A 72,089-nucleotide genomic window follows, 5' to 3' on the forward strand; every position below is an offset into this window, starting at 1 on the left:
GACTGCAAGGTTTGTAACAATCTGCCACCCTCGTGAGCGGAGGGCAGACCTAAATACTCAGGCCTTAACAGTTCCTTGTTTCCTCCTTCCCTGGGTTAAAACATTAAATCAAGGCTGACTTGGGGCATGGGGGGGGGGGTTGTCTGTTTAATCCTTCCATGAGATATAATCCCGACACAAATCTATGGCTGCTAGTGAAGCCGATGGTCATTCATTCTATCGGTTAAGTTGCCGGAGACGCGACCGACTTCTGAAGTCTTTTAGTTGTATATCCATTAGTCCAGGCTTCTGACCTGTATGGCAGCACACCTTGTTTCCTCCTTCCCCGGGTCAAAACATTAAATCAAGGCTGACTCGGGGGGTTGAATAGACTTTACATTTGAATCACTTCAGAAATGGGTTGATGTACCAATCACTAAGACCTGCTTGATGGTGAACTCTGACCTTAGAGAGGGTACCTAGGAGGGTCAAGTTCCAATAGGGGATTATCATTCCAATACCTCTGGTCTCTTGGCCCTCCCCCTACTGGAGGTCAGCTGCCGATCAAAGCTCTTCTCTGGGGATTATCATCAGAATAGTGTTCTTAACAACCCAACCAGAAAACTCTGTTCTGCCACCTCTGGTCTCTTGGCCCTCCCCCCTACTGGAGGTCAGCTGCCGATCAAAGCTCTTCTCTGTCCTGGCACCCCATTGGTGGAGCAAGCTTCCCCTGATGTCAGAACAGCAGAGTCCCTCCCCATCTTCTGAAAACATCTGAAACCTCTTTAAATAGCATCTTAAATAAACCCCATGTCCCCTCCTCAACCAGATGGGTCCAGTCGGCCAATCAGTTACACTGATTTTGGGTCCAGTCGGCCAATCAGTTACACTGATTTTGGGTCCAGTCGGCCAATCAGTTACACTGATTTTGCTGATAACTACGTTGTTGAGGGAAAATGTATTTGTTATGCTTGTGATATCTTGCTGTCTCACCTAGCTATCTTAATAATATGAATGCAGTAATGTAAGTCTCTCTGGATAAGAGAGTCTGCTAAATGACTCAGTACTGTAAGTCTCTCTAGATAAGAGAGTCTGCTAAATGACTCAGTACTGTAAGTCTCTCAGGATAAGAGAGTCTGCTAAATGACTCAGTAAGAGAGTCTGTTAAATGACTCAGTACTGTAAGTCTCTCTCAGATAAGAGAGAGTCTGCTAAATGACTCAGTACTGTAAGTCTCCTGGATAAGAGAGTCTGGATCAGAGAATCTGCTCTCTCTAGATAAGAGAGTCTGCTAAATGACTCAGTACTGTAAGTCTCCCTGTAAGTCAGAGAATCTGCTAAATGACTCAGTACTGTAAGTCTCCCTGGATAAGAGTGTCTGCTAAATGACTCAGTACTGTAAGTCTCTCTAGATAAGAGAATCTGCTAAATGACTCAGTACTGTAAGTCTCCCTGGATAAGAGTCTGCTAAATGGCTGAAATGTAAAGGTAGACCAGCAGAGTGCGTCATCACAGAGTGGCTGTAGTGTTTAAGTGATAACGTCTGAGAAGACAGTGTTTGAAAGTTATATTCACACAGTTGTTCCGCCTCTGTCTATATATCGTGCCAATATATCCTCCAAACGCCATCTTCGTGGGCATTATCACTTTTATACAACGGGATACCGACATATCGAAATAATGATTGACATATTTTCATTAAAATATTTATTTAAATGAATTTATTCATTTTGTTTAATCCTTCCATGAGATATAATCCCGACACAAATCTATGGCTGCTAGACAAGCCGAATGGTCATTCACTCTATCGGTTAAATTGCCGTGAGACGCGACCCACTTCTTTTAGTTGTCTATCTATGGATGCAACGCGGTCGTTCATTTGCCGGCTGGCAACGTTCTTATCCCTTGCTTGCGAGCTAGCCAACTATGGCTAACACGGTCACGTCAAACAGAATGACAACAAAGTAGCTGCGTTTGCGTTTGTTTAAGATGTTTTCTTGTGACATTTATTTGGATACATCCATAACAATAAGCTAATGATGCGTGATTTTGCCTGGCATAGAAAATGTGCTCTCTCGTCAGGACACTGTTCGGAGGAGCTAGCCAACACGGCCAACACGGATAACATTGGTAACAATCCCTTCAAACTGAAGCTGGAAAGACTGTTGAACACATTTGGAAAGGATCTTCAACGATCACATATAAAACATTTTAGAAAAAAGTTTCAGCGCTGTTTTCCTCATAAGGTATTGAAAGGTGCTGAAAACATGGGATTCAATCATTTATCTTTCTCCGAACAATTGTATTAGACATATCATTTCCCATTTTTTTTGCACACAATATAGCTCAATATCTGTATTTATTTTACAATCTTTTTTTACTCATCTTTATCAAGAGTCAATCATTTCGGACCCCATTGTATATCTGAACATATAAACAGCATAAATTCCTAGTGAGCGCACCGACATCTCAAAAACTGATTTGGGGAAAATCAAGTTTCATTGGATTGAAAAACTTTTGCGATATCAACTCTTCTCTGACCTCAATCTTATTTGGTAGTCAGGAGGACCATATTAACAAATATGTACAATGAGGTTTGATAGAATGGCCCACCTGGGGAGATTTTAGGAGTGAGAATATATGAGGATTGATAGAATGATCCACCTGGGGGGGGGTTTTAGGACTGCGAATATATGCCAATTTTGCATGCGAATTCTTCAATGAACATGTGGGATTTTTTTATTTTACCTTTATTTAACTAGGCAAGTCAGTTAAATAACAAATTCTTATTTTCAATGACGGCCTAGGAACAGTGGTAACCCAAATCCCGTCACCTTGTCAGCTCGGGGATTTGAATTTGCAACCTTCCGGTTACGAGTCCAACGTTCTAACCACTAGGCTAACCTTCCTGGGCTTTATGGTGAGTGGCTGAATCGGAATAGTCAAAAAGATGCAGCATTTCTCCTTAATTTACCTGTAGATTATGGTTCTAATAATCTAGCCACTGAGGAACCTTCCTTTGGGGTATTCTGATACAGCCAAAGTGTCTGTCACACAGAGTGTGTTTGTTAATGCTTAAATAAACTTTTTTTTGTTTTGCTTCGTGACCCACAAATTGAGGTATTTCACATTTCTCCTTTAACATGGATGTGACCATTTGAAAGCACAATCTCTGGGACACCAATCACACAGTTTAATTAAACGCTGAACACTGTTCTCTCGTACTGAACGCACCCCTGAATAACATATTCAAGTGTAAAACGTCAGTAGAATGACTCTTATTAAAAATCATACATTAGTTGAACAACTGCAGAGTTGGTGCTCCTGTTTTTAAGATAGTACTCACTAGTGTTAATCAGATCTCTAGTCTCCTCTTCGTCTTTCACTCCAAAATGTCCTTTCTCTTCTTTCACTATAAAATACTCATCTTCTTCTTTCAATGTGATTTCCTCCTTTTTCATTCTGAAAGCTTCTACCTCCTCTTCCACTGTGACAGCCTCTATTCCTTCTTCGTGTTTCACTCCTAAAGGCTCTTTCTCGTATTTCACGGTAACATCATCCTCTTCTTTCAATGTGATAGCCTCCTCTTCCTCCTTTTTGATTCTGAAAGCTTCTACCTCCTCCTCTTCTTCCACTGTGACAGCCTCTATCCCCTCTTCCTCTTTCACTCCAAAAGGCTCTTTCTCGTCTTTCACTTCCTCGTCTTCTTTCACGACAATGTTCAGATCTTCTTTCTCCGTCCATCCGACCTCTTCTTCTTTAGCAGGGAAGGAGTAGCTTAGTGAGCTCATGTTCGAGCAAGGATAGCGGACTCAACTTCACTCCTAGGTCGGGGATGAAAGTTAGCTAGAATTAGCGACTAGCCTAGTACTAGGCTAAGCATCAATCTTAACGAATTAGTCAATCTAACAAGCTATTTTACAATTTAACTAGGAGATATGCAAACAAAATTGCGTTAAAAACACAGATTAATATACACAAATACGGACAAAGAATTTGAATTTGTGGGTTTTATGTTGACGAGCAAGATACGGAACTGTCTGCATCAGTAGCCGAGTTGTTGTTGAAGAAGCGTTCCGTCCGCTAGATTATACGTCACACAAGGAGCATCACCTGAAATACTCAAGTCGCCATCTGCTGCCTGGAGTTGGCAAAGCAGTTATTCACGACATGGTTTATTCTGGAGGGGAAAAAAAGAAAACCATAACAAATCATTTGAAAAATGAACAAATACGTTTTCTCTTACCTCTTACAGCCAAGACTTTCCTCTACACAAGATAAGATCATGACTTTATCTCACTGGGAAATTCTGTACGCGGATCTATGTACATAAAACACATAACAAGCATGTAAATGACATCAATACAACTGCAGACGATGAAAATGAGAATATTTACACATCGGTACATTGTCAACCACATTGTCCAGTGTAGACAGGCCTGCTGGACTCAGCAGCCTTATTGTTCAGCCTTATTGTGCTGCTGGACTCACTAGTGATTATCATTCAGCCTCATTGTGCTGCTGGACTCACTAGTGATTATCATTCAGCCTCATTGTGCTGCTGGACTCACTAGTGATTATCATTCAGCCTCATTGTGCTGCTGGACTCACTAGTGATTATCATTCAGCCTCATTGTGCTGCTGGACTCACTAGTGATTATCATTCAGCCTCATTGTGCTGCTGGACTCACTAGTGATTATCATTCAGCCTTATTGTACCCCTGGACTCACTAGTGATTATCATTCAGCCTCATTGTGCTGCTGGACTCACTAGTGTTATCATTCAGCCTTATTGTGCTGCTGGACTCACTAGTGATTATCATTCAGCCTCATTGTGCTGTGATTATCATTCAGCCTCATTGTGCTCATTATCATTCAGGACCACTAGTGATTATCATTCAGCCTTATTGTGCTGCTGGACTCACTAGTGATTATCATTCAGCCTCATTGTGCTGCTGGACTCACTAGTGATTATCATTCAGCCTCATTGTACACTGGACTCACTAGTGATTATTTCAGTCATTGTGTTCCAGTTATTATCCTTCAGCCTCATTTTTTCTAATTATCATTCAGCCTCATTGTTATCTGATTATCATTCATTTCCCCTACTCACTAGTGATTAAATGTTTTACAACTGAAACATGAGATTTCAGCCTCATCCTCTGGATTCACTAGGGGTTCAGCCTCATTTGATCATCCAATCTCACCTTTTAATCAGGATTAAATGTGTTTTTTTTCTAAAGTTATCTGCTTTAAATGTTTTACAACTTGAGATTCTGACAAAACTCAAAGACAGGATTAAATTTCTTAAAGGATTAGGATTAGCGGCGGGACAGTCAGATGGGTCCAGGTCGGCCGGTTAGATGGGTCCAGTCAGCCAACCAGATGGGTCAGAGTGGGTCCAGTCGGACAGCCAACCAGATGGGTCCAGTCGGCCGGTCAGATGGGTCCAGTCGGACAGCCAACCAGATGGGTCCAGTCAGTCAGATGGCCAGTCGGACAGCAACCAGATGGGTCCAGTCGGACAGTCGACAGCCAACCAGATGGGTCCAGTCGGACGGTCAGATAACAATATATTTCTATGGAGCTAAGGTGAGGAGGTTTAGAAAACATTCTTAAATCTGAAAACCAAAGGTTAATTGTGTTAATTTGATTCCAGTATGTTTAGATATATGGTCAGTATTTTTAGATATATGGTCAGGTATGTTTAGATATATGGTCAGGTATGTATAGATATATGGTCAGGTATGTATAGATATATGGTCAGGTATGTTTAGATATATGGTCAGGTATGTATAGATATATGGTCAGGTATGTATAGATATATGGTCAGGTATGTAGGTATGATATATGGTCAGGTATGTATAGATATATGGTCAGGTATGTTTAGATATATGGTCAGGTATGTATAGATATATGGTCAGGTATGTATAGATATATGGTCAGGTATGTATAGATATATGGTCAGGTATGTGTAGATATATGGTCAGGTATGTATAGATATATGGTCAGGTATGTATAGATATATGGTCAGGTATGTTTAGATATATGGTCAGGTATGTATAGATATATGGTCAGGTATGTATAGATATATGGTCAGGTATGTATAGATATATGGTCAGGTATGTATAGATATATGGTCAGGTATGTTTAGATATATGGTCAGGTATGTTTAGATATATGGTCAGGTATGTTTAGATATATGGTCAGGTATGTATAGATATATGGTCAGGTATGTATAGATATATGGTCAGGTATGTGTAGATATATGGTCAGGTATGTATAGATATATGGTCAGGTATGTTTAGATATATGGTCAGGTATGTTTAGATATATGGTCAGGTATGTATAGATATATGGTCAGGTATGTTTAGATATATGGTCAGGTATGTTTAGATATATGGTCAGGTATGTATAGATATATGGTCAGGTATGTATAGATATATGGTCAGGTATGTATAGATATATGGTCAGGTATGTATAGATATATGGTCAGGTATGTATAGATATATGGTCAGGTATGTATAGATATATGGTCAGGTATGTTTAGATATATGGTCAGGTATGTTTAGATATATGGTCAGGTATGTTTAGATATATGGTCAGGTATGTATAGATATATGGTCAGGTATGTATAGATATATGGTCAGGTATGTATAGATATATGGTCAGGTATGTATAGATATATGGTCAGGTATGTATAGATATATGGTCAGGTATGTATAGATATATGGTCAGGTATGTATAGATATATGGTCAGGTATGTATAGATATATGGTCAGGTATGTATAGATATATGGTCAGGTATGTTTAGGTATATGTATAGATATATGGTCAGGTATGTATAGATATATGGTCAGGTATGTATAGATATATGGTCAGGTATGTATAGATATATGGTCAGGTATGTATAGATATATGGTCAGGTATGTATAGATATATGGTCAGGTATGTATAGATATATGGTCAGGTATGTATAGATATATGGTCAGGTATGTATAGATATATGGTCAGGTATGTTTAGATATATGGTCAGGTATGTATGTAGATATATGGTCAGGTATGTATAGATATATGGTCAGGTATGTATAGATATATGGTCAGGTATGTATAGATATATGGTCAGGTATGTATAGATAGATATATGGTCAGGTATGTATAGATATATGGTCAGGTATGTATAGATATATGGTCAGGTATGTATAGATATATGGTCAGGTATGTTTAGATATATGGTCAGGTATGTATAGATATATGGTCAGGTATGTATAGATATATGGTCAGGTATGTATAGATATATGGTCAGGTATGTATAGATATATGGTCAGGTATGTATAGATATATGGTCAGGTATGTATAGATATATGGTCAGGTATGTATAGATATATGGTCAGGTATGTATAGATATATGGTCAGGTATGTATAGATATATGGTCAGGTATGTATAGATATATGGTCAGGTATGTATAGATATATGGTCAGGTATGTATATGGTCAGATATATATAGATATATCAGGTATGTATAGATATAGATATATGGTCAGGTATGTATAGATATATGGTCAGGTATGTATAGATATATGGTCAGGTATGTATAGATATATGGTCAGGTATGTATAGATATATGGTCAGGTATGTATAGATATATGGTCAGGTATGTATAGATATATGGTCAGGTATACCAGACCCTATACCTACTACCAGACCCTCAGATACCACCTATAGACCCTATATACTCAGACCCTATGTATAGATATATGGTCAGGTATGTATAGATATATGGTCAGGTATGTATAGATATATGGTCAGGTATGTATAGATATATGGTCAGGTATGTATAGATATATGGTCAGGTATGTATAGATATATGGTCAGGTATGTATAGATATATGGTCAGGTATGTATAGATATATGGTCAGGTATGTATAGATATATGGTCAGGTATGTATAGATATATGGTCAGGTATGTATAGATGTATGTAGTTTCTATTATTTATAATCTATCTTCATTCATGCACGCCGAGTGAACAAAACATTAAGAACACCTTCCTAATATTGAGTTGCATCCCACTTTGCCCTCAGAACAGACCCAGCTCATGTTGACTCCAATCCTTCCCACAGTTGTGTCCAGTTGGCTGGATGTCCTTTGGGTGGTGGACTATTCTTGATACACACAGGAAACTGTTGAGCGTGAAAAAACACAGCAGCGTTGCAGTTCTTGACACACTCAGACCCTACTACCACCTACTACCAGACCCTACTACCACCTACTACCAGACCCTACCACCACCTACTACCACCTACTACCAGACCCTACTACCACCTACTACCAGACCCTACTACCACCTACTACCAGACCCTACTACCAGACCCTACTACCACCTACTACCAGACCCTACTACCACCTACTACCAGACCCTACTACCAGACCCTAGACCCTACCACCTACTACCAGACCTACTACCAGACCCTACTACCACCCAGACCCTACCACCTACCATACCCTACCACCTACTACCACCTACTACCAGACCCTACACCACCTACTACCACCTACTACCAGACCCTACTACCACCTACTACCAGACCCTACTACCACCTACTACCAGACCCTACTACCACCTACTACCACCTACTACCAGACCCTACTACCAGACCCTACTACCACCTACTACCAGACCCTACTACCACCTACTACCAGACCCTACTACCACCTACTACCAGACCCTACTACCAGACCCTACTACCAGACCATACTACCACCTACTACCAGACCCTACTACTACTACACCTACTATACCAGACCCTACTACCAGACCCTACTACCACCTACTACCATACTACATACTACCACCTACTACCACCCTACCCTACCATACCAGCTACTACCAGACCCTACTACCACCTACTACCACCTACTACCATACCATACTACCCTACTACCAGACCCTACTACCACCTACTACCAGACCCTACCATACTACCACCTACTACCAGACCCTACTACCAGACCCTACCACCTACTACCACCTACTACCACCTACTACCATACTACCACCTACTACCAGACCCTACTACCACCTACCATACTACCACCTACTACCAGACCCTACTACCTACTACCAGACCTACTACCACCTAGACTACCACCTACTACCAGACCCTACTACCAGACCCTACCAGACCCTACTACCACCTACTACCAGACCCTACTACCACCTACAGACCCTACTACCAGACCCCCTACTACTACCACCCTACTACCACCTACTACACCACCTACTACCAGACCCTACCACCTACTACCAGACCCTACTACCACCTACTACCACCTACTACCAGACCCTACTACAAGACCCTACTACCACACCTACTACCAGACCCTACTACCAGACCCTACTACCACCTACTACCAGACCCTACTACCAGACCCTACTACCACCTACTACCAGACCATACTACCACCAACTACCAGACCCTACTACCACCTACTACCAGACCCTACTACCACCTACTACCATACCATACTACCACCTACTACCAGACCCTACTACCACCTACTACCAGAACCTACTACCAGACCCTACTACCACACCATACTACCACCTACTACCAGACCATACTACCACCTACTACCAGACCCTACTACCAGACCCTACTACTAGACCCTACTACCACCTACTACCAGACCCTACTACCACCTACTACCAGACCCTACTACCACCTACTACCAGACCCTACTACCACCTACTACCAGACCCTACTACCACCTACTACCAGACCCTACTACCACCTACTACCAGACCCTACTACCACCTACTACCAGACCCTACTACCACCTACCCAGACCCTACTACCACCTACTACCAGACCCTACTACCAGACCACTACTACCACCTACTACTACCAGACCCTACTACCACCTACTACAGACCCTACTACCACCTACTACCAGACCCTACTACCACCTACTACCAGACCCTACTACCACCTACTACCAGACCCTACTACCACCTACTACCAGACCCTACTACCACCTACTACCAGACCCTACTACCACCTACTACCAGACCCTACTACCAGACCCTACTACCACCTACTACCAGACCCTACTACCACCTACTACCAGACCCTACTACCAGACCCTACTACCACCTACTACCAGACCCTACTACCACCTACTACCAGACCCTACTACCACCTACTACCACCTACTACCAGACCCTACTACCACCTACTACCAGACCCTACTACCAGACCCTACTACCACCTACTACCAGACCCTACTACCAGACCCTACTACCAGACCATACTACCACCTACTAGCAGACCCTACTACCAGACCCTACTACCACCTACTACCAGACCCTACTACCAGACCCTACTACCACCAGACCCTACTACCAGACCCTACTACCACCTACTACCAGACCCTACTACCACCTACTACCACCTACTACCAGACCCTGTTCATAGGCACTTAAACATGTTGTCCTGACCATTCACCCTCTGAAAGGCAAACATCCACAATCCATGTCTCATTTGTCTCAAGGCATAAAAATCCTTATTTTACCAGTTTCCTTGACCTACACTGATTGAAGTGGATTTGGTGAAATCACCTGGATAGTGTATGTAATGGAAAGACCGTGTTTTGTCCACTCAGAGTAGTTGACTCATCTGTTTCCAGTGTAGAAGTAGTAACACAACCTGTCCAGTAGATGGAGACGTAGTAACACAACCTGTCCAGTAGATGGAGACGTAGTAACACAACCTGTCCAGTAGATGGAGACGTAGTAACACAACCTGTCCAGTAGATGGTAACGTAGTAACACAACCTGTCCAGTAGATGGAGACGTAGTAACACAACCTGTCCAGTAGATGGAGACGTAGTAACACAACCTGTCCAGTAGATGGAGACGTAGTAACACAACCTGTCCAGTAGATGGTAGATGGAGACGTAGTAACACAACCTGTCCAGTAGATGGAGACGTAGTAACACAACCTGTCCAGTAGATGGAGACGTATGGAGATGGAGACGTAGTAACACAACCTGTCCAGTAGATGGAGACGTAGTAACACAACCTGTCCAGTAGATGGAGACGTAGTAACACAACCTGTCCAGTAGATGGAGACGTAGTAACACAACCTGTCCAGTAGATGGAGACGTAGTAACACAACCTGTCCAGTAGATGGAGAGACGTCCAGTAGATGGAGACACAACCTGTCCAGTAGATGGAGACCTGTCCAGTAGATGGAGACGTAGTAACACAACCTGTCCAGTAGATGGAGACGTAGTAACACAACCTGTCCAGTAGATGGAGACGTAGTAACACAACCTGTCCAGTAGATGGAGAAGTGGAGGCTAAAGCTCTGAAAATACAGACTCAGTGATCATGATATTGTGGATATAATACTCCTCTATGTCCCTCTATGTCCCTGATCAACACCCAGGTATTAATACTCCTCTACTACCTCTATGTCCCTGATCAACACCCAGGTATTAATACTCCTCTACTACCTCTCTGCTGTTCCCACATGCTTCAAGAGGGCCACCATTGTTCCTGTTCCCAAGAAAGCTAAGGTAACTGAGCTAAACGACTACCGCCCCGTAGCACTCACTTCCGTCATCATGAAGTGCTTTGAGAGACTAGTCAAGGACCATATCACCTCCACCCTACCTGACACCATAGACCCACTCCAATTTGCTTACCGCCCAAATAGGTCCACAGACGATGCAATCTCAACCACACTGCACACTGCCCTAACCCACCTGGACAAGAGGAATACCTATGTGAGAATGCTGTTCATCGACTACAGCTCGGCATTCAACACCATAGTACCCTCCAAGCTCGTCATCAAGCTCGAGACCCTGGGTCTCGACCCCGCCCTGTGCAACTGGGTACTGGACTTCCTGACGGGCCGCCCCAGGTGGTGAGGGTAGGCAACAACATCTCCTCCCCGCTGATCCTCAACACGGGGCCCCACAAGGGTGCGTTCTGAGCCCTCTCCTGTACTCCCTGTTCACCCACGACTGCGTGGCCACGCACGCCTCCAACTCAATCATCAAGTTTGCGGACGACACAACAGTGGTAGGCTTGATTACCAACAACGACGAGACGGCCTACAGGGAGGAGGTGAGGGCCCTCGGAGTGTGGTGTCAGGAAAATAACCTCACACTCAACGTCAACAAAACTAAGGAGATGATTGTGGACTTCAGGAAATAGCAGAGGGAACACCCCCCTATCCAGATCGATGGAACAGTAGTGGAGAGGGTAGCAAGTTTTAAGTTCCTCGGCATACACATCACAGACAAACTGAATTGGTCCACTCACACTGACAGCGTCGTGAAGAAGGCGCAGCAGCGCCTCTTCAACCTCAGGAGGCTGAAGAAATTCGGCTTGTCACCAAAAGCACTCACAAACTTCTACAGATGCACAATCGAGAGCATCCTGGCGGGCTGTATCACCGCCTGGTACGGCAACTGCTCCGCCCTCAACCGTAAGGCTCTCCAGAGGGTAGTGAGGTCTGCACAACGCATCACCGGGGGCAAACTACCTGCCCTCCAGGACACCTACACCACCCGATGTTACAGGAAGGCCATAAAGATCATCAAGGACATCAACCACCCGAACCACTGCCTGTTCACCCCGCTATCATCCAGAAGGCGAGGTCAGTACAGGTGCATCAAAGCTGGGACCGAGAGACTGAAAAACAGCTTCTATCTCAAGGCCATCAGACTGTTAAACAGCCACCACTAACATTGAGTGGCTGCTGCCAACACACTGTCATTGACACTGACCCAACTCCAGCCACTTTAATAATGGGAATTGATGGGAAATGTTGTAAATATATCACTAGCCACTTTAAACAATGCTACCTTATATAATGTTACTTACCCTACATTATTCATCTCATATGCATACGTATATACTGTACTCTATATCATCGACTGCATCCTTATGTAATACATGTATCACTAGCCACTTTAACTATGCCACTTTGTTTACTTTGTCTACATTCTCATCTCATATGTATATACTGTACTCGATACCATCTACTGTATGCTGCTCTGTACCATCACTCATTCATATATCCTTATGTACATAGTCTTTATCCCCTTACACTGTGTATAAGACAGTAGTTTTGGAATTGTTAGTTAGATTACTTGTTGGTTATCACTGCATTGTCGGAACTAGAAGCACAAGCATTTCGCTACACTCGCATTAACATCTGGTAACCATGTGTATGTGACAAATAAAATTTGATTTGATTTGATGTCCCTGATCAACACCCAGGTATTAATACTCCTCTATGTCCCTGAACAACACCCAGGTATTAATACTCCTCTATGTCCCTGATCAACACCCAGGTATTAATACTCCTCTACTACCTCTATGTCCCTGATCAACACCCAGGTATTAATACTCCTCTACTACCTCTATGTCCCTGAACAACACCCAGGTATTAATACTCCTCTACTACCTCTATGTCCCTGAACAACACCCAGGTATTAATACTCCTCTATGTCCCTGATCAACACCCAGGCATTAATACTCCTCTACTACCTCTATGTCCCTGATCAACACCCAGGTATTAATACTCCTCTACTACCTCTATGTCCCTGATCAACACCCAGGTATTAATACTCCTCTACTACCTCTATGTCCCTGAACAACACCCAGGTATTAATACTCCTCTATGTCCCTGATTAACACCCAGGTATTAATACTCCTCTACTACCTCTATGTCCCTGATCAACACCCAGGTATTAATACTCCTCTACTACCTCTATGTCCCTGAACAACACCCAGGTATTAATACTCCTCTAGTACCTCTATGTCCCTGAACAACACCCAGGTATTAATACTCCTCTACTACCTCTATGTCCGTGATCACACCCAGGCATTAATACTCCTCTACTACCTCTATGTCCCTGATCAACACCCAGGTATTAATACTCCTCTACTACCTCTATGTCCCTGAACAACACCCAGGTATTAATACTCCTCTAGTACCTCTGTCCCTGAACAACACCCAGGCATTAATATTCCTCTACTACCTCTATGTCCCTGAACAACACCCAGGTATTAATACTCCTCTAGTACCTCTATGTCCCTGAACAACACCCAGGCATTAATACTCCTCTAGTACCTCTATGTCCCTGAACAACACCCAGGTATTAATACTCCTCTACTACCTCTATGTCCGTGATCACACCCAGGCATTAATACTCCTCTACTACCTCTCTGCTGTTCCCACATGCTTCAAGAGGGCCACCATTGTTCCTGTTCCCAAGAAAGCTAAGGTAACTGAGCTAAACGACTACCGCCCCGTAGCACTCACTTCCGTCATCATGAAGTGCTTTGAGAGACTAGTCAAGGACCATATCACCTCCACCCTACCTGACACCATAGACCCACTCCAATTTGCTTACCGCCCAAATAGGTCCACAGACGATGCAATCTCAACCACACTGCACACTGCCCTAACCCACCTGGACAAGAGGAATACCTATGTGAGAATGCTGTTCATCGACTACAGCTCGGCATTCAACACCATAGTACCCTCCAAGCTCGTCATCAAGCTCGAGACCCTGGGTCTCGACCCCGCCCTGTGCAACTGGGTACTGGACTACCTGACGGGCCGCCCCCAGGTGGTGAGGGTAGGCAACAACATCTCCTCCCGCTGATCCTCAACACGGGGGCCCCACAAGGGTGCGTTCTGAGCCCTCTCCTGTACTCCCTGTTCACCCACGACTGCGTGGCCACGCACGCCTCCAACTCAATCATCAAGTTTGCGGACGACACAACAGTGGTAGGCTTGATTACCAACAACAACGAGACGGCCTACAGGGAGGAGGTGAGGGCCCTCGGAGTGTGGTGTCAGGAAAATAACCTCACACTCAACGTCAACAAAACTAAGGAGATGATTGTGGACTTCAGGAAACAGCAGAGGGAACACCCCCCTATCCAGATCGATGGAACAGTAGTGGAGAGTGTAGCAAGTTTTAAGTTCCTCGGCATACACATCACAGACAAACTGAATTGGTCCACTCACACTGACAGCGTCGTGAAGAAGGCGCAGCAGCGCCTCTTCAACCTCAGGAGGCTAAAGAAATTCGGCTTGTCACCAAAAGCACTCACAAACTTCTACAGATGCACAATCGAGAGCATTCTGGCGGGCTGTATCACCGCCTGGTACGGCAACTGCTCCGCCCTCAACCGTAAGGCTCTCCAGAGGGTAGTGAGGTCTGCACAACGCATCAACGGGGGCAAACTACCAGCCCTCCAGGACACCTACACCACCCGATGTTACAGGAAGGCCATAAAGATCATCAAGGACATCAACCACCCGAACCACTGCCTGTTCACCCCGCTATCATCCAGAAGGCGAGGTCAGTACAGGTGCATCAAAGCTGGGACCGAGAGACTGAAAAACAGCTTCTATCTCAAGGCCATCAGACTGTTAAACAGCCACCACTAACATTGAGTGGCTGCTGCCAACACACTGTCATTGACACTGACCCAACTCCAGCCACTTTAATAATGGGAATTGATGGGAAATGTTGTAAATATATCACTAGCCACTTTAAACAATGCTACCTTATATAATGTTACTTACCCTACATTATTCATCTCATATGCATACGTATATACTGTACTCTATATCATCGACTGCATCCTTATGTAATACATGTATCACTAGCCACTTTAACTATGCCACTTTGTTTACTTTGTCTACATTCTCATCTCATATGTATATACTGTACTCGATACCATCTACTGTATGCTGCTCTGTACCATCACTCATTCATATATCCTTATGTACATAGTCTTTATCCCCTTACACTGTGTATAAGACAGTAGTTTTGGAATTGTTAGTTAGATTACTTGTTGGTTATCACTGCATTGTCGGAACTAGAAGCACAAGCATTTCGCTACACTCGCATTAACATCTGGTAACCATGTGTATGTGACAAATAAAATTTGATTTGATGTCCCTGATCAACACCCAGGTATTAATACTCCTCTATGTCCCTGAACAACACCCAGGTATTAATACTCCTCTATGTCCCTGATCAACACCCAGGTATTAATACTCCTCTACTACCTCTATGTCCCTGATCAACACCCAGGTATTAATACTCCTCTACTACCTCTATGTCCCTGAACAACACCCAGGTATTAATACTCCTCTATGTCCCTGATCAACACCCAGGTATTAATACTCCTCTACTACCTCTATGTCCCTGATCAACACCCAGGTATTAATACTCCTCTACTACCTCTATGTCCCTGATCAACACCCAGGTATTAATACTCCTCTACTACCTCTATGTCCCTGAACAACACCCAGGTATTAATACTCCTCTATGTCCCTGATCAACACCCAGGTATTAATACTCCTCTACTACCTCTATGTCCCTGATCAACACCCAGGCATTAATACTCCTCTAGTACCTCTATGTCCCTGATCAACACCCAGGTATTAATACTCCTCTACTACCTCTATGTCCCTGAACAACACCCAGGTATTAATACTCCTCTAGTACCTCTGTCCCTGAACAACACCCAGGCATTAATATTCCTCTACTACCTCTATGTCCCTGAACAACACCCAGGTATTAATACTCCTCTAGTACCTCTATGTCCCTGAACAACACCCAGGCATTAATACTCCTCTAGTACCTCTATGTCCCTGAACAACACCCAGGTATTAATACTCCTCTACTACCTCTATGTCCGTGATCACACCCAGGCATTAATACTCCTCTACTACCTCTCTGCTGTTCCCACATGCTTCAAGAGGGCCACCATTGTTCCTGTTCCCAAGAAAGCTAAGGTAACTGAGCTAAACGACTACCGCCCCGTAGCACTCACTTCCGTCATCATGAAGTGCTTTGAGAGACTAGTCAAGGACCATATCACCTCCACCCTACCTGACACCATAGACCCACTCCAATTTGCTTACCGCCCAAATAGGTCCACAGACGATGCAATCTCAACCACACTGCACACTGCCCTAACCCACCTGGACAAGAGGAATACCTATGTGAGAATGCTGTTCATCGACTACAGCTCGGCATTCAACACCATAGTACCCTCCAAGCTCGTCATCAAGCTCGAGACCCTGGGTCTCGACCCCGCCCTGTGCAACTGGGTACTGGACTACCTGACGGGCCGCCCCAGGTGGTGAGGGTAGGCAACAACATCTCCTCCCCGCTGATCCTCAACACGGGGGCCCCACAAGGGTGCGTTCTGAGCCCTCTCCTGTACTCCCTGTTCACCCACGACTGCGTGGCCACGCACGCCTCCAACTCAATCATCAAGTTTGCGGACGACACAACAGTGGTAGGCTTGATTACCAACAACAACGAGACGGCCTACAGGGAGGAGGTGAGGGCCCTCGGAGTGTGGTGTCAGGAAAATAACCTCACACTCAACGTCAACAAAACTAAGGAGATGATTGTGGACTTCAGGAAACAGCAGAGGGAACACCCCCCTATCCAGATCGATGGAACAGTAGTGGAGAGTGTAGCAAGTTTTAAGTTCCTCGGCATACACATCACAGACAAACTGAATTGGTCCACTCACACTGACAGCGTCGTGAAGAAGGCGCAGCAGCGCCTCTTCAACCTCAGGAGGCTGAAGAAATTCGGCTTGTCACCAAAAGCACTCACAAACTTCTACAGATGCACAATCGAGAGCATTCTGGCGGGCTGTATCACCGCCTGGTACGGCAACTGCTCCGCCCTCAACCGTAAGGCTCTCCAGAGGGTAGTGAGGTCTGCACAACGCATCACCGGGGGCAAACTACCTGCCCTCCAGGACACCTACACCACCCGATGTTACAGGAAGGCCATAAAGATCATCAAGGACATCAACCACCCGAACCACTGCCTGTTCACCCCGCTATCATCCAGAAGGCGAGGTCAGTACAGGTGCATCAAAGCTGGGACCGAGAGACTGAAAAACAGCTTCTATCTCAAGGCCATCAGACTGTTAAACAGCCACCACTAACATTGAGTGGCTGCTGCCAACACACTGTCATTGACACTGACCCAACTCCAGCCACTTTAATAATGGGAATTGATGGGAAATGTTGTAAATATATCACTAGCCACTTTAAACAATGCTACCTTATATAATGTTACTTACCCTACATTATTCATCTCATATGCATACGTATATACTGTACTCTATATCATCGACTGCATCCTTATGTAATACATGTATCACTAGCCACTTTAACTATGCCACTTTGTTTACTTTGTCTACATTCTCATCTCATATGTATATACTGTACTCGATACCATCTACTGTATGCTGCTCTGTACCATCACTCATTCATATATCCTTATGTACATAGTCTTTATCCCCTTACACTGTGTATAAGACAGTAGTTTTGGAATTGTTAGTTAGATTACTTGTTGGTTATCACTGCATTGTCGGAACTAGAAGCACAAGCATTTCGCTACACTCGCATTAACATCTGGTAACCATGTGTATGTGACAAATAAAATTTGATTTGATTTGATGTCCCTGATCAACACCCAGGTATTAATACTCCTCTATGTCCCTGAACAACACCCAGGTATTAATACTCCTCTATGTCCCTGATCAACACCCAGGTATTAATACTCCTCTACTACCTCTATGTCCCTGATCAACACCCAGGTATTAATACTCCTCTACTACCTCTATGTCCCTGATCAACACCCAGGTATTAATACTCCTCTACTACCTCTATGTCCCTGAACAACACCCAGGTATTAATACTCCTCTATGTCCCTGATCAACACCCAGGTATTAATACTCCTCTACTACCTCTATGTCCCTGATCAACACCCAGGCATTAATACTCCTCTAGTACCTCTATGTCCCTGATCAACACCCAGGTATTAATACTCCTCTACTACCTCTATGTCCCTGATCAACACCCAGGTATTAATACTCCTCTACTACCTCTATGTCCCTGAACAACACCCAGGTATTAATACTCCTCTATGTCCCTGATTAACACCCAGGTATTAATACTCCTCTACTACCTCTATGTCCCTGATCAACACCCAGGTATTAATACTCCTCTACTACCTCTATGTCCCTGAACAACACCCAGGTATTAATACTCCTCTAGTACCTCTATGTCCCTGAACAACACCCAGGTATTAATACTCCTCTACTACCTCTATGTCCGTGATCACACCCAGGCATTAATACTCCTCTACTACCTCTATGTCCCTGATCAACACCCAGGTATTAATACTCCTCTACTACCTCTATGTCCCTGAACAACACCCAGGTATTAATACTCCTCTAGTACCTCTGTCCCTGAACAACACCCAGGCATTAATATTCCTCTACTACCTCTATGTCCCTGAACAACACCCAGGTATTAATACTCCTCTAGTACCTCTATGTCCCTGAACAACACCCAGGCATTAATACTCCTCTAGTACCTCTATGTCCCTGAACAACACCCAGGTATTAATACTCCTCTACTACCTCTATGTCCGTGATCACACCCAGGCATTAATACTCCTCTACTACCTCTCTGCTGTTCCCACATGCTTCAAGAGGGCCACCATTGTTCCTGTTCCCAAGAAAGCTAAGGTAACTGAGCTAAACGACTACCGCCCCGTAGCACTCACTTCCGTCATCATGAAGTGCTTTGAGAGACTAGTCAAGGACCATATCACCTCCACCCTACCTGACACCATAGACCCACTCCAATTTGCTTACCGCCCAAATAGGTCCACAGACGATGCAATCTCAACCACACTGCACACTGCCCTAACCCACCTGGACAAGAGGAATACCTATGTGAGAATGCTGTTCATCGACTACAGCTCGGCATTCAACACCATAGTACCCTCCAAGCTCGTCATCAAGCTCGAGACCCTGGGTCTCGACCCGCCCTGTGCAACTGGGTACTGGACTACCTGACGGGCCGCCCCCAGGTGGTGAGGGTAGGCAACAACATCTCCTCCCCGCTGATCCTCAACACGGGGCCCCACAAGGGTGCGTTCTGAGCCCTCTCCTGTACTCCCTGTTCACCCACGACTGCGTGGCCACGCACGCCTCCAACTCAATCATCAAGTTTGCGGACGACACAACAGTGGTAGGCTTGATTACCAACAACAACGAGACGGCCTACAGGGAGGAGGTGAGGGCCCTCGGAGTGTGGTGTCAGGAAAATAACCTCACACTCAACGTCAACAAAACTAAGGAGATGATTGTGGACTTCAGGAAACAGCAGAGGAACACCCCCTATCCAGATCGATGGAACAGTAGTGGAGAGTGTAGCAAGTTTTAAGTTCCTCGGCATACACATCACAGACAAACTGAATTGGTCCACTCACACTGACAGCGTCGTGAAGAAGGCGCAGCAGCGCCTCTTCAACCTCAGGAGGCTGAAGAAATTCGGCTTGTCACCAAAAGCACTCACAAACTTCTACAGATGCACAATCGAGAGCATTCTGGCGGGCTGTATCACCGCCTGGTACGGCAACTGCTCCGCCCTCAACCGTAAGGCTCTCCAGAGGGTAGTGAGGTCTGCACAACGCATCACCGGGGCAAACTACCTGCCCTCCAGGACACCTACACCACCCGATGTTACAGGAAGGCCATAAAGATCATCAAGGACATCAACCACCCGAACCACTGCCTGTTCACCCCGCTATCATCCAGAAGGCGAGGTCAGTACAGGTGCATCAAAGCTGGGACCGAGAGACTGAAAAACAGCTTCTATCTCAAGGCCATCAGACTGTTAAACAGCCACCACTAACATTGAGTGGCTGCTGCCAACACACTGTCATTGACACTGACCCAACTCCAGCCACTTTAATAATGGGAATTGATGGGAAATGTTGTAAATATATCACTAGCCACTTTAAACAATGCTACCTTATATAATGTTACTTACCCTACATTATTCATCTCATATGCATACGTATATACTGTACTCTATATCATCGACTGCATCCTTATGTAATACATGTATCACTAGCCACTTTAACTATGCCACTTTGTTTACTTTGTCTACATTCTCATCTCATATGTATATACTGTACTCGATACCATCTACTGTATGCTGCTCTGTACCATCACTCATTCATATATCCTTATGTACATAGTCTTTATCCCCTTACACTGTGTATAAGACAGTAGTTTTGGAATTGTTAGTTAGATTACTTGTTGGTTATCACTGCATTGTCGGAACTAGAAGCACAAGCATTTCGCTACACTCGCATTAACATCTGGTAACCATGTGTATGTGACAAATAAAATTTGATTTGATGTCCCTGATCAACACCCAGGTATTAATACTCCTCTATGTCCCTGAACAACACCCAGGTATTAATACTCCTCTATGTCCCTGATCAACACCCAGGTATTAATACTCCTCTACTACCTCTATGTCCCTGATCAACACCCAGGTATTAATACTCCTCTACTACCTCTATGTCCCTGATCAACACCCAGGTATTAATACTCCTCTACTACCTCTATGTCCCTGAACAACACCCAGGTATTAATACTCCTCTATGTCCCTGATCAACACCCAGGTATTAATACTCCTCTACTACCTCTATGTCCCTGATCAACACCCAGGCATTAATACTCCTCTAGTACCTCTATGTCCCTGATCAACACCCAGGTATTAATACTCCTCTACTACCTCTATGTCCCTGATCAACACCCAGGTATTAATACTCCTCTACTACCTCTATGTCCCTGAACAACACCCAGGTATTAATACTCCTCTATGTCCCTGATTAACACCCAGGTATTAATACTCCTCTACTACCTCTATGTCCCTGATCAACACCCAGGTATTAATACTCCTCTACTACCTCTATGTCCCTGATCAACACCCAGGTATTAATACTCCTCTACTACCTCTATGTCCCTGAACAACACCCAGGCATTAATACTCCTCTACTACCTCTATGTCCCTGATCAACACCCAGGTATTAATACTCCTCTACTACCTCTATGTCCCTGAACAACACCCAGTTATTAATACTCCTCTACTACCTCTATGTCCCTGAACAACACCCAGGTATTAATACTCCTCTACTACCTCTATGTCCGTGATCAACACCCAGGTATTAATACTCCTCTACTACCTCTATGTCCCTGAACAACACCCAGTTATTAATACTCCTCTACTACCTCTATGTCCCTGAACAACACCCAGGTATTAATACTCCTCTAGTACCTCTATGTCCCTGAACAACAACCAGGTATTAATACTCCTCTAGTACCTCTGTCCCTGAACAACACCCAGGTATTAATACTCCTCTACTACCTCTATGTCCGTGATCACACCCAGGCATTAATACTCCTCTACTACCTCTATGTCCCTGAACAACACCCAGGTATTAATACTCCTCTACTACCTCTATGTCCCTGAACAACACCCAGGCATTAATACTCCTCTAGTACCTCTATGTCCCTTATCAACACCCAGGTATTAATACTCCTCTACTACCTCTATGTCCCTGATCAACACCCAGGTATTAATACTCCTCTACTACCTCTATGTCCCTGAACAACAACCAGGCATTAATACTGCTCTACTACCTCTATGTCCCTGATCACACCCAGGTATTAATACTCCTCTACTACCTCTATGTCCCTGAACAACACCCATGTATTAATACTCCTCTACTACCTCTATGTCCCTGAACAACACCCAGGTATTAATACTCCTCTAGTACCTCTATGTCCCTGAACAACAACCAGGTATTAATACTCCTCTAGTACCTCTGTCCCTGAACAACACCCAGGCATTAATATTCCTCTACTACCTCTATGTCCCTGAACAACACCCAGGTATTAATACTCCTCTAGTACCTCTATGTCCGTGATCACACCCAGGCATTAATACTCCTCTACTACCTCTATGTCCCTGAACAACACCCAGGTATTAATACTCCTCTACTACCTCTATGTCCCTGATCAACACCCAGGTATTAATACTCCTCTACTACCTCTATGTCCCTGAACAACAACCAGGCATTAATACTGCTCTACTACCTCTATGTCCCTGATCACACCCAGGTGTTAATACTCCTCTACTACCTATATGTCCCTGATCAACACCCAGGTATTAATACTTCTCTACTACCTCTATGTCCCTGAACAACACCCAGGTATTAATACTCCTCTACTACCTCTATGTCCCTGATCAACACCCAGGTATTAATACTCTACTACCTCTATGTCCCTGAACAACACCCAGGTATTAATACTCCTCTACGTCCCTGAACAACACCCAGGCATTAATACTCCTCTACTACCTCTATGTCCCTGATCACACCCAGGTATTAATACTCCTCTAGTACCTCTATGTCCCTGATCAACACCCAGGCATTAATACTCCTCTAGTACCTCTATGTCCCTGAACAACACCCAGGTATTAATACTCCTCTAGTACCTCTATGTCCCTGATCAACACCCAGGTATTAATACTCCTCTACTACCTATATGTCCCTGAACAACACCCAGGTATTAATACTCCTCTATGTCCCTGATCAACACCCAGGCATTAATGCTCCACCACTACCTCTATATCCCTGAACAACACCCAGGCATTAATGCTCCACCACTACCTCTTTGTCGTGTCTAGATGTGAACAGACTATTCCCTTTAAAGGCTCTATAGGATACAGATGTAAACAATGGAACTAATGCATCACATCCAAATATCACTTGATTATCTGTAGTGCTGGAGGAAAGACACGCAGATGAAACACACAGAGAAAACACACAGAGACAGAGTTTGAGAGTGTGTTCATTCAGACTGACATACTCTACATTTTAAACAGACATTCTAAATATTAAATTCATGGTTTTAAAATAATTTAGTTAATGTGGCATAAAAAAAACACATAGAAGTCAAATGTCGGAGCAGTGTGTGTGCTGAACTTTAGGTCAATGTGATTTGAAATCTCTTTCCACCTGGGGTACAGTGATAAGGCTTCTTGTCTGCATGTTCTCTCATGGTCTTTCCCTAACTGGGTAAATATCTTTCCACACTGGGAGCAGTGAGAACATTTGATCAGGTTTGGATTCTTTCATGTTCTCTCAGTCACCTTAACCAGGTAAATATCTTTCCACACAAAGAGCATTGATGAGGCTTCTCTCCAGAATTTAGTTTGTTATGTATTTTCATGCTCCCAACCAGGATAAATCTCTTTCCACATTGAAAGCATTGCTAAGGCTTCTCTCCTGTGTGTGTCCTCTCATGTCTTTTCAGATTCCCTAACTCTGAAAAACTCTTTCTGCACAGAGAGCAGTGGAAAGGCCTCTCTCCTGTGTGTGTCCTCTCATGTCTTTTCAGATGTCTTACCTGGGTAAAAACACTTTCACACTGGGAGCAGTGGTAGGGCTTCTCTCCGGTGTGCAGTCCCCTGTGTTTTTCCAGGCTACCTAACTCTGTAAAACTCTTTCCACAATGGAAGCATTGATGAGGCTTATCTCCTGTGTGTGTCCTCTCGTGTCTTTTCAGGTCACCTAACCAGGTAAAACTCTTTCCACATTGAGAACATTGGTAAATCTTCTCTCCGGTGTGTATTCTTTCATGCTCCTTTAGGTTCCATAACCACCTAAAACTCTTTCCACACTGGGTGCAGTGGCAAGCCTTCTCCCCTGTGTGCATTCTCTTATGCGTTTTCAGGTTCCATAACCGGGTAAAATTCTTTCCACACTGGGAGCAGTAGAACGGTTTCTCTCCTGTGTGAATTTTTTTGTGCTCATTCAGGCTCCCTAAACGGGTAAAATTCTTCCCACACTGTGAGCAGTGGAAAGGTTTCTCTCCTGTGTGTGTTCTCTCATGTTCTTTCTTGTGTTCTAAACGGGTGAAATTCTTTCCACATTGGGAGCATTGAAAAGGTTTCTCTTCTGTGTGTGTTCTCTCATGTTCTTTCTGGTGTTCTAATCGAGTAAAAGTCTTCCCACACTGGGAGCAGCGATGAGGCTTATCTCCTATGTGTGTTTTTTCATGTCTTTTCAGGTGCCCTAATCGTTTAAAACTCTGTTCGCACAGGGAGCAATGGTAAGGCTTCTCCTCTGTGTGCAATTTATTATGTTCTTTCAGGTTCACTAACTGGCTAAATCGCTTTCCACAGTGGGAGCAGTGATGAGGCTTCTCTCCTGTGTGTGTTTTTTCATGTCGTTTCAGGCTGTCTAACCGGGTGAAACTATTTCCACACAGAGAGCAGTGGAGTCGCCTTGCTGGTTTGGACGTCTCTGGCTCTGGTTCCTCTGAGTCGGGTCTCTCTCCTGCCAAAGACAGATTATTTAGTTTAACAGTGAGATCAGGGTCTGTTCAATAGAAATGAAACAGAAGCAAGTGGTGTGAAACAGGGAGGGTTTTTGTCTTCTGTTTGCAACACCTTTTGCTACAGTGTGGACTAATGAATATGACCCCGAATGAAACTTCCACATGATAAGAGGCAGATTCCACCCCAAGATAATATTTTTGTTATCTCATATTCTCTTTCTGAGACAATCCGGATGAAAGTGGCCATTTTAGGCCCTTTTCAGACCTCTACATGCCTCCTGTCAGACCCCATGACCTCTGTACCCTACATGATACAGACATCATCTAGTCATTACACTGTCAGACCCCATGACCTCTGAACCCTACATGATACAGACATCATCTAGTCGTTATTTAGTCATAATTTGTTCCTAAAAAGACGTATTTGGGTGTTTTTGGAGCCGTTGTCCATGTTAGTTCAGAACCCCCCTACTGCACAACAAGGAGGAGGAAATGAATGGATGGTAGAGGAGGGCATTTGAAATTATTTCCCTATAGGACTAATATCCAGATTTTTTTCACATGGAGCCTCACTTTAAAGCTGCAGTGTGAAGAAGCTAGCGAGGCTAAATGAGGCTATTTTGCTGCCTTACCTGTCCATGTCTACAACAACTCCATTCAGATTAAACAGCAGCCTACTGGTTGGTAATTGTAGCCAACCCTTTAATTGGCTGACAAGAAGAAGCTACACGTATGAAAAGTGTGTCGGCTACATATATTTTACAGAGTCATGTGTCGGCTGTATATTTTACAGGGTCATGAAACTGTCGTGGTCTATCCTTATATCCTTGCATGGAGAAATGTCACAGAGGATTTAAGGTTATTTCATGTAAAGAATATTCAACTAACTGTGTCCATCCCTAATCAATTAATCAATGGTTGGGGTAATTAAACAATGGTTGGGGTAATTAATCAATGTAAGGTTATTTCATGTAAAGAATATTAAAATAACTGTGTCCATCCCTAATCAACCAATCAATGGTTGGGGTAATTAATCAATGGTTGGGGTAATTAATCAAAGGTTGGGGTAATTAATCAATGGTTGGGGTAATTAATCAAAGGTTGGGGTAATTAATCAATGGTTGGGGTAATTAATCAATGGTTGGGGTAATTAATCAATGGTTGGGGTAATTAATCAATGTAAGGTTATTTCATGTAAAGAATATTAAAATAACTGTGTCCATCCCTAATCAACCAATCAATGGTTGGGGTAATTAATCAATGGTTGGGGTAATTAATCAATGGTTGGGGTAATTAATCAATGGCTGGGGTAATTCATCAATGGCTGGGGTAATTAATCAATGGTTGGGGTAATTAATCAATGGTTGGGGTAATTAATCAATGGTTGGGGTAATTAATCAAGAACAAGTGTCTGGACCCTTCTATAACATGGCATTTACATCAAAAATATACATTTTGTTGTATATTTAAAAAAATGTAAAAGGCACATTTCTCCTTTAATATGGATGTGACCATTTGAAAGCACAATCTCTGGGACACCAATCACACAGTTTAATTAAACGCTGAACACTGTTCTCTCGTACTGAACGCACCCCTGAATAACATATTCAAGTGTAAAACGTCAGTAGAATGACTCTTATTAAAAATCATACATTAGTTGAACAACTGCAGAGTTGGTGCTCCTGTTTTTAAGATAGTACTCACTAGTGTTAATCAGATCTCCAGTCTCCTCTTCGTCTTTCACTCCAAAAGGACCTTTCCTCTTCTTTCACTATGAAATCCTCATCTTCTTCTTTCAATGTGACAGCCTCCTCTTCCTCTCTAAAAGGTTCTTCTTTCACTATAACAGCCTCCCCTTCCTCTCTAAAAGGTTCTTATTTCACTATAACAGCCTCCTCTTCCTCTCTAAAAGGTTGTTCTTTCACTATAACAGCCTCCTCTTCCTCTCTAAAAGGTTCTTATTTCACTATAACAGCCTCCTCTTCCTCCCTTTTTTCATTATGAATGATTCTTTCTCCTCCTCTACCACTGTGACAGCCTCTGTGATTCTGTGATATTGTGGCATCGGGATCAGAATGATCCGATCAGATTATTTTCTGGAGGGAAAAAAAAGCAGTAGAACCTCTGCTGTCCTTTCTTATGGATCAGCTCTGTGTATCCCCCCCCCCCACCCCACTGTAGCTAGTAGTCAGGTGTTAATACTCCTCCACCACGTGCAGATGAAACACACAGAGAGACAGAGTTTGAGAGAGTATTCATTCAAACTGAAGGTTTATTCTACATATAAAACAGACACAATATTCAATTCATGTGTATAAAAAAAAAAGTTTCTATGTTTTATTACATTCTGTATTATTGAGTTAATGTGGCATATATAAAAAACTAATTTAATATATAGAATACAAATGTCAGAGCAGTGTGTGTGCTCTTGTGAACTTCAGGTCCATGTGATTTGATATCGCTCTACACCCTGGGAGCAGCGGTAAGGCTTTTTGTCTGTGTGTTCCCTCATGGTCTTTCCCTAACTGGGTAAATCTCTCTCCACCTGGGGTACAGTGGTAAGGCTTTCTTGTCTGCGTGTTCCTTCATGCCCGGGTGAATCTCTTTCCACAGTGGGAGCATTGCTAAGGCTTCTCTCCTGTGTGTGTCTTCTTATGTCTTTTCAGATCACCTAACCAGGTAAAACTCTTTCCACATTGAGAACATTTGTATATCTTCTCTCCAGTGTGTATTCTTTCATGCTCCTTTAGGTTCCACAACCGGGCAAAATTCTTTCCACACTGGGAGCAGTGGAAAGGTTTCTCTCCGGTGTGAATTTTCTTATGTTCATTCAGGCTTGCTAACCAGGTAAAATTCTTTCCACACAGGGAACAGTGGAAAGGTTTCTCTCCTGTGTGAATTCTCTTATGCTCATTCAGGCTCCCTAACCGGGTAAAATTATTTCCGCACTGGGAGCAGTGGAAAGGTTTCTCTCCTGTGTGTGTTCTCTCATGTTTTTTCTGGTGTTCTAATCGGGTAAAACTCTTCCCACAATGGGAGCAGTGATGAGGCTTATCTCCTATGTGTGTTCTCTCGTGTCTTTTCAGATTCATTAACTGGCTAAAACTCTTTCCACATAGGGAGCAGTGGTGTGGTCTTGCTGGTTTGGACGTCTCTGGCTCTGGTTCCTCTGTGTCTGGCCTCTCTCCTGTCAAAAACAGATGATTTAGTATAACAAAGAGATCAGGGTCATGTTCAATAGAAATTAAACTGAAGCAAACGGACCGAAACTGGGGGGGACAAAATGGGGAGGGTTGGTGTCTTCTGTTGCAAAACCTTCTGCAACTGTGTGGACTAACGAATATGACCCTGAATGAAACTTCCACACCAGCTAAATACATGATTTACCAATCATTTCTATTGGGCATTAACCTCATAGTCCGACCCAACCCGGATCCGGTATCGTGACTACAGCCTCAAGCTCATTACCATAACGCAACGTTAACAACACTGTCATCAGAGTGTTGATGGCTAGCTTAGCATTTAGCGTAGCATTTAGCACGCAACATATTCACAAAAACCAGCAAAGGAATCAAATAAAATAATTTACCTTTGAAGAACTTCAGATGTTTCAATGAGGAGACTCTCAGTTACATAGCAGATGTCCAGATTTTCCTGAAAGATTTTTTGTGTAGGACAAATCGCTCCGTTTTGTAACTACACATTTGGCTACCGAAACTAACCGAAAATTCAGTTACCAAAACGTCAAACTGTTTTCCGAATTAACTCCATAATATCGACCGAAACATGGCCAACGTTGTTTGAATCAATCCTCAAGGTGTTTTGTCAAATATCTCTTCATTGATATGCCGTTCGTGGAAGCATGGTTTTTCTCAAAAGCCCCATGGAAAAATACCAGCAGCCGAGTTTTGCGCACCAATTTCAACGCAGGACACCGTGCCGACACTTGGCAAATGTAGTCTCTTATGGTCAATCTTCCAATGATATGCCTGCAAATACGTCACAATGCTCCAGACCCCTTGGGGAAACGATAGAAAGGGTAGGCTCATTCCTGTCGCATTCACAGCCATATAAGGAGATAATGCAAAACGTAGCCTCAGAAATCCTGTTCATTTCCTGGGTGCAGAAACATCTTGGTTTTGCCTGAAGCTTTTGTTCTAGGGCACTCACAGTGAAAATCTTTGCAGTTCTGGAAACGTCAGAGTGTTTTCTTTCCAAAGCTATCAATTCCATGCATAGTCGAGCATCTTTTCGTGACAAAATATTGCGCTTAACGGGCACGTCTTTTTATCCAAAAATGAAATACTGCCCCTAGAGTCTTAAGAGGTTAAATAATAACCACCGTCTTTTTCTAGGCAATAGTATAAGATTGAGATAAGATAAGATCATTTTACCTATATTATTTAATAAAGTACAATTATGATTTATTTTTTAAACATTTGTCTAGGATGATGGGAGGTCCTCCATCTTCACCCTGGTGTGTTATTCCTCTTCCCATGTGCATCCTTTCAGTGTGTTTCATTGGTCTGTAATCTGGTCTGTAATCTGGTCTGTAATCTGGTCTGTTGCATGTGCATCCTAAGTGTGTTTCATTGGTCTGTAATCTGGTCTGTTGCATGTGCATCCTTTAAGTGTGTTTCATTGGTCTGTAATCTGGTCTGTAATCTGGTCTGTTGCATGTGCATCCTTTCAGTGTGTTTCATTGGTCTGTAATCTGGTCTGTAATGGACATCCTTTCAGTGTGTTTCATTGGTCTGTAATCTGGTCTGTTGCTTGGACATCCTTTCAGTGTGTTTCATTGGTCTGTAATCTGGTCTGTTGCATGGACAGGTTTTGTTGACTTTTGGTTAATATGTGATGTTCAAGCTATTTACAAAAGGGTCCAGTTTCAGGCAAATTGACACTTGTTTTTTTCCATGTCGTGGATGTTGTTGGTGATGTTGGTCCAGTCCAGGAGGTATTCGAGGTGGTGGATGTTGTTGGTCCAGTCCAGGAGGTATTGGAGGTGATGGATGTTGTTGGTCCAGTCCAGGAGGTATTGGAGGTGATGGATGTTGTTGGTCCAGTCCAGGAGGTATTGGTTGTTGTTGGTGATGTTGGTCCAGTCCAGGAGGTATTGGTTGTTGTTGGTCCAGTCCAGGAGGTATTGGTTGTTGTTGGTCCAGTCCAGGAGGTATTGGGGGTGATGGATGTTGTTGGTCCAGTCCAGGAGGTATTGGAGGTGATGGATGTTGTTGGTCCAGTCCAGGAGGTATTGGAGGTGATGGATGTTGTTGGTCCAGTCCAGGAGGTATTGGAGGTGATGGATGTTGTTGGTCCAGTCCAGGAGGTATTGGAGGTGATGAATGTTGTTGGTTCAGTCCAGGAGGTATTGGTTGTTGTTGGTGTTGTTGGTCCAGTCCAGGAGGTATTGGTTGTTGTTGGTGTTGTTGGTCCAGTCCAGGAGGTATTGGGGGTGATGGATGTTGTTGGTCCAGTCCAGGAGGTATTGGGGGTGATGGATGTTGTTGGTCCAGTCCAGGAGGTATTGGAGGTGATGGATGTTGTTGGTCCAGTCCAGGAGGTATTGGAGGTGATGGATGTTGTTGGTCCAGTCCAGGAGGTATTGGAGGTGATGGATGTTGTTGGTCCAGTCCAGGAGGTATTGGAGGTGATGGATGATGTTGGTCCAGTCCAGGAGGTATTAGAGGTGATGGATGTTGTTGGTCCAGTCCAGGAGGTATTGGTTGTTGTTGGTGTTGTTGGTCCAGTCCAGGAGGTATTGGTTGTTGTTGGTGTTGTTGGTCCAGTCCAGGAGGTATTGGGGGTGATGGATGATGTTGGTCCAGTCCAGGAGGTATTGGAGGTGATGGATGTTGTTGGTCCAGTCCAGGAGGTGATGAATGTTTGTGTTGTTGGTCCAGTCCAGGAGGTATTGGAGGTGATGGATGTTGTTGGTCCAGTCCAGGAGGTATTGGAGGTGATGGATGTTGTTGGTCCAGTCCAGGAGGTGATGAATGTTGTTGGTGTTGTTGGTCCAGTCCAGGAGGTATTGGGGGTGATGGATGTTGTTGGTCCAGTCCAGGAGGTATTGGGGGTGATGGATGTTGTTGGTCCAGTCCAGGAGGTATTGGAGGTGATGGATGTTGTTGGTGATGTCGGTCCAGTCCAGGAGGTATTGGAGGGGATGGATGTTGTTGGTCCAGTCCAGGAGGTATTGGAGGTGATGGATGTTGTTGGTGATGTTGGTCCAGTCCAGGAGGTATTGGAGGGGATGGATGTTGTTGGTCCAGTCCAGGAGGTATTGGAGGTGATGGATGTTGTTGGTCCAGTCCAGGAGGTATTGGTTGTTGTTGGTGATGTTTGTCCAGTCCAGGAGGTATTGGAGGTGATGGATGTTGTTGGTCCAGTCCAGGAGGTATTGGAGAAAGATGTTGTTGGTGATGTTGGTCCAGTCCAGGAGGTATTGGAGGTGATGGATGTTGTTGGTCCAGTCCAGGAGGTATTGGATGTTGTTGGTCCAGACCAGGAGGTATTGGAGGTGATGGATGATGTTGGTCCAGTCCAGGATGTATTGGAGGTGATAGATGTTGTTGGTCCAGTCCAGGAGGTATTGGAGGTGATGTATGTTGTTGGTGATGTTGGTCCAGTTCAGGAGGTATTGGAGGTGACAGATGTTGTTGGTCCAGTCCAGGAGGTATTGGAGGTGATGGATGTTGTTGGTGATGTCGGTCCAGTCCAGGAGGTATTGGAGGTGATGGATGTTGTTGGTCCAGTCCAGGAGGTATTGGAGGTGATGGATGTTGTTGGTGATGTTGGTCCAGTCCAGGAGGTATTGGAGGGGATGGATGTTGTTGGTCCAGTCCAGGAGGTTTGGAGGTGATAGATGTTGTTGGTGATGTTGGTCCAGTCCAGGAGGTATTGGAGGTGATGGATGTTGTTGGTCCAGTCCAGGAGGTATTGGATGTTGTTGGTCCAGACCAGGAGGTATTGGAGGTGATGGATGATGTTGGTCCAGTCCAGGAGGTATTGGAGGTGATGGATGTTGTTGGTCCAGTCCAGGAGGTATTGGATGTTGTTGGTCCAGACCAGGAGGTAATGGAGGTGATGGATGTTGTTGGTCCAGTCCAGGAGGTATTGGAGGTGATGGATGTTGTTGGTGTTGTTGGTCCAGTCCAGGAGGTATTGGAGGTGATGGATGTTGTTGGTGTTGTTGGTCCAGTCCAGGAGGTATTGGAGGTGATGGATGTTGTTGGTCCAGTCCAGGAGGTATTGGAGGTGATGGATGTTGTTGGTTCAGTCCAGGAGGTATTGGAGGTGATGGATGTTGTTGGTTCAGTCCAGGAGGTATTGGTTGTTGTTGGTCCAGTCCAGGAGGTATTGGTTGTTGTTGGTGTTGTTGGTCCAGTCCAGGAGGTATTGGAGGTGATGGATGTTGTTGGTGTTGTTGGTCCAGTCCAGGAGGTATTGGAGGTGATGGATGTTGTTGGTGTTGTTGGTCCAGTCCAGGAGGTATTGGAGGTGATGGATGTTGTTTGTGATGTTGGTCCAGTCCAGGAGGTAATGGAGGTGATGGATGTTGTTGGTCCAGTCCAGGAGGTATTGGAGGTGATGGATGTTGTTGGTGTTGTTGGTCCAGTCCAGGAGGTATTGGAGGTGATGGATGTTGTTGGTGTTGTTGGTCCAGTCCAGGAGGTATTGGAGGGGATGGATGTTGTTGGTCCAGTCCAGGAGGTTTGGAGGTGATGGATGTTGTTGGTGATGTTGGTCCAGTCCAGGAGGTATTGGAGGGGATGGATGTTGTTGGTCCAGTCCAGGAGGTATTGGAGGTGATAGATGTTGTTGGTCCAGTCCAGGAGGTATTGGAGGTGATGGATGTTGTTGGTCCAGTCCAGGAGGTATTGGGGGTGATGGATGTTGTTGGTCCAGTCCAGGAGGTATTGGAGGTGATGGATGTTGTTGGTCCAGTCCAGGAGGTATTGGAGGTGATGGATGTTGTTGGTCCAGTCCAGGAGGTATTGGAGGTGATGGATGTTGTTGGTCCAGTCCAGGAGGTATTGGAGGTGATGGATGTTGTTGGTCCAGTCCAGGAGGTATTGGGGGTGATGGATGTTGTTGGTCCAGTCCAGGAGGTATTGGAGGGGATGGATGTTGTTGGTCCAGACCAGGAGGTATTGGGGGTGATGGATGTTGTTGGTCCAGTCCAGGAGGTATTGGAGGTGATGGATGTTGTTGGTCCAGACCAGGAGGTATTGGGGGTGATGGATGTTGTTGGTCCAGTCCAGGAGGTATTGGGGGTGATGGATGTTGTTGGTCCAGTCCAGGAGGTATTGGGGGTGATGGATGTTGTTGGTCCAGTCCAGGAGGTATTGGAGGTGATGGATGTTGTTGGTGATGTCGGTCCAGTCCAGGAGGTATTGGAGGGGATGGATGTTGTTGGTCCAGTCCAGGAGGTATTGGAGGGGATGGATGTTGTTGGTCCAGTCCAGGAGGTATTGGAGGTGATAGTTGTTGGTCCAGTCCAGGAGGTATTGGTTGTTGTTGGTGATGTTGGTCCAGTCCAGGAGGTGTTGGAGGTGATGGATGTTGTTGGTCCAGTCCAGGAGGTATTGGGGGTGATGGATGTTGTTGGTCCAGTCCAGGAGGTATTGGAGGTGATGGATGTTGTTGGTCCAGTCCAGGAGGTATTGGAGGTGATGGATGTTGTTGGTTCAGTCCAGGAGGTATTGGTTGTCGTTGGTCCAGTCCAGGAGGTATTGGTTGTTGTTGGTGTTGTTGGTCCAGTCCAGGAGGTATTGGGGGTGATGGATGTTGTTGGTCCAGTCCAGGAGGTATTGGGGGTGATGGATGTTGTTGGTCCAGTCCAGGAGGTATTGGAGGTGATGGATGTTGTTGGTCCAGTCCAGGAGGTATTGGAGGTGATGGATGTTGTTGGTCCAGTCCAGGAGGTATTGGGGGTGATGAATGTTGTTGGTGTCGTTGGTCCAGTCCAGGAGGTATTGGAGGTGATGGATGTTGTTGGTCCAGTCCAGGAGGTATTGGAGGTGATGGATGATGTTGGTCCAGTCCAGGAGGTTTGGAGGTGATGGATGTTGTTGGTGATGTTGGTCCAGTCCAGGAGGTATTGGAGGGGATGGATGTTGTTGGTCCAGTCCAGGAGGTATTGGAGGTGATAGATGTTGTTGGTCCAGTCCAGGAGGTATTGGAGGTGATGGATGTTGTTGGTCCAGTCCAGGAGGTATTGGAGGTGATGGATGTTGTTGGTCCAGTCCAGGAGGTATTGGAGGTGATGGATGTTGTTGGTCCAGTCCAGGAGGTATTGGAGGTGATGGATGTTGTTGGTCCAGTCCAGGAGGTATTGGAGGTGATGGATGTTGTTGGTCCAGTCCAGGAGGTATTGGGGGTGATGGATGTTGTTGGTCCAGTCCAGGAGGTATTGGAGGTGATGGATGTTGTTGGTCCAGACCAGGAGGTATTGGGGGTGATGGATGTTGTTGGTCCAGTCCAGGAGGTATTGGAGGTGATGGATGTTGTTGGTCCAGACCAGGAGGTATTGGGGGTGATGGATGTTGTTGGTCCAGTCCAGGAGGTATTGGGGGTGATGGATGTTGTTGGTCCAGTCCAGGAGGTATTGGGGGTGATGGATGTTGTTGGTCCAGTCCAGGAGGTATTGGAGGTGATGGATGTTGTTGGTGATGTCGGTCCAGTCCAGGAGGTATTGGAGGGGATGGATGTTGTTGGTCCAGTCCAGGAGGTATTGGAGGGGATGGATGTTGTTGGTCCAGTCCAGGAGGTATTGGAGGTGATAGTTGTTGGTCCAGTCCAGGAGGTATTGGTTGTTGTTGGTGATGTTGGTCCAGTCCAGGAGGTGTTGGAGGTGATGGATGTTGTTGGTCCAGTCCAGGAGGTATTGGGGGTGATGGATGTTGTTGGTCCAGTCCAGGAGGTATTGGAGGTGATGGATGTTGTTGGTCCAGTCCAGGAGGTATTGGAGGTGATGGATGTTGTTGGTTCAGTCCAGGAGGTATTGGTTGTCGTTGGTCCAGTCCAGGAGGTATTGGTTGTTGTTGGTGTTGTTGGTCCAGTCCAGGAGGTATTGGGGGTGATGGATGTTGTTGGTCCAGTCCAGGAGGTATTGGGGGTGATGGATGTTGTTGGTCCAGTCCAGGAGGTATTGGAGGTGATGGATGTTGTTGGTCCAGTCCAGGAGGTATTGGAGGTGATGGATGTTGTTGGTCCAGTCCAGGAGGTATTGGGGGTGATGAATGTTGTTGGTGTCGTTGGTCCAGTCCAGGAGGTATTGGAGGTGATGGATGTTGTTGGTCCAGTCCAGGAGGTATTGGAGGTGATGGATGATGTTGGTCCAGTCCAGGAGGTATTGGAGGTGATGGATGTTGTTGGTGATGTTGGTCCAGTCCAGGAGGTAATGTATGTTGTTGGTGATGTTGGTCCAGTTCAGGAGGTATTGGAGGTGATGGATGATGTTGGTCCAGTCCAGGAGGTATTGGAGGTGATGGATGATGTTGGTCCAGTCCAGGAGGTGATGGATGTTGTTGGTGATGTCGGTCCAGTCCAGGAGGTATTGGAGGGGATGGATGTTGTTGGTCCAGTCCAGGAGGTATTGGAGGTGATGGATGTTGTTGGTGATGTTGGTCCAGTCCAGGAGGTATTGGAGGGGATGGATGTTGTTGGTCCAGTCCAGGAGGTATTGGAGGTGATAGATGTTGTTGGTGTTGTTGGTCCAGTCCAGGAGGTATTGGTTGTTGTTGGTGATGTTTGTCCAGTCCAGGAGGTATTGGAGGTGATGGATGTTGTTGGTCCAGTCCAGGAGGTGTTGGTTGTTGTTGGTGATGTTGGTCCAGTCCAGGAGGTATTGGAGGTGATGGATGTTGTTGGTCCAGTCCAGGAGGTATTGGAGGTGATGGATGTTGTTGGTCCAGTCCAGGAGGTATTGGAGGTGATGGATGTTGTTGGTCCAGTCCAGGAGGTATTGGAGAAAGATGTTGTTGGTGATGTTGGTCCAGTCCAGGAGGTATTGGAGGTGATGGATGTTGTTGGTCCAGTCCAGGAGGTATTGGATGTTGTTGGTTCAGTCCAGGAGGTATTGGAGGTGATGGATGTTGTTGGTTCAGTCCAGGAGGTATTGGAGGTGATGGATGATGTTGGTCCAGTCCAGGAGGTATTGGAGGTGATAGATGTTGTTGGTCCAGTCCAGGAGGTATTGGAGGTGATGTATGTTGTTGGTGATGTTGGTCCAGTTCAGGAGGTATTGGAGGTGATGGATGTTGTTGGTCCAGTCCAGGAGGTATTGGAGGTGATGGATGATGTTGGTCCAGTCCAGGAGGTATTGGAGGTGATGGATGTTGTTGGTCCAGTCCAGGAGGTTATCAATGTTGTTTGTGTTGTTGGTCCAGACCAGGAGGTATTGGGGGTGATGGATGTTGTTGGTCCAGTCCAGGAGGTGTTGGGGGTGATGGATGTTGTTGGTCCAGTCCAGGAGGTATTGGAGGTGATGGATGTTGTTGGTGATGTCGGTCCAGTCCAGGAGGTATTGGAGGTGATGGATGTTGTTGGTGTTGTTGGTCCAGTCCAGGAGGTATTGGAGGTGATGGATGTTGTTGGTGTTGTTGGTCCAGTCCAGGAGGTATTGGAGGTGATGGATGTTGTTGGTGATGTTGGTCCAGTCCAGGAGGTATTGGAGGTGATGGATGTTGTTGGTGATGTTGGTCCAGTCCAGGAGGTATTGGAGGGGATGGATGTTGTTGGTCCAGTCCAGGAGGTATTGGTTGTTGTTGGTGATGTTGGTCCAGTCCAGGAGGTAATGGAGGTGATGGATGTTGTTGGTCCAGTCCAGGAGGTATTGGAGGTGATGGATGTTGTTGGTGTTGTTGGTCCAGTCCAGGAGGTATTGGAGGTGATGGATGTTGTTGGTGATGTTGGTCCAGTCCAGGAGGTATTGGAGGGGATGGATGTTGTTGGTCCAGTCCAGGAGGTATTGGTTGTTGTTGGTGATGTTGGTCCAGTCCAGGAGGTAATGGAGGTGATGGATGTTGTTGGTCCAGTCCAGGAGGTATTGGAGGTGATGGATGTTGTTGGTGTTGTTGGTCCAGTCCAGGAGGTATTGGAGGTGATGGATGTTGTTGGTGTTGTTGGTCCAGTCCAGGAGGTATTGGAGGTGATGGATGTTGTTGGTGTTGTTGGTCCAGTCCAGGAGGTATTGGAGGTGATGGATGTTGTTGGTGATGTTGGTCCAGTCCAGGAGGTATTGGAAGGGATGGATGTTGTTGGTCCAGTCCAGGAGGTATTGGAGGTGATGGATGTTGTTGGTGATGTTGGTCCAGTCCAGGAGGTATTGGAGGGGATGGATGTTGTTGGTCCAGTCCAGGAGGTATTGGTTGTTGTTGGTGATGTTGGTCCAGTCCAGGAGGTAATGGAGGTGATGGATGTTGTTGGTCCAGTCCAGTAGGTATTGGAGGTGATGGATGTTGTTGGTGTTGTTGGTCCAGTCCAGGAGGTATTGGAGGTGATGGATGTTGTTGGTGATGTTGGTCCAGTCCAGGAGGTATTGGAGGGGATGGATGTTGTTGGTCCAGTCCAGGAGGTATTGGTTGTTGTTGGTGATGTTGGTCCAGTCCAGGAGGTAATGGAGGTGATGGATGTTGTTGGTCCAGTCCAGGAGGTATTGGAGGTGATGGATGTTGTTGGTGTTGTTGGTCCAGTCCAGGAGGTATTGGAGGTGATGGATGTTGTTGGTGTTGTTGGTCCAGTCCAGGAGGTATTGGAGGTGATGGATGTTGTTGGTGTTGTTGGTCCAGTCCAGGAGGTATTGGAGGTGATGGATGTTGTTGGTGATGTTGGTCCAGTCCAGGAGGTATTGGAAGGGATGGATGTTGTTGGTCCAGTCCAGGAGGTATTGGAGGTGATGGATGTTGTTGGTGATGTTGGTCCAGTCCAGGAGGTATTGGAGGGGATGGATGTTGTTGGTCCAGTCCAGGAGGTATTGGTTGTTGTTGGTGATGTTGGTCCAGTCCAGGAGGTAATGGAGGTGATGGATGTTGTTGGTCCAGTCCAGGAGGTATTGGAGGTGATGGATGTTGTTGGTGTTGTTGGTCCAGTCCAGGAGGTATTGGAGGTGATAGATGTTGTTGGTCCAGTCCAGGAGGTATTGGAGGTGAGGGATGTTGTTGGTCCAGTCCAGGAGGTATTGGTTGTTGTTGGTGATGTTGGTCCAGTCCAGGAGGTATTGGAGGTGATGGATGTTGTTGGTTCAGTCCAGGAGGTATTGGAGGTGATGGATGTTGTTGGTCCAGTCCAGGAGGTATTGGAGGTGATGTATGTTGTTGGTCCAGTCCAGGAGGTATTGGAGGGGATCGTCAGTGTCTCGTTATTGTTTTCATTCTTGAGGCTAGAACGATATTACACAGCAGTTTGTCTGTGTTGAGTGTTTCTGGAGTAATTCCAGGATAAATTGTGTTATTTAGGATGTCCACTTTTTCAAAAAATGTTTTTGAGTTCTGAGTTGATGGCTGCCCAAGAAGGTCGATTTTGGGGGGCATGTCCAGATACAGTCAGTGACTGGTTGGCTTCTGATTGGCCAGATACAGTCAGTGACTGGTTGGCTTCTGATTGGCCAGATACAGTCAGTGACTGGTTGGCTTCTGATTGGCCAGAGTTTCTCCAGCAGTTAATAAAAAATATGGAATATACTTTAGTTGTTGGTTGTAAAAAAAGGGTACAATGTTTCTGGCAGAATTAGATATACTATACTACATATTATTATTATTATTATTATTATCCAGGATGTTGAGGTGGTGGTGGTGTGGATACTTCATATTATTATTATTATCCAGGATGTTGAGGTTGTGGTGGTGTGGATACTACATATTATTATTATTATCCAGGATGTTGAGGTTGTGGTGGTGTGGATACTACATATTATTATTATTATTAACCAGGATGTTGAGGTTGTGGTGGTGTGGATACTACATATTATTATTATTATTATTATTATTATTCAGGATGTTGAGGTTGTGGTGGTGTGGATACTACATATTATTATTATTATTATTATTATTATCCAGGATGTTGAGGTTGTGGTGGTGTGGATACTACATATTATTATTATTATTATTATTATTATCCAGGATGTTGAGGTTGTGGTGGTGTGGATACTACATATTATTATTATTATCCAGGATGTTGAGGTTGTGGTGGTGTGGATACTACATATTATTATTATACAGGATGTTGAGGTTGTGGTGGTGTGGATACTACATATTATTATTATTATCCAGGATGATGAGGTTGTGGTGGTGTGGATACTACATATTATTATTATTATCCAGGATGTTGAGGTTGTGGTGGTGTGGATACTACATATTATTATTATTATCCAGGATGATGAGGTTGTGGTGGTGTGGATACTACATATTATTATTATACAGGATGTTGAGGTTGTGGTGGTGTGGATACTACATATTATTATTATTATCCAGGATGTTGAGGTTGTGGTGGTGTGGATACTACATATTATTATTATTATTAACCAGGATGTTGAGGTTGTGGTGGTGTGGATACTACATATTATTATTATTATCCAGGATGTTGAGGTTGTGGTGGTGTGGATACTACATATTATTATTATACAGGATGTTGAGGTTGTGGTGGTGTGGATACTACATATTATTATTATTATCCAGGATGATGAGGTTGTGGTGGTGTGGATACTACATATTATTATTATTATTATACAGGTTGTGGTGGTGTGGATACTACATATTATTATTATTATTATACAGGATGTTGAGGTTGTGGTGGTGTGGATACTACATATTATTATTATTATCCAGGATGTTGAGGTTGTGGTGGTGTGGATACTACATATTATTATTATACAGGATGTTGAGGTTGTGGTGGTGTGGATACTACATATTATTATTATTATCCAGGATGATGAGGTTGTGGTGGTGTGGATACTACATATTATTATTATTATTATACAGGTTGTGGTGGTGTGGATACTACATATTATTATTATTATTATACAGGATGTTGAGGTTGTGGTGGTGTGGATACTACATATTATTATTATTATCCAGGATGTTGAGGTTGTGGTGGTGTGGATACTACATATTATTATTATTATCCAGGATGTTGAGGTTGTGGTGGTGTGGATACTACATATTATTATTATTATCCAGGATGTTGAGGTTGTGGTGGTGTGGATACTACATATTATTATTATTATTATTATTATCCAGGATGTTGAGGTTCTGGTGGTGTGGATACTACATATTATTATTATTATCCAGGATGTTGAGGTTGTGTGGATACTATATATTATTATTATCATCCAGGATGTTGAGGTTGTGTGGATACTACATATTATTATTATCCAGGATGTTGAGGTTGTGGTGGTGTGGATACTACATATTATTATTATTATCCAGGATGTTGAGGTTGTGGTGGTGTGGATACTACATATTATTATTATTATCCAGGATGTTGAGGTTGTGGTGGTGTGGATACTACATATTATTATTATTATTATTATTATCCAGGATGTTGAGGTTCTGGTGGTGTGGATACTACATATTATTATTATTATCCAGGATGTTGAGGTTGTGTGGATACTATATATTATTATTATCATCCAGGATGTTGAGGTTGTGTGGATACTACATATTATTATTATCCAGGATGTTGAGGTTGTGGTGGTGTGGATACTACATATTATTATTATTATCCAGGATGTTGAGGTTGTGGTGGTGTGGATACTACATATTATTATTATTATCCAGGATGTTGAGGTTGTGGTGGTGTGGATACTACATATTATTATTATCCAGGATGTTGAGGTTGTGGTGGTGTGGATACTACATATTATTATTATTATCCAGGATGTTGAGGTTGTGGTGGTGTGGATACTACATATTATTATTATTATCCAGGATGTTGAGGTTGTGGTGGTGTGGATACTACATATTATTATTATCCAGGATGTTGAGGTTGTGGTGGTGTGGATACTACATATTATTATTATTATCTAGGATGTTGAGGTTGTGGTGGTGTGGATACTACATATTATTATTATTATCTAGGATGTTGAGGTTCTGGTGGTGTGGATACTACATATTATTATTATCCAGGATGTTGAGGTTGTGGTGGTGTGGATACTACATATTATTATTATTATCATTATCCAGGATGTTGAGGTGGTGTGGATACTACATATTATTATTATTATCCAGGATGTTGAGGTTGTGGTGGTGTGGATACTACATATTATTATTATTATCCAGGATGTTGAGGTCGGGGCCACAGCTGCCTATGTGCCAGGGAGCTAGGGTCAGTCTGTTATATCTGGTGTAATTCTCCTGTCTTGTCTTTTGTCCTGCGTCAATTTAAGTATGCTCCCTCAAATTCTCTCTCTCTCTCCCTCCCCTCACGGAGAACCTGAGCCCTGGTACCATGCCTCAGGACTACATGGCCTGATGACTCCTGGCTGTCCCCAGTCCACCTGGTCGTGATGCTGCTCCAGTTTCAACTATTCTGCCTGTGGCTAACCCTGACCTGTACACTGGACGTGCCACCTTGTCCCGGACCAGCTGTTTTCGAATCTCTCGCTCTACCGCACCTGCTGTCTCGACCTCTGAATGCTCAGCTATGAAAAGCAAACTGACATTTACTCCTGAGGTACTGAACTGTTGCACCCTCGACAACTACTGTGATTATTATTTGACCCTGATGGTCATCTATGAACATCTTGAAGAACAACCTGGCCTTAAAATGGCCGTGTACTCTTATAATCACCACCCGCCAGAAGAGAACTGGCCACCCCTTAGAGCCTGATTCCTCTCTAGATTCATCTCTAGATTTCTGCCGTTCTATGGAGTTTTTCCCGAACCAACATGCTTCTACATCTCCATTGCTTGGTGTTTGGGGTTTTATGCTGGGTTTCGGTTCAGCACTTTGTATTTATTATGGTGCCCATTAGCTGCCAAGGTTGCAACTACTCTTCCTGGGGTCCAGCAAAATTAAGGCAGTTATTTTACATCTGCTGATGTAAAAAGGGCTTATAAATACATTTGATTGATTGATCTTCCTAGAGCTGGCTGCCTGGGCAAACTGAGCAATCGGGGGAGAAGGGCCTTAGTCAGGGACATGACCAAGAAGCCAATGCTCTTCTCTGTATCACGGAGGCGCTCCGCACTGCTAAAGCTAACTCTCTCTCCTCTGCTCTCATCCTTCTAGACCTATCGGCTGCCTTCGATACTGTGAACCATCAGATCCTCCTCTCCACCCTCTCCGAGTTGGGCATCTCCGGCGCGGCCCACGCTTGGATTGCGTCCTACCTGACAGGTCGCTCCTACCAGGTGGCGTGGCGAGAATCCGTCTCCTCACCACGTGCTCTCACCACTGGTGTCCCCCAGGGCTCTGTTCTAGGCCCTCTCCTATTCTCGCTATACACCAAGTCACTTGGCTCTGTCATAACCTCACATGGTCTCTCCTATCATTGCTATGCAGACGACACACAATTAATCTTCTCCTTTCCCCCTTCTGATGACCAGGTGGCGAATCGCATCTCTGCCTGTCTGGCAGACATATCAGTGTGGATGACGGATCACCACCTCCAGCTGAACCTCGGCAAGACGGAGCTGCTCTTCCTCCCGGGGAAGGACTGCCCGTTCCATGATCTCGCCATCACGGTTGACGACTCCACTGTGTCCTCCTCCCAGAGCGCTAAGAACCTTGGCGTGATCCTGGACAACACCCTGTCGTTCTTAACTAACATCAAGGCGGTGGCCCGTTCCTGTAGGTTCATGCTCTACAACATCCGCAGAGTACGACCCTGCCTCACACAGGAAGCGGCGCAGGTCCTAATCCAGGCACTTGTCATCTCCCGTCTGGATTACTGCAACTCGCTGTTGGCTGGGCTCCCTGCCTGTGCCATTAAACCCCTACAACTCATCCAGAACGCCGCAGCCCGTCTGGTGTTCAACCTTCCCAAGTTCTCTCACGTCACCCCGCTCCTCCGCTCTCTCCACTGGCTTCCAGTTGAAGCTCGCATCCGCTACAAGACCATGGTGCTTGCCTACGGAGCTGTGAGGGGAACGGCACCTCAGTACCTCCAGGCTCTGATCAGGCCCTACACCCAAACAAGGGCACTGCGTTCATCCACCTCTGGCCTGCTCGCCTCCCTACCACTGAGGAAGTACAGTTCCCGCTCAGCCCAGTCAAAACTGTTCGCTGCTCTGGCCCCCCAATGGTGGAACAAACTCCCTCACGACGCCAGGACAGCGGAGTCAATCACCACCTTCCGGAGACACCTGAAACCCCACCTCTTTAAGGAATACCTAGGATAGGATAAAGTAATCCTTCTCACCCCCCTTAAAAGATTTAGATGCACTATTGTAAAGTGGCTGCTCCACTGGATGTCATAAGGTGAATGCACCAATTTGTAAGTCGCTCTGGATAAGAGCGTCTGCTAAATGACTTAAATGTAAATGTAAATGTCACTGACAGAGATCCTCTGTGGAGATGGGAGAACCTTCCAGAAAGACAACCATCTCTGCAGCACTCCACCAATCAGGCCTTTATGGTAGAGTGGCCAGACGGATGCCACTCGTCAGTAAAAGGCACATGACAGTCCGCTTGGAGTTTGCCAAAAGGCACCTAAAGGACTCTCAGACCATGAGAAACAAGATTCTCTGGTCTGATGAAACCAAGGTTGAAATCTTTGGCCTGAATGCCAAGCATCATGTCTGGAGTAAACCTGGTACGATTCCTACAGTGAAGCATGGTGGCTCCATCCCTACGGTGAAGCATGGCGGCTCCATCCCTACGGTGAAGCATGGTGGCTCCATCCCTACGGTGAAGCATGGTGGTGGCAGCATCATGCTGTGGGGAAGTTTTTCAGTTGCAGGGACTGAGAGACTAGTCAGGATTGAGGGAAAGATGAACGGAGCAAAGTGCAGAGAGATCCTTGATGAAAACCTGCTCCAGACCGCTCAGGACCTCAGACTGGGGCGAAGGTACACCTTCCAACAGGACAACGACCCTAAGCACACAGCCAAGACAATGAAGGAGTGGCTTCAGGACAAGTCTTTGAATGTCCTTGAGTGGCCCTTCAAGAGCCCGGACTTGAACCTGATTGAACATCTCTGGAGAGACCTGAAAATAGCTGTGCAGCGACACTCCCCATCCACATTATGGGAAAATGTAGGTACAGCAGTTCATTTCACCTCTGTGACGCAGCAGAAACGTGTGGAGAAGTGACAATATGCACATGGTGAAGGAGGAGCCACGGAGAAGTATACGCCCACTAAAAAAACACTTAGCCCCGAGTGGAGGAGCCATGGAGAAGTATACGCCCAATAAAAAAACACTTAGCACCGAGTGGAGGAGGAGCCATGGAGAAGTATACGCCCACTAAAAAAAACACTTAGCACCGAGTGGAGGAGGAGCCATGGAGAGGTATACGACTGGAATCTACCCACTATATTGACAAAGAGCGGAATCTACCCACTATACTGACAAAGACTGGAATCTACCCACTATACTGACAAAGACTGGAATCTACCCACTATACTGACAAAGACTGGAATCTACCCACTATATTGACAAAGACTGGAATCTACCCACTATATTGACAAAGACTGGAATCTACCCACTATATTGACAAAGACTGGAATCTACCCACTATATTGACAAAGACTGGAATCTACCCACTATATTGACAAAGACTGGAATCTACCCACTATATTGAAAAAGACTGGAATCTACCCACTATACTGGCAAAGACTGGAATCTACCCACTATACTGACAAAGACTGGAATCTACCCACTATACTGACAAAGAGCGGAATCTTCAAAGACTGGAATCTACCCACTATACCGACAAAGACTGGAATCTACCCACTATATTGACAAAGACTGGAATCTACCCACTATATTGACAAAGACTGGAATCTACCCACTATATTGACAAAGACTGGAATCTACCCACTATATTGAAAAAGACTGGAATCTACCCACTATACTGGCAAAGACTGGAATCTACCCACTATACTGACAAAGACTGGAATCTACCCACTATACTGACAAAGACTGGAATCTACCCACTATACTGACAAAGAGCGGAATGACTGAATCTACCCACTATACCGAAAAGACTGGAATCTACCCACTATATTGACAAAGACTGGAATCTACCCACTATATTGACAAAGACTGGAATCTACCCACTATATTGACAAAGACTGGAATCTACCCACTATATTGACAAAGACTGGAATCTACCCACTATATTGACAAAGACTGGAATCTACCCACTATACTGACAAAGACTGGAATCTACCCACTATACTGACAAAGACTGGAATCTACCCACTATACTGACAAAGAGCGGAATCTTCAAAGACTGGAATCTTCTAAATAAATGCCTTCAAACAAACTTTTCCAACGACCACACGGGTGAATCTATAGCAAATCAAATCCAATTTTATTTGTCACATACACATGGTTAGCAGATGTTAATGCGAGTGTAGCGAAATGCTTGTGCTTCTGGTTCCGACAATGCAGTAATAACCAACAAGTAATCTAACTAACAATTCCAAAACTACTGTCTTATACACAGTGTAAGGGGATAAAGAATATGTACATAAGGATATATGAATGAGTGATGGTACAGGGCAGCATACAGTAGATGGTATCGAGTACAGTATATACATATGAGATGAGTATGTAGACAAAGTAAACAAAGTGGCATAGTTAAAGTGGCTAGTGATACATGTATTACATAAGGATGCAGTCGATGATAGAGTACAGTAAATACGTATGCATACGAGATTAATAATGTAGGGTAAGTAACATTATATAAGGTAGCATTGTTTAAAGTGGCTAGTGATATATTTACATAATTTCCCATCAATTATAAACAACTACCCCAACTGTGATGTACCATTAGGCTAATAGCTATAAACAACTACCCCAACTGTGATGTACCATTAGGCTAATAGTTATAAACAACTACCCCAACTGTGATGTACCATTAGGCTAACAGTTATAAACAACTACCCCAACTGTGATGTACCATTAGGCTAACAGTTATAAACAACTACCCCAACGTACCATTAGGCTAATAGTTATAAACAACTACCCCAACTGTGATGTACCATTAGGTTAACAGTTATAAACAACTACCCCAACTTCAACTGTGATGTACCATTAGGCTAATAGTTAAAAACAACTACCCCAACTGTGATGTACCATTAGGCTAATAGTTATAAACAACTACCCCAACTGTGATGTACCATTAGGCTAACAGTTATAAACAACTACCCCAACTGTGATGTACCATTAGGCTAATAGTTATAAACAACTACCCCAACTTCAACTGTGATGTACCATTAGGCTAATAGCTATAAACAACTACCCCAACTGTGATGTACCATTAGGCTAATAGTTATAAACAACTACCCCAACTGTGATGTACCATTAGTTTAATAGCTATAAACAACTACCCCAACTGTGATGTACCATTAGGCTAATAGTTATAAACAACTACCCCAACTGTGATGTACCATTAGGCTAACAGTTATAAACAACTACCCCAACTGTGATGTACCATTAGGCTAATAGCTATAAACAACTACCCCAACTGTGATGTACCATTAGGCTAATAGCTATAAACAACTACCCCAACTGTGATGTACCATTAGGCTAACAGTTATAAACAACTACCCCAACTGTGATGTACCATTAGGCTAATAGTTATAAACAACTACCCCAACTTCAACTGTGATGTACCATTAGGCTAATAGCTATAAACAACTACCCCAACTGTGATGTACCATTAGGCTAATAGTTATAAACAACTACCCCAACTGTGATGTACCATTAGGCTAACAGTTATAAACAACTACCCCAACTGTGATGTACAACATTAGATGTACCATTAGGCTAATAGCTATAAACAACTACCCCAACTGTGATGTACCATTAGGCTAATAGCTATAAACAACTACCCCAACTGTGATGTACCATTAGGCTAACTGTGAGTTATAAACAACTACCCCAACTGTGATGATTAGGCTAACAGTTATAAACAACTACCCCAACTTGATGTACCATTAGGCTAACAGTTATAATGCATATTGACTTGCAAGAAATTAATAAATAAAATAGTGCTCGTGATTTGTAAGGTTATAATGCATATTGACTTGCACTATTTTATTTATTAATTTCTTGCTCATGATTTGTAAGGGTTTTACAGCTTTAAATAAAAAAGTGGAGTTAAAATGTTATTGGTGAGTGCTACTTCTGACAATAAATTAGAAACATTAAAGCCTTCGGTTTGTTCAGGCATTCTTGAGTGTGAAGCAGATATGCACCTTTTAAACATTATTTTATTAATATCGGGATAATTATCGAATGAAAATATCAATTATATATATTTATTTATTTTATTTACAGTGGATGGAAAAAAGTATTTGATTCCCTGCTGGTTTTGTACATTTGCCCACTGACAAAAACATGATCAGTCTATAATTTTAATGGTTTATTTGAACAGCGAGTGACAGAATAACAACAACAAAAAAATCCTGAAAAACACAAAAATGTTAGAAATTGATTTGCATTTTAATGAGGGAAATAAGTATTTGTAGTTGGCCACCAGGTTTGCACACATCTCAGGAGGGATTTTGTCCCACTCCTCTTTGCGGATCTTCTCCAAGTCATTAAGGTTTCGAGGCTGATGTTTGGCATATTGCCATATTGCCTAGCCTTAGCTTGTAGCGTCATACCCAAGAAGACTCGATGCTGTAATCGCTGCCAAAGGTGCTTCAACAAAGTACTGAGTAAAGGGTCTGAATACTAATGTAAACGATATATTTCAGTTTTTTTTCCCATTATGGGCTATTGTGATGTCATTATGGGCTATTGTGTTTAGATTGATGAGGGGAAAAACTATTTAATCCATCTGTAACATAACAAAATGTGGAAAAAGTCAAGGGGTTTGAATTCTTTCAGAAAACACTGTGTGGCGAGTGTGGGTGTGTTGGAAGATGGGGCGTCCGTGTGTTTGCGTGATTGGAAAAGTGTGATGAGTGAGTAAGGAAAATGGCTGCAATTGCCAGAGCCCATGTGTGTCTGTGAGTAGAAGTAATGACAGAGCGAGAGTCTTCACTTTCGCACAGAGATGGGACATACAAATATAATGTTTGTTTCTTTTTTTGTCCTGTTATGAAGGAACGCTGCCAACCCTATATCCTAGACACCCACCTGAGCGACCCACCCACCAAGGAGAAGTCCTTATCCATTTTACAGGCCTAATGCAAGTAGTCTACGCAGCCAAGACAAAAAGGTGAACGCTGTCAGAGACCCACTGAAGCAGCACCACCCAGTCAATAGTCGGAGCCTTCCTGGCAGGGTTGGTCCTATAAAAGTCGAAGCCCCCGGATGGGAGAGCATAATCTACAAGGATTTTCTCAAAGCTGTTAAAGAGAACCTTGACGACCTCGTATCTAGCCGGAGGGGATTCCGGTGGGTATACAGAAGACAGCCCTATTCGGTAAAAGACCAAGTCCATATTGTGGCAAGACCAGCTCAAATAAGCAAAGAGAAACGACAGTACATCATTACTTTAGGACATGAAGGTCAGTCAATCGGGGAAAATTTCAAGAACTTTCAACGTTTCTTCAAGTACAGTCACAAAAAACATCAAGAGTTATGATTAAACTGGCTCTCATTCCGCCACAGGAAAGGAAGACCCAGAGGAGACTGCATGAATCAGGCCTTGGTGGTCGAATTGCTGCAAAGAAACCACTTCTAAAGGACACCAATGAGAAGAATAAACTTGCTTGGGCCAAGAAACATGAGCCATGGACATTAGACTGGTGGAAATCTGTCCTTTGGTCTGATTTGAGATTTTTGGTTCCAATGGCCGTGTCTTTGTGAGACGCAGAGTAGGTGAACGGATTATCTCCGCATGTGTGGTTCCCACCGTGAAGCAAGGAGGAGGTGTGATGGTGCTTTGCTGGTGACACTGTTTGTTATTTATTTAGAATTCAAGTCACACTTAACCAGCATCGCTACCACAGCATTCTGCAGCGATACACCATCCCATCTGGTTTGCACTTAGTGGGACTATCATTTAGTTTTCAACAGGACAACAGCCCAACACACCTCCAGGCTGTGTAAGGGCTATTTGACCAAGAAGGAGAGTGATGGAGTGCTGCATCAGATGACCTGGCCTCCACAATCACCTGACCTCAACCTAATTGAGATGATTTGGGATGAATTGGACCACAGAGTGGACCACAGAGTGAAGGAAAAGCAGCCATATGTGAGAACTCCTTCAAGACTGTTGAAAAAGTATTCCAGGTGAAGCTGGTTGAGAGAATGCCAAGAGTGTGCAAAGCAATCATCATGTGGCTAAAATATATTTTTGATTTGTTTAACACTTGTTTTGGTTACTACATGATTCCATATGTGTTATTTGATAGTTTTGATGTCCTCACTATTATTCTACAATGTAGAAAATAGTAAAAAAAATAAAAACCCTTGAATAAGTAGGTGTATCCAAACTTTTGACTGGTACTGTGTGTGTGTGTGTGTGTGTGTGTGTGTGTGTGTGTGATATACATTTACAAGAAAATAGATGGGGGATTGGAAATGAAGCAGACGATTACATTGATAGAAGCCATAACCTAGAATATTAAAGCTGATCTACCCCACCCAAACATTTATTTTTATTTTTTAACCCAGGGGCGAGTCAGTGCCACATCAATAAGAAACCTTGCAAATCTAGCACCTAACAATAGGATCTAATTATTTACTGGGCAGCGCTCAGTGACGTAAGTAACAACCTTTTAAGTAGAACGGAACTGACAATGGATACTAATTCTAAAGTGGGACAAGGCTACACAGATACAGATTTAAGACGTGAGTTACCTCGAATGCGAATCGTTGTAGAATGTCATTAGACCCGTCATATTAATAAATGAAGTAATTCAAGAAAAGGGGTCTAAGTTTAAACTCTTGAGAACACGTATTTTGTTTTTTTGAAAAGTAATTATTGCTGGTGTAAAAGATACGCTGCTTATGTTTCCTGGACCGTACAGCAAGCGATCGGTGTTAACGTTCAGCCCGAGCATAGTTGCTCGTAACAAAACTCCCTCCGTAAACAAGATACTGTTTTGCCGAGGGCACCAAATGTAGGCTAGTTAGCGTAAGCCAGGCCTATATATCACTAATTTAACACTTTTTTTTTTTAAATGCATATACAGGTGGGTATAATTTGTGGAACGTTCCAACAGGATTCTGTAACAAACAGCGCATACAAAGTTGTATAGAGGCAGAATAAGATACCGGGTAGAGAGTGGGTTATTTCATGACGTTTTTTCACTCACCACGTTTATCCACTCTGGTAGCCTACGGACAAACATTAATAATATGAGTTGATGCCTATTCAGCAGCTAGTTAGTTAGGTGGTGAGTTGATGCCTATTCAGCAGCTAGTTAGCCAGGTTGTGAGTTGATGCCTATTCAGCAGCTAGTTAGCCAGGTGGTGAGTTGATGCCTATTCAGCAGCTAGTTAGCCAGGTGATTTGATCATGCTACTTTGTTTGCGTTGTTTGTTGTCATCCTTGTGCATTACGTTTTTGGAACAGATTCCTGTTGGAACGTTCCACAGATTATACCCAGCCTGCATATACCAATCCCAGATTACTTATTCAACAATTCCTACAGTACTGAACATATTCCTGTGTAGAACTACAGTAGAAAACCCCGTAAAAACACATTAGTTCAACAAGTCCAGAGTCTATGCCCCTGTGTTTCTTAAAGATAATACTCACTGGTGTTATTCAGATCTTCAGTCTTCTCATATTCAGTCTCCTCATATTCAGTCTCCTCATCGTCTGTCTCCTCATCTTCAGTCTCCTCCTCTTTCACTCCCAAAACGTCTTCCTCCTCTTTTATTGCGATAGCCTCCTCTTCCTCTTTCACTCCAAAAGGTTCTTCCTCCTCTTTCACTATATCATCCTCCTTTTCATTCAATGCAATAGCCTCATCTTCCTCCTTAACATTTCTAAACGGTTCAACCTCCCCCTCTTCCTCTTTCACTCCAAAAGGTTCTTCTTCTCCATCCACTGGAATATCATAGTCTTCTTCTTTCACGATAATGTTCAGCCCCAGAGATTCTTTCTCCGTCCAGTAGACCCCCTCTTCTTTAGCAAGGGGCGAGTAATTTAGTGAGCTCATGGTCGGGGATGTTAGCTAGTTAGCGACTTGAAAAGTGATAGACTCAGTATCAATTTAACAAATTAACAAATGTCATATAACAAGCAAATTGCGTTTGTTAACTAGTAAATACGTAAACAGAATGTTAAAAACACAGATTAATATACACAAGATTGGTCTAAATCGCTTCAATGTTTCGGTTTTATGTTTGCTACCAAGGTGGTTGAATCCATTCCTGTTGTCGCAGTTGAAGCTTCCAGTTCCGTCCACTAGATTATACGTCACGGAAGAAGCATCACCTTTTTTAAATTATTTTTATTTGACCTTTATTTAACTAGGCAAGTCAGTTAGAAAGAAATTCTTATTTTCAATGACGGCCTAGGAACAGTGGGTTAACTGCCTGTTCAGGGGCAGAACGACAGATTTGTACCTTGTCAGCTCGGGGGTTTGAACTTACAACCCTCCGGTTACTAGTCCAACGCTCTAACCACTAGGCTACCCTTCCGCCCCTGAAATAATCATATCGCCATCTGCTGACCGGAGTGGGTAACGCAGATTAAAAAATGTTAATTACATTGTTTATTCATGCAATGTTCTTAGAAGTAATTTAAAACAACCATGTTATGTTCTCTTACTTCTTACAGCCAATACTTTCCTCCAGGGCTGATCTTCCCATTAGGCAGGATTACGTGACAGATTGATGAGGGCGACATTTTTCTGAAAATAAATCAGGTGGCAGGTGGCCTAGTGGTTAAGAGTGTTGGTGGTTCGAATGCCAGAGCCGGATAGGTGACAAATCTACCGATGTGCCCTTGAGCAAGGTACTTATCCCTAATTGCTCCTATGAGTCGCTTTGAATAAGAGCGTCTGCTAATAGACTAATACATTGACTAATACATTAACCAAGACGCACCGGCAACAACACATAGTAAAACTTCATATAGTTCTGCCTAAAAACAATGACAACTTACATCACCCAGTGGCATATGGGCTAGTTAGGTTAGTAGTTTATTGAAAAATAAATGTTGAAATGTTTCAGAAACGGCCCTGTCAGTGGATTATAAAATAAAGTGTTGACATTCAACATTCATTAATGTGGTGAACTGTGACGCGCGTTGGCAAACGTCACACTGGGGTTTAATTCCTTTTTAACACAAAGCTTTGAAAATGTGCTGTGGAGTTTATAGCCTAATGCGGCATTCTGTTTGAGCAATTGAGAGTCAATAGATACTGTTGACAAATGGTTTACAGCTTAGAAGGTTGACGTTTTCTAGGAAGGAGACAGGGGGGGGTTCTATATAATAAAGGGTGAAGCCTTGACGACAGGATTAATCATGAAATATTGTCTGCATTCTGTTGTCCTCTTCTTGATGTCAAGCCGCCCTGTTTTCTTCCTTCCTGTTTCCGTTCTGTTTCTCCAACTAAAGTATATGTAAGTATACTTTATAAGTATATAAGTATCTTTCCCAGATGTTTTTAGAATATTTTGCACTTGTTTTGATGTTTCTATGACAACAAATTTAAAAAGTTACTGTGAACAACAGATTGAAATGCATTTTTATATGATTTGATTATTTCTATCAAATGAACACGCTGTTTTATGCCAGTCAAAGGTTGTAAAAGTAGGACAGATGTTTTTTTAATATTTTTTTTTACAATTTTCACTTCAATGCAATAGTTATAGCGAACAAGATATTTAAATGCAATTGTTTATGATTCGTTTTCTTCTATCAAATCAACACTTGACTTCATATGTCCGGTCCCTAACAAAAACATTTGCTCGTGAACGATCCTTCGTAGTAATCAGAGAGGAATGTACATTGTTGTCAACCTTTAAATAGGCTAATGGCGAATGTCTGGTTTTTAAAACCTAGTACCTCATTATAGGAGCCTGGGACCTGAGAAACCTGAAAACTACATCCAAAAAGGACAGATGGTTACAATAGTAAGAGCCATCTCATCACGGATCTGGTAGGACAAAAAAAGCATGGCCAATTTTATTGTTACCGCCTGGCGTTGTTTGTCAGGTTCAACTGTAGGTGACAGGGCGACGTGTTTTTATTTTTTAGTCAGTTAAGAACAAATTATTATTTATAATGACGGCCTACCCCAGCCAAACCCTCCCCTAACCCGGACGACGCTGGGCCAATTGTGCCCCGCCCAATGGGACTCCCGATCACCGCCGGTTGTGATACAGGGCATGCAGATGTTGACAGGGCGACATATTTTGTTAATTACCCAGCTACAGTAATGTTGAGAAACTTCGAGAAATAGTTTGGTCGATAATTTTTTAATCAAATTATCCACCATGCCAATATCAAGTGTTTCTAAACTCATAGCTAACTCGGGAAATATGACGTTATTTCAGAATGAACATTAACCGGTTAGCGCATCATGCTTTGTGACATTACGTTAGCTAGCTAGCCCCAGTTAGATCATGTGTTTTCACTTATTGTTTGTTGTGTTCTGCCTGGTGACACTCGTTCATTCGCGACCTGGCTGTTCGTTCTGAATAGTATTATCTATTTTGTTCAAAACAGTGGCAGCATGTGCAGCAGTTCTCATTCGGTTGTTGGCATGAACATTGTGAAATGGGTGTATTTATGCTGTTGTTCAAATGCACAGATCACTTTATGTAGCTTCAAAACTTGGCATCATATTTCTGTCATGTGATTTGTTGACAACTCCATCTTGCGCCCCTGGTATTCAACCAATCAGCGACCGCTTCTTTCCCTCCTCCAGGTGAAGGGTTTCTTTCCAAAACCCCGTATATCAATTTTCAGAAATTCAACCAATTAGCGACCGCTTCTTTTTGTTGTTTAAAGAAATGTATGAAAGATATGTTGTTTTTTACTATCTAATCGTGGCATGGGGTTGTTCAATGACAGACTTGCATTTGTTTAAATATATCACTTGATGGTTTAATTTCAGAGGCAAGTAATCATGTTTTTGGGGGCGAAATCAAACCAGCTGTTTGTTCTCCCATGGTCAATGTGGTGCAGGAGGATTAATGGTCTGGGGCTGTTTTCTCCCATGGTCAATGTGGTGCAGGAGGAATAATGGTCTGGGGCTGTTTTCTCCCATGGTCAATGTGGTGCAGGAGGACTAATGGTCTGGGGCTGTTTTCTCCCATGGTCAATGTGGTGCAGGAGAAATAATGGTCTGGGGCTGTTTTCTCCCATGGTCAATGTGGTGCAGGAGAAATAATGGTCTGGGGCTATTTTCTCCCATGGTCAATGTGGTGCAGGAGGAATAATGGTCTGGGGCTGTTTTCTCCCATGGTCAATGTGGTGCAGGAGGAATAATGGTCTGGGGCTGTTTGTTCTCCCATGGTCAATGTGGTGCAGGAGGAATAATGGTCTGGGGCTGTTTGTTCTCCCATGGTCAATGTGGTGCAGGAGGAATAATGGTCTGGGGCTGTTTGTTCTCCCATGGTCAATGTGGTGCAGGAGGAATAATGGTCTGGGGCTGTTTGTTCTCCCATGGTCAATGTGGTGCAGGAGGAATAATGGTCTGGGGCTGTTTGTTCTCCCATGGTCAATGTGGTGCAGGAGGAATAATGGTCTGGGGCTGTTTTCTCCCATGGTCAATGTGGTGCAGGAGGAATAATGGTCTGGGGCTGTTTTCTCCCATGGTCAATGTGGTGCAGGAGGAATACTGGTCTGGGGCTGTTTTTTTCTCCCATGGTCAATGTGGTGCAGGAGGAATAATGGTCTGGGGCTGTTTTCTCCCATTGTCAATGTGGTGCAGGAGGGTTAATGGTCTGGGGCTGTTTTTTTCTCCCATGGTCAATGTGGTGCAGGAGGACTAATGGTCTGGGGCTGTTTTTTCCCCAATGTGGTGCAGGAGGACTAATGGTCTGGGGCTGTTTTTCTCCCATGGTCAATGTGGTGCAGGAGGAATAATGGTCTGGGGCTGTTTTCTCCCATTGTCAATGTGGTGCAGGAGGAATAATGGTCTGGGGCTGTTTTTAATGGTCTCCCCATGGTCAATGTGGTGCAGGAGGAATAATGGTCTGGGGCTGTTTTTCTCCCATGGTCAATGTGGTGCAGGAGGAATAATGGTCTGGGGCTGTTTGTTCTCCCATGGTCAATGTGGTGCAGGAGGGATAATGGTCTGGGGCTGTTTGTTCTCCCATGGTCAATGTGGTGCAGGAGGGATAATGGTCTGGGGCTGTTTGTTCTCCCATGGTCAATGTGGTGCAGGAGGAATAATGGTCTGGGGCTGTTTGTTCTCCCATGGTCAATGTGGTGCAGGAGGAATAATGGTCTGGGGCTGTTTGTTCTCCCATGGTCAATGTGGTGCAGGAGGAATACTGGTCTGGGGCTGTTTCCTCCCATGGTCAATGTGGTGCAGGAGGAATAATGGTCTGGGGCTGTTTGTTCTCCCATGGTCAATGTGGTGCAGGAGGAATAATGGTCTGGGGCTGTTTTTCTCCCATGGTCAATGTGGTGCAGGAGGGTTAATGGTCTGGGGCTGTTTGTTCTCCCATGGTCAATGTGGTGCAGGAGGAATAATGGTCTGGGGCTGTTTGTTCTCCCATGGTCAATGTGGTGCAGGAGGAATAATGGTCTGGGGCTGTTTGTTCTCCCATGGTCAATGTGGTGCAGGAGGGGTAATGGTCTGGGGCTGTTTGTTCTCCCATGGTCAATGTGGTGCAGGAGGAATAATGGTCTGGGGCTGTTTGGTCAATGTGGTGCAGGAGGAATAATGGTCTCCCCCATGGTCAATGTGGTGCAGGAGGAATAATGGTCTGGGGCTGTTTGTTCTCCCATGGTCAATGTGGTGCAGGAGGGTAATGGTCTGGGGCTGTTTGTTCTCCCATGGTCAATGTGGTGCAGGAGGAATAATGGTCTGGGGCTGTTTGTTCTCCCATGGTCAATGTGGTGCAGGAGGAATAATGGTCTGGGGCTGTTTGTTCTCCCATGGTCAATGTGGTGCAGGAGGAATAATGGTCTGGGGCTGGTTTGTTCTCCCTCCCATGGTCAATGTGGTGCAGGAGGGATAATGGTCTGGGGCTGTTTGTTCTCCCATGGTCAATGTGGTGCAGGAGGAATAATGGTCTGGGGCTCTGGGGCTGGTTGTTCTCCCATGGTCAATGTGGTGCAGGAGGAATAATGGTCTGGGGCTGTTTGTTCTCCCATTGTCAATGTGGTGCAGGAGGGATAATGGTCTGGGGCTGTTTGTTCTCCCATGGTCAATTGTCAATGGTCTGGGGCTGTTTGTTCTCCCAGGAGGAATAATGGTCTGGGGCTGTTTGTTCTCCCATGGTCAATGTGGTGCAGGAGGAATAATGGTCTGGGGCTGTTTGTTCTCCCATGGTCAATGTGGTGCAGGAGGAATAATGGTCTGGGGCTGTTTGTTCTCCCATGGTCAATGTGGTGCAGGAGGAATAATGGTCTGGGGCTGTTTGTTTGTTCTCCCATGGTCAATGTGGTGCAGGAGGAATACTGGTCTGGGGCTGTTTGTTCTCCCATGGTCAATGTGGTGCAGGAGGGATAATGGTCTGGGGCTGTTTGTTCTCCCATGGTCAATGTGGTGCAGGAGGAATAATGGTCTGGGGCTGTTTGTTCTCCCATGGTCAATGTGGTGCAGGAGGAATAATGGTCTGGGGCTGTTTTCTCCCATGGTCAATGTGGTGCAGGAGGAATAATGGTCTGGGGCTGTTTGTTCTCCCATGGTCAATGTGGTGCAGGAGGGCTAATGGTCTGGGGCTGTTTTCTCCCATGGTCAATGTGGTGCAGGAGGAATAATGGTCTGGGGCTGTTTGTTCTCCCATGGTCAATGTGGTGCAGGAGGAATAATGGTCTGGGGCTGTTTGTTCTCCCATGGTCAATGTGGTGCAGGAGGAATAATGGTCTGGGGCTGTTTGTTCTCCCATGGTCAATGTGGTGCAGGAGGAATAATGGTCTGGGGCTGTTTGTTCTCCCATGGTCAATGTGGTGCAGGAGGGATAATGGTCTGGGGCTGTTTGTTCTCCCATGGTCAATGTGGTGCAGGAGGAATACTGGTCTGGGGCTGTTTGTTCTCCCATGGTCAATGTGGTGCAGGAGGAATAATGGTCTGGGGCTGTTTGTTCTCCCATGGTCAATGTGGTGCAGGAGGAATAATGGTCTGGGGCTGTTTGTTCTCCCATGGTCAATGTGGTGCAGGATGGATAATGGTCTGGGGCTGTTTGTTCTCCCATGGTCAATGTGGTGCAGGAGGAATAATGGTCTGGGGCTGTTTGTTCTCCCATGGTCAATGTGGTGCAGGAGGAATAATGGTCTGGGGCTGTTTGTTCTCCCATGGTCAATGTGGTGCAGGAGGGATAATGGTCTGGGGCTGTTTGTTCTCCCATGGTCAATGTGGTGCAGGAGGAATAATGGTCTGGGGCTGTTTGTTCTCCCATGGTCAATGTGGTGCAGGAGGAATAATGGTCTGGGGCTGTTTGTTCTCCCATGGTCAATGTGGTGCAGGAGGGATAATGGTCTGGGGCTGTTTGTTCTCCCATTGTCAATGTGGTGCAGGAGGAATAATGGTCTGGGGCTGTTTGTTCTCCCATGGTCAATGTGGTGCAGGAGAAATAATGGTCTGGGGCTGTTTGTTCTCCCATTGTCAATGTGGTGCAATGTGGTGCAGGAGGGGTAATGGTCTGGGGCTGTTTGTTCTCCCATGGTCAATGTGGTGCAGGAGGAATAATGGTCTGGGGCTGGTTGTTCTCCCATGGTCAATGTGGTGCAGGAGGAATAATGGTCTGGGGCTGTTTGTTCTCCCATTGTCAATGTGGTGCAGGAGGGATAATGGTCTGGGGCTGTTTGTTCTCCCATGGTCAATGTGGTGCAGGAGGAATAATGGTCTGGGGCTGTTTGTTCTCCCATGGTCAATGTGGTGCAGGAGGAATAATGGTCTGGGGCTGTTTGTTCTCCCATTGTCAATGTGGTGCAGGAGGAATAATGGTCTGGGGCTGTTTGTTCTCCCATGGTCATTGTCAATGGGTGCAGGAGGAATAATGGTCTGGGGCTGTTTGTTCTCCCATGGTCAATGTGGTGCAGGAGGAATAATGGTCTGGGGCTGTTTGTTCTCCCATGGTCAATGTGGTGCAGGAGGAATAATGGTCTGGGGCTGTTTGTTCTCCCATGGTCAATGTGGTGCAGGAGGAATAATGGTCTGGGGCTGTTTGTTTGTTCTCCCATGGTCAAATGTGGTGCAGGAGGATAATGGTCTGGGGCTGTTTGTTCTCCCATGGTCAATGTGGTGCAGGAGGGCTAATGGTCTGGGGCTGTTTGTTCTCCCATGGTCAATGTGGTGCAGGAGGAATAATGGTCTGGGGCTGTTTGTTCTCCCATGGTCAATGTGGTGCAGGAGGAATAATGGTCTGGGGCTGTTTGTTCTCCCATGGTCAATGTGGTGCAGGAGGAATAATGGTCTGGGGCTGTTTGTTCTCCCATGGTCAATGTGGTGCAGGAGGAATAATGGTCTGGGGCTGTTTGTTCCCATGGTCAATGTGGTGCAGGAGGAATAATGGTCTGGGGCTGTTTGTTCTCCCATGGTCAATGTGGTGCAGGAGGAATAATGGTCTGGGGCTGTTTGTTCTCCCATGGTCAATGTGGTGCAGGAGGAATAATGGTCTGGGGCTGTTTGTTCTCCCATGGTCAATGTGGTGCAGGAGGAATAATGGTCTGGGGCTGTTTGTTCTCCCATGGTCAATGTGGTGCAGGAGGAATACTGGTCTGGGGCTGTTTGTTCTCCCATGGTCAATGTGGTGCAGGAGGGATAATGGTCTGGGGCTGTTTGTTCTCCCATGGTCAATGTGGTGCAGGAGGAATAATGGTCTGGGGCTGTTTGTTCTCCCATGGTCAATGTGGTGCAGGAGGAATAATGGTCTGGGGCTGTTTGTTCTCCCATGGTCAATGTGGTGCAGGAGGAATAATGGTCTGGGGCTGTTTGTTCTCCCATGGTCAATGTGGTGCAGGAGGAATAATGGTCTGGGGCTGTTTTCTCCCATGGTCAATGTGGTGCAGGAGGAATAATGGTCTGGGGCTGTTTGTTCTCCCATGGTCAATGTGGTGCAGGAGGAATAATGGTCTGGGGCTGTTTGTTCTCCCATGGTCAATGTGGTGCAGGAGGAATAATGGTCTGGGGCTGTTTGTTCTCCCATGGTCAATGTGGTGCAGGAGGAATAATGGTCTGGGGCTGTTTGTTCTCCCATGGTCAATGTGGTGCAGGAGGAATACTGGTCTGGGGCTGTTTGTTCTCCCATGGTCAATGTGGTGCAGGAGGGTTAATGGTCTGGGGCTGTTTGTTCTCCCATGGTCAATGGTCTGGGCTGCAGGAGGAATAATGGTCTGGGGCTGTTTGTTCTCCCATGGTCAATGTGGTGCAGGAGGATAATGGTCTGGGGCTGTTTTTCTCCCATGGTCAATGTGGTGCAGGAGGAATAATGGTCTGGGGCTGTTTGTTCTCCCATGGTCAATGTGGTGCAGGAGGGATAATGGTCTGGGGCTGTTTGTTCTCCCATGGTCAATGTGGTGCAGGAGGGCTAATGGTCTGGGGCTGTTTGTTCTCCCATGGTCAATGTGGTGCAGGAGGGATAATGGTCTGGGGCTGTTTGTTCTCCCATTGTCAATGTGGTGCAGGACGGATAATGGTCTGGGGCTGTTTGTTCTCCATGGTCAATGTGGTGCAGGAGGAATAATGGTCTGGGGCTGTTTGTTCTCCCATGGTCAATGTGGTGCAGGAGGAATAATGGTCTGGGGCTGTTTGTTCTCCCATGGTCAATGTGGTGCAGGAGGAATAATGGTCTGGGGCTGTTTGTTCTCCCATGGTCAATGTGGTGCAGGAGGAATAATGGTCTGGGGCTGTTTGTTTGTTCTCCCATGGTCAATGTGGTGCAGGAGGAATACTGGTCTGGGGCTGTTTGTTCTCCCATGGTCAATGTGGTGCAGGAGGGATAATGGTCTGGGGCTGTTTGTTCTCCCATGGTCAATGTGGTGCAGGAGGAATAATGGTCTGGGGCTGTTTGTTCTCCCATGGTCAATGTGGTGCAGGAGGGATAATGGTCTGGGGCTGTTTTCTCCCATGGTCAATGTGGTGCAGGAGGAATAATGGTCTGGGGCTGTTTGTTCTCCCATGGTCAATGTGGTGCAGGAGGAATAATGGTCTGGGGCTGTTTGTTCTCCATGGTCAATGTGGTGCAGGAGGAATAATGGTCTGGGGCTGTTTGTTCTCCCATGGTCAATGTGGTGCAGGAGGAATAATGGTCTGGGGCTGTTTGTTCTCCCATGGTCAATGTGGTGCAGGAGGAATAATGGTCTGGGGCTGTTTGTTCTCCCATGGTCAATGTGGTGCAGGAGGAATAATGGTCTGGGGCTGTTTGTTCTCCCATGGTCAATGTGGTGCAGGAGGAAAATGGTCTGGGGCTGTTTGTTCTCCCATGGTCAATGTGGTCCAGGAGGGATAATGGTCTGGGGCTGTTTGTTCTCCCATGGTCAATGTGGTGCAGGAGGAATAATGGTCTGGGGCTGTTTGTTCTCCCATGGTCAATGTGGTGCAGAAGGGGTAATGGTCTGGGGCTGTTTGTTCTCCCATGGTCAATGTGGTGCAGGAGGAATAATGGTCTGGGGCTGTTTGTTCTCCCATGGTCAATGTGGTGCAGGAGATATAATGGTCTAGGGCTGTTTGTTCTCCCATGGTCAATGTGGTGCAGGAGGAATAATGGTCTGGGGCTGTTTGTTCTCCCATGGTCAATGTGGTGCAGGAGGAATAATGGTCTGGGGCTGTTTGTTCTCCCATGGTCAATGTGGTGCAGGAGGAATAATGGTCTGGGGCTGTTTGTTCTCCCATGGTCAATGTGGTGCAGGAGGAATAATGGTCTGGGGCTGTTTGTTCTCCCATGGTCAATGTGGTGCAGGAGGAATAATGGTCTGGGGCTGTTTGTTCTCCCATGGTCAATGTGGTGCAGGAGGAATAATGGTCTGGGGCTGTTTGTTCTCCCATGGTCAATGTGGTGCAGGAGGAATAATGGTCTGGGGCTGTTTGTTCTCCCATGGTCAATGTGGTGCAGGAGGAATAATGGTCTGGGGCTGTGTTCTCTCATGGTCAAGTCTAGGTCCTTTAGTTCCATTGAAGGGAAATCTTAACCCCATCAGCGTACAATGACACTAGACGATTCTGTGCTTCAAACTCTGTGGCAACAGTTTTGGGGAAAAGCTCTTTCCTGTTTCATCATGACAACGCCCCCTGTGCACAAAGCCAGGTCAGAAATGGTTTGTGGAGATCTACTCAATGCTACTAATTTACTACATAGAGTGGTGAGTCAGGACTGGTGATGTTGACTGAGTTCTACTCAATGCTACTGATTCACTAACATAGAGTGGTAAGTCAGGACTGGTGATGTTGACTGAGTTCTACTCAATGCTACTGATTCACTAACATAGAGTGGTAAGTCAGGGCTGGTGATGTTGACTGAGTTCTACTCAATGCTACTGATTCACTAACATAGAGTGGTAAGTCAGGGCTGGTGATGTTGACTGAGTTCCTCAATGCTACTGATTCACTAACATGTGGTAACAGGGCTGGTGATGTTGACTGAGTTCCTCAATCAACTGTTCTCAATGTTCTGAAGTTGTTGTTTTTATATTTTTGATCATGTGTTTATGATAATAATATAAACGTGTCTTTCTATGTAACTAAATGTGAGGTCCCACAGGCTGTGCCAACACATAATGACATGAAAGTGAATTCTGACAGTGTAAAATGGTTGTATTCTATACCCATTTGAAGAGAAACAAGTTATACATGTGTTTGGATAAGATTAAGGATCCTCTCAGGGGACCCCACATTTATTAATGTGTTTGATAAGGTTAAAGATCCTCTCAGGGGACCCCACATTTATTAATGTGTTTGATAAGGTTAAAGATCCTCTCAGGGGACCCCACATTTATTAATGTGTTTGATAAGGTTAAAGATCCTCTCAGGGGACCCCACATTTGTATTTGTATTTAATATTGGTCCCCATTAGCAGCTACCAAGGTAGCAGCTACTCTTCCTGGGGTTTATTATGGATCCCCATTAGCTGCTACCAAGGTACCAAGGTAGCAGCTACTCTTCCTGGGGTTTATTATGGATCCCCATTAGCTGCTACCAAGGTACCAAGGTAGCAGCTACTCTTCCTGGGGTTTATTATGGATCCCCATTAGCAGCTACCAAGGTACCAAGGTAGCAGCTACTCTTCCTGGGGTTTATTATGGATCCCCATTAGCAGCTACCAAGGTACCAGCTACTCTTCCTGGGGTTTATTATGGATCCCCATTAGCAGCTACCAAGGTACCAAGGTAGCAGCTACTCTTCCTGGGGTTTATTATGGATCCCCATTAGCAGCTACCAAGGTACCAAGGTAGCAGCTACTCTTCCTGGGGTCCAGCGAAATTAATAAGGCAGTTATGAATATATTGTAATGTTTTTTAAAATGTATAACAGATTTCACAACATATTAAGTAAGTGTGTGCCCTCAGGCCCCTACTCCGCTACCATATATCTATTACACAAGATCCATGTGTACGTGTGTGTGTGTATAGTGCGTATGTTATCGTGTGTTTGTATGGATGTGTTTGTGTTGCTTCACAGTCCCCGCTGTTCCATAAGGTGTATATTTTTATCTGGTTTTATCTGTTTGTTTTTATTAAATCTTACTGCTGCATGAATTACTTGATGTGGAATAGAAAGAGGAAGTAAACAATGTCCCAACGTTCTAGAAATGACCACTTCTTTTAAAGAAAGTCCAGATAGTGGTTCCCAGTATGTAAAGAAATGTTCCAGTTGGTATGGATGGTAAAGACAGGTTCCAGTTGGTATGGATGGTAAAGACAGGTTCCAGTTGGTATGGATGGTAAAGACAGGTTCCAGTTGGTATGGATGGTAAAGACAGGTTCCAGTTGATATGGATGGTTCCAGTTGGTATGGATGGTAAAGACAGGTTCCAGTTGGTATGGATGGTAAAGACAGGTTCCAGTTGGTATGGATGGTAAAGACAGGTTCCAGTTGATATGGATGGTAAAGACAGGTTCCAGTTGGTATGGATGGTTCCAGTTGGTATGGATGGTAAAGACAGGTTCCAGTTGGTATGGATGGTAAAGACAGGTTCCAGTTGGTATGGATGGTAAAGACAGTTGGTATGGATGGTAAAGACAGTTGGTATGGATGGTAAAGACAGGTTCCAGTTGGTATGGATGGTAAAGACAGGTTCCAGTTGGTATGGATGGTAAAGACAGGTTCCAGTTGGTATGGATGGTAAAGACATGTTCCAGTTGGTATGGATGGTAAAGACATGTTCCAGTTGATATGGATGGTAAAGACAGGTTCCAGTTGATATGGATGGTAAAGACAGGTTCCAGTTGGTATGGATGGTAAAGACAGGTTCCAGTTGGTATGGATGGTAAAGACAGTTGGTATGGATGGTAAAGACAGGTTCCAGTTGATATGGATGGTAAAGACAGGTTCCAGTTGGTATGGATGGTAAAGACAGGTGGTATGGATGGTAAAGACAGTTGGTATGGATGGTAAAGACAGGTTCCAGTTGGTATGGATGGTAAAGACAGGTTCCAGTTGGTATGGATGGTAAAGACAGGTTCCAGTTGGTATGGATGGTAAAGACAGGTTCCAGTTGGTATGGATGGTAAAGACAGGTTCCAGTTGGTATGGATGGTAAAGACAGGTTCCAGTTGGTATGGATGGTTCCAGTTGGTATGGATGGTAAAGACAGGTTCCAGTTGGTATGGATGGTAAAGACAGGTTCCAGTTGGTATGGATGGTTCCAGTTGGTATGGATGGTAAAGACAGGTTCCAGTTGGTATGGATGGTAAAGACAGGTTCCAGTTGGTATGGATGGTAAAGACAGTTGGTATGGATGGTAAAGACAGTTGGTATGGATGGTAAAGACAGTTGGTATGGATGGTAAAGACAGGTTCCAGTTGGTATGGATGGTAAAGACAGGTTCCAGTTGGTATGGATGGTAAAGACAGGTTCCAGTTGGTATGGATGGTAAAGACATGTTCCAGTTGATATGGATGGTAAAGACAGGTTCCAGTTGATATGGATGGTAAAGACAGGTTCCAGTTGGTATGGATGGTAAAGACAGGTTCCAGTTGGTATGGATGGTAAAGACAGTTGGTATGGATGGTAAAGACAGGTTCCAGTTGGTATGGATGGTAAAGACAGGTTCCAGTTGGTATGGATGGTAAAGACAGGTTCCAGTTGGTGTGGATGGTAAAGACAGGTTCCAGTTGGTATGGATGGTAAAGACAGGTTCCAGTTGGTATGGATGGTAAAGACAGGTTCCAGTTGGTATGGATGGTAAAGACAGGTTCCAGTTGGTATGGATGGTAAAGACAGGTTCCAGTTGGTATGGATGGTAAAGACAGGTTCCAGTTGGTATGGATGGTAAAGACAGGTTCCAGTTGGTATGGATGGTAAAGACAGTTGGTATGGATGGTAAAGACAGTTGGTATGGATGGTAAAGACAGTTGGTATGGATGGTAAAGACAGGTTCCAGTTGGTATGGATGGTAAAGACAGGTTCCAGTTGGTATGGATGGTAAAGACAGGTTCCAGTTGGTATGGATGGTAAAGACAGGTTCCAGTTGATATGGATGGTAAAGACAGGTTCCAGTTAATATGGATGGTAAAGACAGGTTCCAGTTGGTATGGATGGTAAAGACAGTTGGTATGGATGGTAAAGACAGTTGGTATGGATGGTAAAGACAGGTTCCAGTTGGTATGGATGGTAAAGACAGGTTCCAGTTGGTATGGATGGTAAAGACAGGTTCCAGTTGGTATGGATGGTAAAGACAGTTGGTATGGATGGTAAAGACAGTTGGTATGGATGGTAAAGACAGTTGGTATGGATGGTAAAGACAGGTTCCAGTTGGTATGGATGGTAAAGACAGGTTCCAGTTGGTATGGATGGTAAAGACAGGTTCCAGTTGGTATGGATGGTAAAGACAGGTTCAGTTGGATGTATGGATGGTTCCAGTTGGTATGGATGGTAAAGACAGGTTCCAGTTGGTATGGATGGTAAAGACAGGTTCCAGTTGGTATGGATGGTTCCAGACAGGTTCCAGTGGATGGTAAAGACAGGTTCCAGTTGGTATGGATGGTAAAGACAGTTGGTATGGATGGTAAAGACAGTTGGTATGGATGGTAAAGACAGTTGGTATGGATGGTAAAGACAGTTGGTATGGATGGTAAAGACAGGTTCCAGTTGGTATGGATGGTAAAGACAGGTTCCAGTTGGTATGGATGGTAAAGACAGGTTCCAGTTGGTATGGATGGTAAAGACAGGTTCCAGTTGGTATGGATGGTAAAGACAGGTTCCAGTTGATATGGATGGTAAAGACAGGTTCCAGTTGGTATGGATGGTAAAGACAGGTTCCAGTTGGTATGGATGGTAAAGACAGTTGGTATGGATGGTAAAGACAGGTTCCAGTTGGTATGGATGGTAAAGACAGGTTCCAGTTGGTATGGATGGTAAAGACAGGTTCCAGTTGGTGTGGATGGTAAAGACAGGTTCCAGTTGGTATGGATGGTAAAGACAGGTTCCAGTTGGTATGGATGGTAAAGACAGGTTCCAGTTGGTATGGATGGTAAAGACAGGTTCCAGTTGGTATGGATGGTAAAGACAGGTTCCAGTTGGTATGGATGGTAAAGACAGGTTCCAGTTGGTATGGATGGTAAAGACAGGTTCCAGTTGGTATGGATGGTAAAGACAGTTGGTATGGATGGTAAAGACAGTTGGTATGGATGGTAAAGACAGTTGGTATGGATGGTAAAGACAGGTTCCAGTTGGTATGGATGGTAAAGACAGGTTCCAGTTGGTATGGATGGTAAAGACAGGTTCCAGTTGGTATGGATGGTAAAGACAGGTTCCAGTTGATATGGATGGTAAAGACAGGTTCCAGTTAATATGGATGGTAAAGACAGGTTCCAGTTGGTATGGATGGTAAAGACAGTTGGTATGGATGGTAAAGACAGTTGGTATGGATGGTAAAGACAGGTTCCAGTTGGTATGGATGGTAAAGACAGGTTCCAGTTGGTATGGATGGTAAAGACAGGTTCCAGTTGGTATGGATGGTAAAGACAGTTGGTATGGATGGTAAAGACAGTTGGTATGGATGGTAAAGACAGTTGGTATGGATGGTAAAGACAGGTTCCAGTTGGTATGGATGGTAAAGACAGGTTCCAGTTGGTATGGATGGTAAAGACAGTTGGTATGGATGGTAAAGACAGTTGGTATGGATGGTAAAGACAGTTGGTATGGATGGTAAAGACAGTTGGTATGGATGGTAAAGACAGTTGGTATGGATGGTAAAGACAGTTGGTATGGATGGTAAAGACAGTTGGTATGGATGGTAAAGACAGTTGGTATGGATGGTAAAGACAGGTTCCAGTTGGTATGGATGGTAAAGACAGGTTCCAGTTGGTATGGATGGTAAAGACAGTTGGTATGGATGGTAAAGACAGTTGGTATGGATGGTAAAGACAGTTGGTATGGATGGTAAAGACAGTTGGTATGGATGGTAAAGACAGTTGGTATGGATGGTAAAGACAGTTGGTATGGATGGTAAAGACAGGTTCCAGTTGGTATGGATGGTAAAGACAGGTTCCAGTTGGTATGGATGGTTCCAGTTGGTATGGATGGTAAAGACAGGTTCCAGTTGGTATGGATGGTAAAGACAGGTTCCAGTTAATATGGATGGTAAAGACAGGTTCCAGTTGGTATGGATGGTAAAGACAGGTTCCAGTTGGTATGGATGGTAAAGACAGGTTCCAGTTGGTATGGATGGTAAAGACAGGTTCCAGTTGGTATGGATGGTAAAGACAGTTGGTATGGATGGTAAAGACAGGTTCCAGTTGGTATGGATGGTAAAGACAGGTTCCAGTTGGTATGGATGGTAAAGACAGTTGGTATGGATGGTAAAGACAGTTGGTATGGATGGTAAAGACAGTTGGTATGGATGGTAAAGACAGTTCCAGTTGTATGGATGGTAAAGACAGTTTCCAGGGTATGGATGGTAAAGACAGGTTCCAGTTGGTATGGATGGTAAAGACAGGTTCCAGTTGATATGGATGGTAAAGACAGGTTCCAGTTGATATGGATGGTAAAGACAGGTTCCAGTTGATATGGATGGTAAAGACAGGTTCAAGTTGGTATGGATGGTAAAGACAGGTTCCAGTTGGTATGGATGGTAAAGACAGGTTCCAGTTGGTATGGATGGTAAAGACAGTTGGTATGGATGGTAAAGACAGGTTCCAGTTGATATGGATGGTAAAGACAGGTTCCAGTTGGTATGGATGGTAAAGACAGGTTCCAGTTGGTATGGATGGTAAAGACAGGTTCCAGTTGGTATGGATGGTAAAGACAGGTTCCAGTTGGTATGGATGGTAAAGACAGGTTCCAGTTGGTATGGATGGTAAAGACAGTTGGTATGGATGGTAAAGACAGTTGGTATGGATGGTAAAGACAGGTTCCAGTTGGTATGGATGGTAAAGACAGGTTCCAGTTGGTATGGATGGTAAAGATAGGTTCCAGTTGATATGGATGGTAAAGACAGGTTCCAGTTGGTATGGATGGTAAAGACAGGTTCCAGTTGGTATGGATGGTAAAGACAGGTTCCAGTTGGTATGGATGGTAAAGACAGGTTCCAGTTGGTATGGATGGTAAAGACAGGTTCCAGTTGGTATGGATGGTAAAGACAGGTTCCAGTTGGTATGGATGGTAAAGACAGGTTCCAGTTGGTATGGATGGTAAAGACAGGTTCCAGTTGGTATGGATGGTAAAGACAGGTTCCAGTTGGTATGGATGGTAAAGACAGGTTCCAGTTGGATGGTAAAGACAGGTTCCAGTTGGTATGGATGGTAAAGACAGGTTCCAGTTGGTATGGATGGTAAAGACAGGTTCCAGTTGGTATGGATGGTAAAGACAGGTTCCAGTTGGTATGGATGGTAAAGACAGGTTCCAGTTGGTATGGATGGTAAAGACAGTTGGTATGGATGGTAAAGACAGGTTCCAGTTGGTATGGATGGTAAAGACAGGTTCCAGTTGGTATGGATGGTAAAGGATGGTAAAGACAGGTATGGATGGTAAAGACCAGTTGGTATGGATGGTAAAGACAGGTTCCAGTTGGTATGGATGGTAAAGACAGGTTCCAGTTGGTATGGATGGTAAAGACAGGTTCCAGTTGGTATGGATGGTAAAGACAGGTTCCAGTTGGTATGGATGGTAAAGACAGGTTCCAGTTGGTATGGATGGTAAAGACAGGTTCCAGTTGGTATGGATGGTAAAGACAGGTTCCAGTTGGTATGGATGGTAAAGACAGGTTCCAGTTGGTATGGATGGTAAAGACAGGTTCCAGTTGGTATGGATGGTAAAGACAGTTGGTATGGATGGTAAAGACAGGTTCCAGTTGATATGGATGGTAAAGACAGGTTCCAGTTGGTATGGATGGTAAAGACAGGTTCCAGTTGGTATGGATGGTAAAGACAGGTTCCAGTTGGTATGGATGGTAAAGACAGTTGGTATGGATGGTATGGATGGTAAAGACAGTTGGTATGGATGGTAAAGACAGGTTCCAGTTGGTATGGATGGTAAAGACAGGTTCCAGTTGGTATGGATGGTAAAGACAGTTGGTATGGATGGTAAAGACAGTTGGTATGGATGGTAAAGACAGGTTCCAGTTGGTATGGATGGTAAAGACAGGTTCCAGTTGGTATGGATGGTAAAGACAGGTTCCAGTTGGTATGGATGGTAAAGACAGTTGGTATGGATGGTAAAGACAGTTGGTATGGATGGTAAAGACAGGTTCCAGTTGGTATGGATGGTAAAGACAGGTTCCAGTTGGTATGGATGGTAAAGACAGGTTCCAGTTGGTATGGATGGTAAAGACAGGTTCCAGTTGGTATGGATGGTAAAGACAGTTGGTATGGATGGTAAAGACAGGTTCCAGTTGGTATGGATGGTAAAGACAGGTTCCAGTTGGTATGGATGGTAAAGACAGTTGGTATGGATGGTAAAGACAGGTTCCAGTTGGTATGGATGATAAAGACAGGTTCCAGTTGGTATGGATGGTAAAGACAGGTTCCAGTTGGTATGGATGGTAAAGACAGGTTCCAGTTGGTATGGATGGTAAAGACAGTTGGTATGGATGGTAAAGACAGGTTCCAGTTGGTATGGATGGTAAAGACAGGTTCCAGTTGGTATGGATGGTAAAGACAGTTGGTATGGATGGTAAAGACAGGTTCCAGTTGGTATGGATGGTAAAGACAGGTTCCAGTTGGTATGGATGGTAAAGACAGTTGGTATGGATGGTAAAGACAGTTGGTATGGATGGTAAAGACAGGTTCCAGTTGGTATGGATGGTAAAGACAGGTTCCAGTTGGTATGGATGGTAAAGACAGTTGGTATGGATGGTAAAGACAGTTGGTATGGATGGTAAAGACAGTTGGTATGGATGGTAAAGACAGGTTCCAGTTGGTATGGATGGTAAAGACAGGTTCCAGTTGGTATGGATGGTAAAGACAGGTTCCAGTTGGTATGGATGGTAAAGACAGGTTCCAGTTGGTATGGATGGTAAAGACAGGTTCCAGTTGGTATGGATGGTAAAGACAGGTTCCAGTTGGTATGGATGGTAAAGACAGGTTCCAGTTGGTATGGATGGTAAAGACAGTTGGTATGGATGGTAAAGACAGGTTCCAGTTGATATGGATGGTAAAGACAGGTTCCAGTTGGTATGGATGGTAAAGACAGGTTCCAGTTGGTATGGATGGTAAAGACAGGTTCCAGTTGGTATGGATGGTAAAGACAGTTGGTATGGATGGTATGGATGGTAAAGACAGTTGGTATGGATGGTAAAGACAGGTTCCAGTTGGTATGGATGGTAAAGACAGTTGGTATGGATGGTAAAGACAGTTGGTATGGATGGTAAAGACAGTTGGTATGGATGGTAAAGACAGGTTCCAGTTGGTATGGATGGTAAAGACAGGTTCCAGTTGGTATGGATGGTAAAGACAGGTTCCAGTTGGTATGGATGGTAAAGACAGGTTCCAGTTGATATGGATGGTAAAGACAGGTTCCAGTTGATATGGATGGTAAAGACAGGTTCAAGTTGGTATGGATGGTAAAGACAGGTTCCAGTTGGTATGGATGGTAAAGACAGGTTCCAGTTGGTATGGATGGTAAAGACAGGTTCAGTTGGTATGGATGGTAAAGACAGGTTCCAGTTGGTATGGATGGTAAAGACAGGTTCCAGTTGGTATGGATGGTAAAGACAGGTTCCAGTTGGTATGGATGGTAAAGACAGGTTCCAGTTGGTATGGATGGTAAAGACAGGTTCCAGTTGATATGGATGGTAAAGACAGGTTCCAGTTGGTATGGATGGTAAAGACAGGTTCAGTTGGTATGGATGGTAAAGACAGGTTCCAGTTGGTATGGATGGTAAAGACAGTTGGTATGGATGGTAAAGACAGGTTCCAGTTGGTATGGATGGTAAAGACAGGTTCCAGTTGGTATGGATGGTAAAGACAGGTTCCAGTTGGTATGGATGGTATGGTATGGAAAGACAGGTTCCAGTTGGTATGGATGGTAAAGACAGTTGGTATGGATGGTAAAGACAGTTGGTATGGATGGTAAAGACAGTTGGTATGGATGGTAAAGACAGGTTCCAGTTGGTATGGATGGTAAAGACAGGTTCCAGTTGGTATGGATGGTAAAGATAGGTTCCAGTTGGTATGGATGGTAAAGACAGGTTCCAGTTGGTATGGATGGTAAAGACAGGTTCCAGTTGGTATGGATGGTAAAGACAGGTTCCAGTTGGTATGGATGGTAAAGACAGTTGGTATGGATGGTAAAGACAGGTTCCAGTTGGTATGGATGGTAAAGACAGGTTCCAGTTGGTATGGATGGTAAAGACAGTTGTTGTATGGATGGTAAAGACAGTTGGTATGGATGGTAAAGACAGTTGGTATGGATGGTAAAGACAGGTTCCAGTTGGTATGGATGGTAAAGACAGGTTCCAGTTGGTATGGATGGTAAAGACAGGTTCCAGTTGGTATGGATGGTAAAGACAGGTTCCAGTTGGTATGGATGGTAAAGACAGTTGGTATGGATGGTAAAGACAGGTTCCAGTTGGTATGGATGGTAAAGACAGGTTCCAGTTGGTATGGATGGTAAAGACAGTTGGTATGGATGGTAAAGACAGGTTCCAGTTGGTATGGATGATAAAGACAGGTTCCAGTTGGTATGGATGGTAAAGACAGGTTCCAGTTGGTATGGATGGTAAAGACAGGTTCCAGTTGGTATGGATGGTAAAGACAGGTTCCAGTTGGTATGGATGGTAAAGACAGGTTCCAGTTGGTATGGATGGTAAAGACAGGTTCCAGTTGGTATGGATGGTAAAGACAGGTTCAGTTGTATGGATGGTAAAGACAGTTCCAGTTGGTATGGATGGTAAAGACAGGTTCCAGTTGGTATGGATGGTAAAGACAGGTTCCAGTTGGTATGGATGGTAAAGACAGTTGGTATGGATGGTAAGACAGTATGGATGGTAAAGACAGTTGGTATGGA

General features: G+C 44.5%; 2 protein-coding genes across 3 annotated transcripts in view; both read right to left on the minus strand.

Moving 5' to 3' along the window:
• The window catches only part of LOC135559954 (zinc finger protein ZFP2-like), a 5,533-nt gene extending 1,475 nt beyond the window's left edge, over positions 1–4,058 (minus strand). The window contains exon 1 of the mRNA XM_065000851.1: positions 3,326–4,058. Coding sequence (XP_064856923.1) covers positions 3,326–3,770 — 445 coding nt within the window. The 5' untranslated portion in view covers positions 3,771–4,058. The remainder of the gene's footprint in view (positions 1–3,325) is intronic.
• Positions 4,059–23,763: 19,705 nt separating this feature from the next.
• On the minus strand, positions 23,764–51,903 carry LOC115118219 (zinc finger protein 436-like). Of its 2 annotated transcripts, none has more exons than XM_065000852.1 (2): positions 51,110–51,903; positions 23,764–25,271 (listed from the first exon to the last, which is right to left on the minus strand). In XM_065000852.1, exons 1-2 carry the CDS (start codon positions 51,513–51,515, stop codon positions 24,205–24,207), a joined length of 1,473 nt encoding a protein of 490 aa, XP_064856924.1. In that variant the 5' UTR covers positions 51,516–51,903; the 3' UTR covers positions 23,764–24,204. The 2 variants fall into 2 exon arrangements, with proteins under 2 accessions (XP_064856924.1, XP_064856925.1); XM_065000853.1 differs by lacking the exon at positions 23,764–25,271 and adding an exon at positions 27,527–28,459 and having other exon boundaries at positions 51,110–51,770.
• Positions 51,904–72,089: the final 20,186 nt, after the last annotated feature.

The sequence above is a fragment of the Oncorhynchus nerka genome, linkage group LG15 (genome assembly GCF_034236695.1).
Source record: "Oncorhynchus nerka isolate Pitt River linkage group LG15, Oner_Uvic_2.0, whole genome shotgun sequence".
NCBI lineage: Eukaryota > Metazoa > Chordata > Actinopteri > Salmoniformes > Salmonidae > Oncorhynchus > Oncorhynchus nerka.

What these genes read in the sequence shown, in the direction of transcription:
- LOC115118219 (XM_065000852.1), bottom strand. Translation starts at nt 51,515, where the DNA reads ATGAGCTCACTAAATTACTCGCCCCTTGCTAAAGAAGAGGGGGTCTAC. An exon ending in TGAAGATCTGAATAACACCA is followed by an intron (nt 25,272 to 51,109) that starts GTGAGTATTATC and finishes TGTCTTTGGCAG; the next exon opens with GAGAGAGACCCGACTCAGAG.